This window comes from Sorex fumeus, unplaced genomic scaffold, assembly GCF_029834395.1.
Source record: "Sorex fumeus unplaced genomic scaffold, SorFum_2.1 ptg000012l, whole genome shotgun sequence".
Taxonomy (NCBI): domain Eukaryota; kingdom Metazoa; phylum Chordata; class Mammalia; order Eulipotyphla; family Soricidae; genus Sorex; species Sorex fumeus.
The window spans coordinates 626,676-698,764 of NW_026606069.1; the positions used below are offsets into that span (position 1 = coordinate 626,676).

Below are 72,089 nucleotides of genomic sequence, written 5' to 3' on the forward strand. Positions count from 1 at the left end.
AGGGAGCAACAAACATTTTATATGATTTTATTTTCTGAGACTACTTGCAAGGCTCCACTTAGCTTAAGTGGTTTGGAAATACATTTAATGTAAGGCTTTAGAAATACACTAGAAAATTAGTACAGTGGGTAGAATGCTTGCCTTGCATGCAGCTGATTTGAGTTTGATTCCAGCATTCCATATAGTCCCAAGAGCACTGACAGAAGTTACCTCGAGCACTACTGGGTGTGCCTCCTCCTCAAAAAGGTATGAACTATAATTGCTGGAGTCATGGTACTGCGGGTAGGTCACTTGAGTTGTGTGTGGGCAAGCTGGGTTTGATCCCCAACCACCCAGCACCACATTATGGTCCCCTAATCTCTGCCAGGAATGATCCCTTTGTGCAGAACAAAGAGTAAGCCCTGAACACACCTGTGTTTTGTCCCCCAAATAAAAAAATGATAAAAAAAATTTATAACACATGCTACTATAATCACAATTCTTGAATCCAGTTGGTTATCAGTGAAATTTACATGAATCATGAACACTAATGAATACTATTAGTTTAACAAGGAAACTAATGAAAATTTTGCCTCAATTTAATAGCACTGTAGCATTGTCTTTCCCTTGTTCATCGATTTGCTCGAGCGGACACCAGTAACATCTCACAACAAATTGTGAGACTTGTTCTTACTGTTTTTGGCATAGTAAATACGTCATGGGGAGCTTGCCAGGCTTTGCCGTGCAGGCAAGATACTCTCAGTAGCTTGTGGGGCTCTCCAAGAGCTCTCCAAGAGGGGCAGAGGAATCAAACCCAGGTCAGCCCTGTCAGCTGTGTGCAAGGCAACCCGTGGTGCTATCGCTCCAGCAGTTTCTCAATATTTCCTTCATATATGAGGCATCTCTTTTTAAGTAAAATGAGTCTTAAAATATTCTTCATCTAGAAGAGTTGTAAAGCTCTATGAATAAGGTGCTGAGTTGATAGTACAGTGCAGAGGTTGCTTGCCTTGTATATAGCCAACCTGAGTTCAATGTTCAGCAGCCCATATGATCCCTAGAGGCATACTAGGAGTGATGCCTGGATGTGGCAACAACCAAAAAACAAAAGCTCTGTAAAAAAATTAAGAAATCTATTTGACAAAAAAAAAATTAAGAAGAAAAATGTCCCTGAGGGTAACATCTAACACACTAAACTTAGAGAAAAAAATCTCTTAATTGGGGCTTGAGAGATAGTACAGCAGGTAGGGTGCTTGCCTTGTATGCTCAAGACTGATGCTTAATTATCTGGCATCTCATATTTCATCCTAGCACTGCTAGGAGTAATTCCTGAGCTCATAGCCAGGGAAAATTAACCCCTGATTATCACAGGGTGACCAAAACAGCAACAATAAAAAGAAATAAAACCAAAAACCAAAACCCACAATACCAACTACTATAAAGTAAAAGATAAAAATATCACCAACATCAAGTGGGAAAGACTTTTGTGGATCCAAGAACTCCTTAAATGATCAGAGTGACATGACCAAAGCTAGGGGTGGGGTTGAAATCTATTTAAACTAGAAATACAGACTACCTTCACTTTAGACAGTTCTGAGGCATACAAAATACATTACCTAGTTATTTTAGTAACACAAATCCTTCAGAAGTTCAACTTTTTAAAAAATTTTATTGAATCACTGTGGGAAAAGTTACAAAGTTTTCAGGTTTAAGTCTCAGTCATGCAATGAGCAAACACCTTTCCCTTCACCAGTATTTATATTTCACCACCAAGTACCCCAATATACTCCCCTCCCAACGCCTGTGAGGCAGATGAATTCTACTTAACACTCTATCTATTTTGATTAACATTCATTATTTTGACAAAAGAGCAATATTATTGTTTAGAGTTTACACCCAACAATCAGAACTGCTGAAAAGATATTGTGAAATAATTTATTTTCTACAGTTAGTTATGAGAACCATATGATGTTGCGTGGCCATGATATTTTACTTATTAAGCCTGGAGGTATTTCTTCCAAGAGCCAGATAATTACGAGATTGGTTACTGTGGCTCTGTGGCCATGGCTGTGCCAGAGAGCCGCCCGTAGGGGGCAACTCGTGACCTCAGTAGGGCATGAAGGACGAGCCAGGAACGTCCCCCTTCCCATGAGGTTTCAGTTGCCCCATCACTGCCGGCTTATACCTGACTTTCCAAGAAGCTCCAAGGAGGCCAACGTCTTGCTGCCCATGGGGAAAAAAGGTGAAAGGGAATGACATCCCTTCCCTCCTGGGCAGGCATGGTACCGTGGATTAACTCATAGTCCGTTCACTTTTCTGCCGCAAGCTGCCAGGCTCTGCACTAAATCTTTGTGCTTCAGGAGACATAGCCGTGCCGGAGAGCTGCTTGTGGGGGGCAACTCGTGACCTCGGTAGGGCATGAGTTCAACCTTGTGGTACCATACATATTAACTGTGAGTGGTTGTTTCATGCAAGCAGTACAGATCCAAATAGTGCACTCTCTAGCTTGGAGGATTATCCCAGGCAAGGATTATGGGAAAGCAGTAACATCATTTCATAGTAATAAACACAAAATTTGCCATGAGTGAACTGGCTGGGGCTTTGGAATGGGAATTATGAGATGATTCCAGGAAAGTCTGCATATTGAATTAGTTAGATATGTGGTGGTATCATTACAGACGAGTGAAGAATAATCATTAGTGTATTAATATTAATAATTATTAATTTTTATTAATTATTAATAATCCAATCATTTTTTGGATACCAAACAGGAGATAATTAGGGGAAGTGGTTTTGGACCTTATTCTGCTATGCTCAGAGGTTATTCCGTTGTACTCAGGAGTGACCCCTAGCTGCAATTTGAAGAACCGTAAGTGGTTCTGGGCAATAAAACCAGGGTCAGCAGGATTCAAGACAAGCATTTGAACTTTGATCTCTCAGGAGGTAACTTTTATACGTTAAAGAAAAAAATAATGTCCAGGAAGTATGACAGACTCTGAGAAGGGCTAAGGTTGAAGCGGGTTGGTCACTTGCCTTGCACGCGGCTGATCCAGTTTCAATTCTGAACACCTCATATGGTCCCCAGGGTCCACTAGGAATGATCCCTGAGCATAGAATCAGGAGCTAAGTCTTGAGCACTGCCAGATGTGGTGAGAAAGACAAACCAAAAAATGGTGGCATCACCACTGAGCTGTGGAGACGAATCAGTGCTATTTTTGAAAAAGCACATACATTAGCTGACAGTTGGGAACAATTTTAACATGTTAGAGAAAAAATGATGTCACTGCAGAATCTAAGGAGAAAATGATATACCTAGGTTCCCATCCCTGGAGAGAGAATGACCATTCAGCTTAGGTCTAAGTTTAGTATGTCCCTTTCTTTCTGTTCTATTTTATTGTGATCCCATGACTCACCCCGTTTCTTCCTCAATAAGGACAAAATTAGGAGGATTAAGAAAGATTTAGGGAAGAATTTACAGACTGAAATTAGATTATGCATATTAACAAAGATCCCACAACTCACCTTGATCCATTTATTAGGAAAGTGTATCCCAGTCCAATCAAAGCTCTGAAAATCCACCAAAAGTCCCGCCCCCCACTTTCTCCCTCCCTCCCTATCCATCTTTCCTGGGTGGGTCTCTAAAGAAGTCCTGGGTGGGTCTCTAAAGAAGAGAGACCCACCCAGTGAACAGTATATAAACGCTGTGGTCGCTGTCAAGAGCACACAGTGTGTGACCTCCACAGCCCTGCAAGGAGAGTCAGCTCAACCCATCATCTAAGACTGCCAGACGAGGTCCCCCTCGCTGTGAGTAGAAATCAATGAGGGGATTTGCAGTTATTTGGGGCTAAAGCTTAATTTCTATGGCTTCTTTATGGTGCGCAGAGTCTAGAGGGCACCTCACAGATGATCTGATATTAATGTACCTTAAACTAAGTTCCAGATGTTAGTTTTCATCACTCTGATGTAGCTGGAGTTTCCCACTCCACATTATGGAGGCAGAATTCTCCAGAAGCTCTAGTCCATGAGTCTCTTCAAGGCTGGTGACACTGGAGGTGGTCTGGGAGAAAGGAGTCAAAGAGGATAATCAGAGGCTCATTAGAATGGGAGGAAGCTGGCTCTGGAATGGAATGATCCCATCCCTTCTTAGGAAGCATTAGGAATGACCTCATCCGCTCATCCCCAGCAGAACTTATTAGCACTACACAGTACTGACAGATTTTGGGTCCAGAGAGATACTGAGATTGACTTCTCTTCAGACCCCCCCGACCATCTACACTCGATTGCTCACCATCAGGATGATCACGACCATCCTGTTGTTCGTCGATTGCTTGAGCAGGCCCAAGTAACGTCTCCTTCATCCTAGCCCTGAGATTTTTTTAAAAAGTGCCATATTCAAGGCTCTTTCAGGGTTAGGAGAATGAGACCCATCATTGTTACTGGTATTTGGCATATTGGGTACGCCATGGGGAGATTGCCAGACTCTGCCCTGTGGGCAGGTTACATTCGGTAGCCTGCCAGTTTGTCCAAAGTAGGAATGAGATAATAATATGTCACATGGCTGCAAATGAGGGCTCACACTTCCAGGAGCTGGGTTTTATAGTCTCTGAGTCTTTGCCATTGATGGGATTACACGACGCCAGGGGGCCAGTTGGTGGGTGTGACCCCAGCCTACTGGAATTTGGAGGGTCTTGGTGGAGGATGCTCAGCCCCTATCCAAGCAGGATCAATTGCTCAAGGAATGTGAATATTATTTGAGAACCCAACCCTGAGACCAGAGATGTGCAGGGTCATCAGAGGGCACCCCTCATTGAGAGAAAAACATAGTCCAGGACATAGGTCTAACTATGTGACTCTTTTCTGATAGGAGAGAATCCAAGGAGCCCCTTTCTATAAGGATTACCCGTTGACCTTTACCTGCCTTTCCCACACCCGAGGATGGAGGAGGTGTCGGCAGTCCTGGCCAAAATGCAGCCAGAGCTCATCTGTCCCGTCTGCCTGGACTACCTCAATAACCCCATCACCATCGACTGCAGCCACAACTTCTGCGACTCCTGCATCCGCACGTCATGGAAGGACCTGCAGGACAGATTCCCTTGTCCTGTGTGCCGGCGGACCGTTCAGGAGATTCGCGTCAGTGGCAACGCCCAGCTGGGCAGGCTGGTGGACCTGGTCAAGCTCCTACATAGCTCTGGGAGTAGCAATATGGTGCGGGCAGAGGAGCGCAGGTGTGAGGAGCACAGGCAGGGAGTGAGCCTCTTCTGCGAGGAAGACCAGGAGCCGGTGTGTCCCCTGTGCGCCCAGGGCCCTGTCCACCAGGGCCACCATGTCAGGCCCCTGGAGGAGGTTGCACATCAGTACAGACAGAGGCTCGGCGGCTTCATCGAGTCCCTGAAGACACAGCTGGCAAAGGTGGAGAAGCTCTTAGCTATCCAAGAGAGAAAGCTCCTGCAGCTGAGAGAGGAGGTAAGAATGCATAACAGTCAGTTGGCCTCGGAATTTGAGCAAGTCACTCAGTTTGTGGAGCGTGAGCAAGAGGCGGCCCTCTGCAGGCTGGCCGAAGAGGACAAACGCCTGCAGCAGCAGTTCAGGGCCAACGTCGCTCTTTACTCAGACCATATCTCAATGCTGAAAGACCTCAGAAGGGAGGTGGCCGAGCGGAGTGTGATGTCCAAGGAGATGGTGCTGAGGGGCGTGAGGGGACTGCAGCAGCGCTGGGCAGGCCTGCAGCTCCCAGCCGTGCAGCCCCTGCGTTTCAGGCCGGTGGCCTACAGCCTCCCTCCTCTGTGCTCAGCGCTCAGCAGCATCATCCGGAGATTCCGAGAGAGCATCAGCCTGGACCCAGACACGGCCCACCCCAGCCTGTGCGTGTCCCAGGACCTCCACTCAGTGACATACGTGAGGGAGAGGCCCAAAGGGGATGGGGATTCCGGGCCCTGGGACTACACTGCACCGTTGGTGGTCCTTGGCCGGGAGGGCTTCACCTCTGGCCGCCACTACTGGGAGGTGCAGGTGGGCGCCAAGCCCGAGTGGGCCGTGGGTGTGTGCAGCGTCGCCCCTTCGGCCGGGGCCTCGCATCCCCTGGTGGCTCCCAAGAGATGCTGGACGCTGCACCTGCAGGACGGCGACTACCTGGCCGTGAGCGCGTGGGCCGTGCCTCTGGCTCTCAGGGACCAGCCCAAGTCCATCGGCGTTTACCTGGACTGGGAGCTGGGCCAGCTTTCCTTCTACAACGCTGATGACAGGTCTCATCTGCACTCGTTCACGGAGCCCTTTGCTCAGGAGCTCAAGCCGTACTTCCGTGTGGGGCGCGACAGCGCCCCTCTGTCCGTGAGCGTAGGGAGGGTTTAAAGGGAGGATTATCCCGTGGGTTTATTTTCCCACTCTAAGTGAAAAACTGTTGATGTTAACATGATGAAACGGTTGCATAGATATTCATATTTAGGGGCAATGAAGGAGAAACGTTCTCTTTTGTAATAAGTCGTATATAGAAATAACTGTACCCTTATTTGTTGTAAATAAAACAAAAAAATTTAAAATGTAATAGATATTTCAGGTCTTCTGTGCAACAGTAAAGTATTTTGAAAGCATTGCAAAACTTCATAATTGTTATTATATAACACATTATCTGTGAGGTTGGAAGACTTGTCTTTCACCAATTTTGATGTTATAGAATCAATGTTCACTAATTTTAATAACATCAAAAACATTACTTTTATGAAAGGAAGAATGATAAAAGATTTCCAATTTTTGGAAGAATATGTAAGTATGATATTTCACTAGTGGCAGACATTTCCACATAGACAAAAAATCTGGATAGACAGTACACCCTATCCTTAATTCTGTGTAGTAGAATTGTGATTGCCTATTTTGTATGTTTTGAGGGTTTTATATCTAATTTCATTTTATTCATATAGCATATACATGCATATACTGAGGTTAGTTAGAAAACTTTTTTTTCTTTCCATTATATTTTCTGTTTATTTTTGTTTTGTTTTTTCACACCCAGGTTAGGGCTGACTTCCAACTTCATGCCTAAGCAAGGATCACTCAGGGGACCAAATTAGTTTCAAATAGTATATTCCTCATCTCCTTCTGAGCACACACTATTCATTCATTCATCATCCTGTTATTCGTCGATTGCCTCGAGCAGGCCCCAGTAACATCTCTTTCATCCTAGCCCTGAGATTATATTCAAGGCTCTTTAGGAGAACGAGACCCATCATTGTTACTGGTATTTGGCATATTTGGTACGCCACGGGGAGTTTGCCAGACTCTGCCCTGTGGGCAGGCTACATTCGATAGCTTGCAAGTTTGTCCAAAGTAGGAATGAGATAATAAGATGTCATAAAAAGATGTCCTGATGAGATGTTGCATGGCCGCAAATGCGGCTGCGCGGTTCCGGGAGCTGGATTTTATAGTCTCTGAGTCTTGGCCGTTGATGGGATTACACGGCGCCAGGGGGCCAGGTGGTGGGTGTGACCCCCGCCTACTGGAATTTGGAGGATCTTGGTGGAAGATGCTCAACTCCAATCCGAGTAGGCTTAGAGATCTCGGCCCCGGAACCCGCGTGGCTTTGTCCCTCTGCCAGTACCTTCATGTGTGCGGAGAGTGGTCTCAGCATGGTGGTGGCTGGTCCTGGAGGTCTTCGGCTGCCGGAGCCTTGTCGGGGCGGGGAGGAAAGCTCAACCCGCTCCCCTCCAAGGGACCCCGGCGAGGAACAGCCAGGCGCAGGGGCAGGAGCCCACACTATAGGTACCTTTAACATTCATGTTTGTACTAACATCCTCCTGAGTACAATATCACTGTCACTGTTCTCCTTTTGTTCATCGATTTGCTCAGTGGGCCCAGTAACCTCTCCATTGTGAGACTTGTTCCTGTGTATGGCATATCGAATACATCACGAGGAGCTTGCCAGGCATTGCCATGCGAGCGAGATACTCTCGGTTGCTTGCCGGGCTCTTCGAGAGAGACAGAGGAATCGAACTCAGGTCAGTGATGTTGGCTGCCTGCAAGGCAAACGCCCTACCCGCTATGGTATCACTCCAGGCCAAGATTCAAAGTATAAATTTTAATTCTCTGCTGTGTTACTGTGTGCAGAAGCTGACACAGCATTTTCTTATGAAACAATGGAGCCACCATGCGGAAGCTGAATAGGCGGAAGCAGAGAGAAATGTTAGGCAAAAAAGGGCCAAGGAACTCTTGCTGACATAGAAATTAAAACTGAGGGGCTGGTGATACAGTGCAGTGTTCCACCGCACTTGTCTTGAACACGGATCCCAAGGCTTCTCCAGAAGTGATTCCTGAGCCCAGAGCCAGGAGTAACACCTAAGCTGTGCTGGGTGTGGCCTCCCAAAAATTCAAACTGATTCCTGGTCTTGCCGTTGGATTCATTTCTTAAACTTTATAAAAGAGAGAACTCAAAAAGTCTTCCAGAGATTTCTAAATTTGCTTTTCAGCAAAAAGGCTATCAAAGATGTAAAGACTAGAAAATCAGGATTTTTAGTATAGCAGATGAGGATGTTTTATTTATTAATTTATTTATTCTGGTTTTGGAACCACAGCCAGCGATGTTCAGAGTTTAATCCTGTCTCTGCACTCATGAATTACTCCTGGTAGTGCTTCGGCAACCATATGGGATTCCAGGATCAAAACATGGGTGGCAGTGTGCAAAGTAAGCTCCCTACCCCTTATACTATTTCCTCAGCCCTTGGTGAGATTATTTTTAAATCAACTAATAACTTTTACCTAAGTAAGTAAAGTAAAGGCCCTCCCGTTGATCTTCGATTTGCTCAAGCGGGCCCAGTAATGTCTCCATTGGAGACTTTGTTGTTACTATGTTTGGCATATCGAATACATCACGAGGAGCTTGCCAGGCTCTGCCCCGCGAGCGAGATACTCTCGGTAGCTTGCCGGGCTCTCCGAGAGGGGGGAGGAATCAAACTCGGGTCGGCCATGTTGGCTGCGTGCAAGGCAAATGCCCTACCGCTGTGCTATCGCTCCAACCCTCAACTTTTACCTATTAGATGATAATAGGTGATAGGTGATATAGGTGATATAGATGATAACTTTTACCTATTAGATGAAAAGCAATTTTTCAAAGACCTCGAGGCAACAGGAAACTGCTGATTATGAAGACAGGTAAAAGTTGTGTCCAATTAATAATTCAATGGGGGCAAAATGAACATCCTGACATAGACTTTCAGATTTCACTTTCTTCCTTAGCAATGTAATTCAGTGCAAACGAGAACGTGCATTTTAGCACAGCACACGGACACCCTGTACTGATTTAATCCTGAGAGATTCTTCTGTGCCTCACCACTAATCAGAAACTCAGAATATCCTTTTAGCTCCAGTTGGTTCTGCTCTCCTTCCTGGAGGTGGAGCCGCCACAACTTAAAGGGTGCCAACAATGTCCTAGACCCACTTAGTGGCCTATAAATGCCCTGCTCACAACAAAAGAGCACAAAATGCTACCAGCCTGGTGTCCTACTGTCTTCAAAGAGATCTATCAGAGACCAGCCCTGAAGAATCGCAGAGCATTGATCCTTGAACTATTCAAGGTAAGCAGGAAGATGTGATCACCTTGGAAGTGGATTGATCAAGGGAATATAGTTATGGGAGATGGTCTGTATGGATTCATAGATGGGTCTTGTACAATAAGGTTGGGGGGGTGCGGGTGGGGGTGATAATCTGGTCAGAAGAGACTGAAAGTAATGTTAAGTTGTCACAGGTCAGGAACCAGCCAAAAAGGGATTGAAAGTGGAAAAAAAAATATCCTTTCCATATGACTCACAAGAAATGGGAGTTAGCTCAGAAGTGTTCATGGAATGCTTTTAAAAAGCATCTTTGATCTTAGAGATTGGTGAATGCAGGCCAGTTCTGGGGAGAACGCAGTCAGTGATGTGTAAGAGAGAGGTCCAGCCCTGACTGTCACCCCATGGTCCTAACCAAAATGAATTCCTCTTCATTTGAAGTTTCATATGGGGTCTGAGAAGCAGGAACCATGAGTGGAAAGAACGTAGAGTGAAAAGAATGATAAGAGGTTAGGGATGTTTGGAGTAATCCCTGAAGTAACATTGTAGACTCAGAAATTTTGATATCTCAGGTATTTGAAATGTAGGGAAGAAAAAGATAAGAAATCTCAGATATTTGAAATGTGGGGAAAAGACAGAAAAGAGTAAGATAAAATTTGATTTGGTTAGAAGAGGGGCAACACAATAATGGTGAGCTCTAATATATTACTAGACAGCATATTAGGCAGATGAAACAAAACTATTATGATAACCATAAGAAATCCTCCAATAAAAATGTAACTGCAGCTTTCTTTTTCTCAGCCTTTTCAAGCAAAACTCAGACCACATATTAGTTCATATGTAAATTCTAATTTTTTTGATAATTATTGGATAGAACCTGTTTTAATGTCAATAAATCATAATATAATTATTAAAAGGAAGGCTTGTAACAATTAGACACTCAACGCTACATTGCCTTATATTACTTTTTCTGTCAGAATAAATGCATTTTTGTAAATGCAAATGAGTATTTGTCAGAGCTTGCTAGAAAAGTGGAAAGAGTGTTCAGATTCCTTAAGGAAAGAGAGTAATGAGCATATATTTTCTTCTTACAGCCTGGTTACTGGAGGACTAAACTATATTCTGAAAGACTTATCTTCAAAAGACTTATATTCCAGGGCCCGAGTGATAGTACAGTGGACAGAGCATTTGCCTTGCATACAGCCGACCCCCAGCATCCTATGTGGTCCCCCAGCACTGCCAGGAGTAATTCCTGAGTGCAGAGCCAAAAGTAACCCCTGAGCATTGCCGGGTGTGGCCCAAAACAAACAAAAAGAAAAAGTCAAAAAGAAAAGAAAAAAAAATTCTAAAAGATCTATCTTTAGAATACTTATATTTTAAAAGACTTATCTCCAGACATCCTTCTTCCAAGAATGGCTTTTTCCACTTCCCTGGCCAAACGCCAATCAGAAGCCAGGTGCCCTCTCTGTCTAGATTACCTGAGAGACCCAGTGACTCTAGCCTGTGGCCACAACTTCTGTGTCTCCTGCATTCAACAGCGCTGGGTTGACCTACAGGACATCTTCCCCTGTCCTGTCTGCCTCCACCACTGCCCTGACAGGAACTTGAAGAGAAACAACCAATTGTGTCACATCACTGACATCGTTAATCAGCTCCCCATCAGAGGGACTAAAAGGAAACGGCAGGAACGGAAACTATGTGAGAAGCACCAGGAAGTCTTGGACATGTTCTGTGAGGAGGACTCTGAACTCTTGTGTCCCCAGTGCAGGACCACCCCTGACCACCAGGATCACTACCTCCTCCCTGCTGAGAGAGCTGCAGCAAGTCAAAGAAAGAAGCTCAGAAGCTCCATGGAGCTTCTGAAGAGGAAGATTGAAACCACTGAAACGGATTGTAAGAAACAAATTTCAAAATTTCTTGAAGAGAGTCTTGAAGAGATTCAGAAGACAGAATTAGATTCTGAATTTAAAGAATTCATTTTTTTCTTGAGAAGGGAACATTTTGCAAGTGATGCCAGATTAATTAAGGAAGAGAACAAAGAGAAGGATAAACTCACCGAAAACAAAAGCTATATTTCAAGTCACATGGACACACATAAAAATCTTCTAAGTGAAGCAAGAGAAAAGTATTTGTTGCCCAACCTAGAGTTGCTATCCAACATCAAAAGTATTCAAAGTCGGCACAAAGACTTAACCCTCCTGTAGGACAACACTCTTTTGTTCTTCCTCAGGTAGCTTAGGTTTGTCAGGTCACACCCATCTAAGAATACTGAACTTGTATTGTAAGCAGTGTCAAGAGAGAAGGAGGCAGAGAAATACAGGAGTGAAGAGCATTGGAATAAACTACTATTGATATAGACCGGCCTGGCCCCCGTTTCTTCTTCCGTCTGCCCTTGGCCAACAGCCGTTCCGATCCCGGCCACACACAGCGGCTCAAGAGCACCAAACGCAGGCGGTGAGACAGTGCTGTCCAGTGAGCCCGTGAACACACACCCTTCGGCGTGATAAGATTTTACACCCTCCCAGCAGTCTTTTTGTATAAACTCAAGACAGAGAGTTTAACCCTCTCTCCACATTATTTTGGTCTGCACAAAATGATCAGCAAGTTCCAAGTAGATTTGACACTTGATCCTGAAACTGCACATCCAAGTCTGATTATCTCCAAAGACAGGAAAAGTATATCTACAACAAGTCTACCACAATTTCTTGACACCTCCCAGACGTTTACTCCTTACCCAGCTGTGCTCAGCTGTGAGGGCTTTGATGGGGGCAGGCATTTTTGGCAAGTAGAAGTCACAGGGGTTGGTGAATGGTCCATAGGGGTTTGTAAAAAATCATTCTGCAGAAATTCTGGGATACTACCAACCCCTGAAAATGGCTATTGGGCATTTTTACAGTCTGCAAAGAACACTGAACAGGACATGGACATTAAACAAGCAGACCCAGGTATGCAATTTGGTGTATTTCTAGACTATGAATTGGGAGAACTTTCCATTTATCGTTTGAATAACAGATTATATTTGAGTGAAATCACTGATAAATTCACAGGATAACTGATGCCATATTTTGCTATTGGACCCTCTTCAAAATCATTTTCAATATGTTTGACCACAAAGGAATGGTGAACTTCTATGTGAATTATTTGTGTTTGAGTGTGTTTGAGTGATTTTTTTTGAGAAATACTGTTTATAAGGTTTATAAATAAAGTTTAAAAGATTTATAAGTTCCTGGTTCATATTTGTTGTCTGCCTACTGAAATCCTATAGGGCTAACAGTTTTTGCTTCCCCTTGAGCCAAACCTTCCTGGACTACTAAGAAAGATTTTTGGAGAGGAGAAAAGCTTCACATCACTGTTCTCCCATTGTTCATCGATTTGCTCCAGCAGGCCTAGTAATGTCTCCATTGTGACACTTGTTACTGTGTTTGGCATACTGAATACATCACGGGTAGCTTGCCAGGCTTTGCCTTGAGCACAAGATACTCTTGGTAGCTTCCCAGGCTCTCCGACAGGGGTGGAGGAATTGAACTTGGGTCGGCCAGGTCGGCCTCATCTAAGGCAAACACCCTACCTGCTTACGGAAAGAAAATCTTGAGTTGTGCTACCCTCTTCTCAAAGGCTGGAGCGATAGCACAGCAGGTAGGGTGTTTGCCTTGCATGCAGCCAACATGGCCGACCCGAGTTCGATTCCTCTGCCCCTCTCGGAGAGCCCGACAAGCTACCGAGAGTATCTCACTGGCACCGCAAATCCTGGCAAGCTCCCCGTGACATATTCTATATGCCAAACACAGTAACAACAAAGTCTCACAATGGAGACGTTACTGGGCCCGCTTGAGAAAATCGATGAACAATGGGAGGACAGTGACAGTGACCTTCTTCTGATACAAACCAGTAACCAGCAACATCTTAGCTACTTGCTTTTCCATGAACTCAGTTATTTGGGGATACCTATTTTGATCATTCCTGCACTCACAAAGGAACAAGATAGGGGACTAGAGAAACCTCAGGGCACAGATGCAAGAGGAATGACTTCCTAGTCAAGGCCCTGTATCAGATTTCTCTCCAGGTTCCTCCACGGCCCAGTGGCCCCCATCTCCACCCATCCCACCCTGTGCCAGGCTCCAGTTTGCTTTCTCCCTTTCCCAGTGGTTGGGAACCCAGCCAGCCTGGATGTGCTCATTTCATCCCTTGCCCTAGTAGGCCTGACCTCAGATTCTGTAAGCTACCCATCCCGCGTCTTGCATGAACTGGTAAGCACCCCTCACCCCACAAGCCACAGTGAGTCCCTATTCTCCTCTCCAGTTTTTCTAGTCAAGCCCCCAAACCAGAGTCCCCTATCTGCATCTCCTCTTGTCTGCAGGACGGCAAGAAATGTGACAGGGAAGAGGCCAATTTCATAGGAGCCAAAAGCAGGAGAACCCCCCTCCTCCACTTACTTATGGGATGTTTAAGGTGTAGCAGGTGTTGATAATCATTCAACAGGCCCAGAAGAAATATCTCCCCCAGAATCGAAAGTCCAGTCTTCACGATGAAGGGCCAGTCCTAGGTCTTACTGCTATTTGGAGGAAAACAGGAAATGGAGCAAAATAAAGAGAGGTTTTCTAGCATGGCATTAGTCCTTGTACTCCACGCTCTTCCCTGGGTTCTTTCTCTGTGACCTGTTGTGTGTTTTTTTAAAAGACTTTGTATTATTTTTCAAAAGACTGCTGCATCTGACCTTCAGTTTTCCTTTCGGTGGTAAACAGGGGTAAAGGAATCACTTTATTATTTTGCTTCAGTTAAGCCACTGTAACATATTAACACTAATGCCTTCTCAGTAAATTTGAACACAAAAATGGATGCTATTACTTCCACCCAAAATCTTTGATATCCAAGCAACCACAACATACACAGATTAATAAAGATTTTTGTCCTTCAATGGAGGGAGGGAAATGTACCTGCCACAGAAGCAGGCTAGGGGTGGGAGGAAAATCAGAGAGATTGGTGGAAGGTAGTGAGCACTGGTGAAGGCACTGTTGGAACAATATATGCCTGAAGCTCAATCTCAAATGGCTGTCGTTCTGTAAGTTTTGGTAAATCAATTTAAAAAAAAAAGAAAAAATATTTTTTACTTTCCTTCACTGCACCCCAATCCTCCAAAAATGATAGGTGACTTCATCATCATTGATGCTTCAAAATAATTTGGGGGTACATTCTCCATGACTGGCTTGACACGAAAGCTGGCACCACGCAGAAAGGCTGAGCTGTGGAGGACCAGCACTGGGACCTTGGAGGCATATGTGTGTCCAGCCAGTTGGCATTTTCAACTGGGCTGATTGTTCTTCTTTGGCCAACTTCTACCAATGCTGGTTTTGGCCCATCTGATTTATATAACACAAGTACTGATGACAGTGATTCTTGTTTAAGAATAAAGGCCTCCTTTGAAGTCTTTCTTTAAGTGTTTCTCTCATGGTCTTCTAAACACCTGTTTGCACTCCACACAAATTTTAGAGGTCTCCAGGCATTGTGCTCTTATGTCTGACTGTATCGTCATCTTCTGGTCAACCATGACTAAAGATGAATTCTCAGGATATTAAAATCCCATACGTTTGAGTTAGTGCCTATTAAAATCTTGAAGTAGAGACTCGAGAGATAGTGTAACGGGTAATAGCATTTGTGTTGAGCACAGCAGACCTTGATTGAATCCCTGGAACCCCATATGGTGCCCTGAGACCCACTTGGAGTGATCCCTGAACATAGAACCAGGAATAAATCCTGAGCACTTCCGGTGAGGCCCAGAAACAAAACAACACAGAGGCACCAGATTCAAAGTGTCTGGGCAAGCCAACTGCCCATCAGTGCTGACCAGAGATGCATGCACCACCGTACTTGCTGCCCGCTGGGCCCTCCGTAAAGCACACCTCTGTGTGCCCTGCCACAGAATGGGGGTAGCAGATCAGGGTGTCCCAGGCACTGACCGGTTGCATAAGGGGTTGCCCAGTAATGACCTAAGACATGGCCTGCATCGAGAGCTGGAACCACGACTGCATGAAGTTCTTAGGCAAATGACCATGTAACCAGCTATCCTTCAATACAGGTGAGCCACCGAGTTCCGCGAGTGTATGAAAAGGGCAAACTCAGCCATCATCAGTAATATGGATAATTGCCCTTCTTCAGGATGAAAACACAAACTGAGATCTATCTCTGCAGAAAATATTTTTGACTGGAGACATGCTCAGAGGCCTGGAGCACAAGTTTTGCCCACATGAGACCTGAGTTTGATCTCTGGCATTGCATGGTATCCTGAGCGTTGCCTGGAGTGACCTCTCTCCACAGGGACAGATTAACAAATGAACCCAAAACCTAGCACTCATGATTCTTTTGTCATTCTGGAGGTCAGAAGTTTAAAATGGTTCTCACTGGCTGACCCCCAGCGTGCTAGCCGGCCTCAGTTCTGGGGAAGTACAGACACTCTTCCCTCGCCTGCCTCCTCATCCTGGGGCTGCCATCCTAGACCATGAGCCTTTTCTGTAGTCAGAGTCAAGAACATCGCATCTTCACATCTCTCTTAGCTTCAGGCTCCCACCACCTACTTCCTTACTGATTCCTGCTTCCTTACTAATAAGACCCTTGCAATCCCATAAAACCCACTTGCATAGTCCAGGATTCTCCAATTCTCCTCAGAGATTTTAGCCTGAAGACCCAATAGTTTCCTTGGCTTGTCTCAATATCTCTTCTGAGAATAGCCATGAAGTTAGGACGTTTACAGAGTGGCACATGTCCCCCTCCTTATTTAAATGGAATCTCCACTCCTGTAACAACTTATCCATCCTCTGAAACAAGCACTGTTACTACCCTTAGCAGAATCAACTATAGGTTTATCCATAACAGGGACTATTCCCCCTCAGGGAAGAGCCAAAACCTTAGCGTTTGTATGCTACCTCAGATCCATTGCTCCTCACCCGAACTTTGTGAAGAGAAATTTGGACATATTTTGAACATTTTTTTAAGTTCAGTAATGGATTTGTTACGTTAAGTGTAACCTTCTCTTTCATCTGGCAAGATATGAACACAGGTTTGACTCAATCGTGCACACTGGATGAGAAAGAGGATCCTTTATTGTTTAGTGGGAGATGGGGGTGCAATATTTGGGGAGGGGATGGAGTCTCAGGGAATAATCTGGGGGCATGGAGCTATTTCCAGCAATACTTGTCAAACCAGGCTCAATGTTAGGAAGGTTGTTGTTCGAACTCTGTGGTATATGGGGTTTGGCAGATTTTCAAAAGCAGATTGGGGGCAAGCAGGTGGGATGCTCTTCGGAGGAAGTGATCCCAGAGGGAGAGGCCAGATCATGCATCATCTCACACATTTCTCACATGCATATGCAACCTGATTGCTTAGTGGATAGACTTATTTGCATAAATGCAGATGAGATCATTTGTATACTCAGATGAAGGGATTAGTCATCTGGTAGTCTTCTGGATTTACTTGCATCAAGGTGTATATGTGAGATCATCTTTTCTTCTCATTTGTTGGGATTTACAATGCTGTTAATTAGACTTTGCATTTTTATTGAGATTTACAGTACTGTTAATTAAACTAAACAACCAATCCAGGTTCAATTGCCAGCGTCCCATATGGTCCCCATGGAAAATTGCTAAGAGTAATCCTGAGTTCAGAACCAGAAGAATGCACCGAGCATTGCTGGGTGTGGCCCCAAAACAAAACAAAACAAAACAAAGTCTTAGGATGGTTCTGAGATAACAAACCATGAATTAGAGTTTCTAACTGATGTTTGTCATATTATTTGTGTAGAGCTCATATGATAAATGTTAGTTAGTCTCAGAAATGTTTCCACACATCTGTACTTTGTTATTGATGGACTTGGTGTTCCATTTGTTTAAGTTTCTCTGGAGATTCCACCTGACTGGGAACAAGAATCTGTAAACATATTAGTCCAATACACTGCCCTTTCGTTGATCATCGATTTGCTTGAGTGGGCCCAATAACGTCTCCATTTTGAGACTTCTTGTTACTGTCTTTAGCATATTGAATACATCATGGGTAGCTTGCCAGGCCTTGCCATGCAGACGAGATACTCTCTGTAGCTAGCCTGGCTCTCTGCGAGGGTCAGAGGAATCGAACCTGGCTCAGCCGGGCTGGCTGTGAAGAGAACCGTGCAGACTCTTCTGCCTCCTTGCCTGACTGTGCTTGCCGGGATCCCTTGGAGGGGGACGGCTTGAGTTTCCCTCCCCGCCCCAAGCAGAGACCAGGCAGCCGAAGACCTCCAGAACCAGCCACAACCATGCTGAGACCACTCTCCACACGCATGAAGGAACCGGCCAAGGAACACAGGTATGAGGGCCCTGGGGCTGAGATGTCCAAGCCTGCTCGGATCAGGGCTGAGCATCCTCCACCCAGATCCTCCATCTTCTAGTAGGCGGGGGTCACACCCACCAACTGCCCCCTGGTACCGTGTAATCCCATCAATGGCCAAGACCCAGAGACTATAAAACCCAGCTCCCAGAAGGGCATGGCCGCAAATGAGGGACATCTTATTATCTCATTTTAGCTTTGGACAACCTGGCAGGCTACCAAATGTAACCTGCCCACACAACAGAGTCTGGCAAACTCCCCATAGTGTACCCAATATGCCAAATACTAGTAACAATGATGGGTCTCATTCTCCTAACCCTGAAAGAGCTTTGAATATGGCAGTTTTTAAAATCTCAGGGCTAGGACGAAGGAGACGTTACTTGTACTACTCGAGGCAATCGATAAACAACAGGATTATCGTGGTGGTGAGCGTGATCGACCAGGCTGGCTGCGAGCAAGGCAAATGCCCTACCACTGTGCTATCGCTCTAGCCCCCATTAGTACAAGCAGAAAGAAATAACAAGTTACCTGAGAATTGGGCAAAAATATAGGCACACAAACACCAGTGGGTAGAAAATTTGAGATGTTTTGTCTAGGCATTTTGAGAACAGGATGATATAGAGGAGAAAGAGCTGACTCACTGCACAGAATGTCTGAAGTGTTGTGAGGCATCTGACAGCTCTGTCCATACCTTGATTTAAGAATTGCAGTTCTTTTTTTAAAAAAAAACTGCACTTAAATTCTATGGTTTACCAAGGAGATGGGCTGGGGCGATAGGTTTGCCTTGCACGCCAGTGACCCGGGATCAATTGCTCCTCTCCTCTCAGAGAGCCCAGCAAGCTACTGAGAGTATCTGCCCACACGGGAAAGGCTGGAAAGCTCTCTGTGATGTATTCGATATGCCAAAAAACGGTAACAAGTCTCACAGTGGAGGCGTTACTGGTGCCCACTCGAGCAAATTGATGAATAACGGTAGGACAGTGCTACAGTGCTACCAAGATGTTCATAATACGTTTTTTATGGGTATTCAATGTTCCTACACTAAACCCACCACCAGTGTGACTCTCCCTCCACCGTTGTTCCCATTTTCCTCATTTTCCTAACCACTCCCTAAATTGCCTCATTAGTGTAGGCCCAAAAGAATTTATTTTTATTGCCTGTTTCAATGAGTAATAGACTAATGGGATATCCATTAGTCTAAATGACTAAAGGAATTATAAAAAAATAAACACTAAAAGAAAATTTGTGAAGGGTGTTATATCTCGTCATGGGGTCATTAAGTCCTTTTGTTGCTAGTTTAGCCTTGTATTTGTTTTTGTTTATTGAGTTTAGTTGGCTTCTATGTTACTTTCCCATATAATTTGGTGTGCTTCTACTAGAATGTCAGTACTGTACAAATTGGAGGTGTTACTGGACCACAAACGCCCTCCTACGCCCGCCCCCGCCCCCGCCCTTGAGGAACTCCAGAAATTGTAGACCTGAACTAATGGAGACTCTGGGATGTGGGTATCAATGACTTCCAGGGCTTCCTAAAGTTCAGGGTCAGGAAGGGGGAGAATGGGAGGTTACCCACCGCCACTCTGAAAAGACCCAGAGTTTTCAGCCTGAAAACCAGTGTACTTGAATTTGTGTCTGTTTGGTGTCTCTGCAGAGATTTGTCATGAAGCAGTGGAGTTGGGCCTTTGGCAGCTCTAGGATGCAGCTACAAAGACTTTGGGAGGGTGAGGACTTAGCATCTCCCCCCAAAGACACCCCCAGAGATTTTAGCTGGGAATTTGGTGTATCCATGAATTTTAGTGGGTTGGCTTGCATCTCTTTGGAGATTTAGTTATGACTCTGAGACTCGGGAGAATAATATTCTTTTAACATGTGTTCCCTACATCTTGCAAAGAACAACACGGACTGTTCTGGAAGTTCCTTTAACATCTGTGTTCATGACTCAATCACAACAGGAAATATAATTTTTGAAGAAGGAGACCCTCCTGAAGAGACACATATCAATCCAGTCAAGAGTCAGGGTTCTCACTGACTAGACCGTAAAGGCACAGCACCTCGGGGCAAGCTCTGATGATGGACACCTTGTACCATAGGCTGAGCTCGGTGCCCACAACTAGAGCTGGTTGCTGTGTGAATGCTGAAAAGCACAAAATGTGTTTGGGGCCCAGAAAACAAGAGGCAAATAATTAAATCTGGAAATACCTCTCTTACTGACAGGGGAAGTAAAACTGCTTGATCAGAAGTTAAGCAAGGAGTCAGCCCCTGCCCCCTGGGGAAATGCAGCTGAGGTCTGCTTCAAAGTCCATACTCATGGCAATGCCAACAAACATTCCTCTTTGTGTCCAGGAAACTCAAGTTTACAAAGATCCTTGAGCTGGATAAACTTTCTTCAGTCTTGTGTGAAATGGAACCTAGGAATCATGTTTCCCTTAAAAAGTGAAACTTGGGGCTGGAGTGATTGCCTAGCAGGTAGGGAGTTTGCCTTGCATGCGGCCGACCAGGGTTCGAATCCCAGCATCCAATATGGTCCCCTGAGCACTGCCAGGAGTAATTCCTGAGTGTATAGCCAGGAGTAACCGCTGAGAATCGCTGGGTATGACCCCAAAAAGGAAAAATAAATAAATAAATAAAATAAAAAGTGCACCTCCCTGACATTTGCTTTGGAAGGAGACAGGAATCCAGACTTCCCTTTCCTCAGTGTGGAGAGATCATCCCCACCTATCATTGCCTCCCTCCACAAATGCATAGTTTCTCTAAAGGATTTAAATGGCTCTATACCAATTCATGGGAAAATATGGGTCACTAATCACTCTTCTTGTTCCCACCTGAAACACTTTGAAAGAGGTCATCCAAAAAAAGGAGACTTTAAAGTATTTCAAATACATATATGAAAACTATTGGAACTCAGACAGGAAATTTTATATACTAGTCTAAGAAACAAGGCATTGAAAGAGCTATGCTTGGAGTATCGTGTTTCACTCAAATGAGAGAAAGAATCCGGGAGTTCCGACCTCCTTTGAGGATCAATTATCAGGGATGCTGTCTTATTTACCAAGGCGTCAAAAATCAGAAGGGCTGGACACGTAATGAGATTTGGAGATGACCGCTGGACTAGAGCCGGTTTACTGACTGGATTCCACGGGACTTCTTCGTTAAGACCCTAAACGATTGGTTTGAGGTTGTTGTGTTCCTAGAATGAACAGACACCATTGGGCTACGCTAGCACGCGACAGGGAGAAATGGAGACGTTACTGGCACCCGCTGGAGCAAATCGACCATTAATGGGAAGTCAAATGATCAAGTCAAAGAAAGAAACAACAGAAAACACAAGCAACTGAATAAAAAAACGCCTTTATTGGAAATGTGCTTCAAGCCCAGTGTAACCAGGACAACTTATTTCCACAGTGAGGAATTTCCTGAAAAGTCACCGGTTTTTGTGAGGGTGAGTGCTGAGCAAGCATGGTTGAGCTGCAGAAAAATAAATTTATATAATCCTGCATGGGACATAACAAAAGAAGTCTTAGGACCATCTCCAGGTAGTACATCTGAACATTCAGGGATGGGATCTACCACCTACCCATACCACCATCCAACCAAAAAAAAAAAATACAGAGAAAAAAACAATGCTATTCTTCCCTGAAAGTGAAATGAATACTTTTCAAAAAAATCATGCCAGATTCGATGACAACTGAATTAAATAAGACACAGTGATCATTGCAAAATCCACAACCTACTCTATAAAGTAATTACAGGAGGAAAACAGAAACAGGGATCAAGCTCCTAAGCCCTCCCCACGCCCACGGAGAGAGGGGTGCAGTCACGCCCCACGCGGAAGTATGGCTTGAGCTCTTGAGCAAAGGGCTCAGTGAACGAGTACAGGAGAGACCTGTCGGTGGCATTGTAGAAGGAAAGCTGGCCCAGCTCCCAGTCCAGGTAAACGCCTATAGCTGCGGGCTGGTCCCTGAGAGCCAGAGGCACGGCCCACGCGCTCACGGCCAGGTAGTCGCCGTCCTGCAGCTGCAGCGTCCAGCATCTCTTGGGAGCCGCCAGAGGCCGCAAGGTCTGGGCCGAAGGGACGACGCTGCACACGCCCACGGCCCACTCGGGCTTGGCGCCCACCCGCACCTCCCAGTAGTGGCGGCCAGAGGCGAAGCCCTCCTGGCCCAGGACCACCAGCTCGGCTGCATCTTCCGGTAGCCCTGGATCCCCACCAAGCTTGGGATTTTTCCTCACCCAGGTCACAGACTTTTTATCTTTAGACACCCGCAGGCTGGGGTGGGCCGTGTGTGGGTCCAGGCTGATGCTCTCTCGGAATCTCCGGATGATGCTGCTGAGTGCCGAGCACAGAGGAGGGAGACTGTAAGCCACCGGCCTGAAGCACAGGGGCTGCACTGCCGGGGGCTGCAGGCCCGCCCAGCGCTGCTGCAGGCCCCTCACCCCCCTCAGCACCATCTCCTCGGACATCACGCTCTGCTCGGCCACCTCCCGTCTGAGTTCTTTCAGCGCCGAGATGTGGTCCGAGTAGGCCTCCAGGTTGGCCCTGAGCTGCTGCTGCAGCCGTTTTTCCTCTTCTGCCAGCCTGCGGAGAGCTGCCTCTTGCTCATGCTCCAGAAACTGGGTGAGCAGCTCAAATTCTGAAGCCAACTGACTCTTAAGCATTCTGGCCTCCTCTGTCAGTTGAAGAATCTTTCTATCATGGGTGACTTTTAGCTTCTGCACCTTTGCCAACCGCTTCTTCAGTGACTTGATGTACCTGTTGAGCCTCTGTCTGTGATAGGATGTGGCCTCCTCTACAGCACTCTGAAGATCAAGACACCGGGCACACAGGGGACACAGCAGCTCATTGTCATCCTCACAGAAGAGGCTCAACCCCTGCCTGTGGTCTTCATGCCTGCGCTCCTCTCCCTGTGCCATCTTGCTGCTCTCGGAGCTGTGCATGTTCTTGGCCAGGTCCACCAGCCTGCCCAGCTGGGCGTTGGCACTTACACGCATCTCCTGGCGGGCCAGCTGGCACACGGGACAAGGGAATGTGTCCTGCAGGTCCTTCCATGACATGCGGATGCAGGAGTCGCAGAAGTTGTGGCCGCAGTCGATTGTGACAGGGTCCTTGAGGTAGTCCAGGCAGATGGGACAGAAGCATTTTGACTGCATTTTGGCCAGTACTGCTGACACCTCTTCCATCCTCAGGTGTGGGAAGGGCAGGACTGGGATAGCGTGGGCACTCTCTGAATGTGGGACTCCTCGGCGGTTTCCTGTCAAAATGTTACACCTTCAGACCTCTATCGTATACCCAATGTCTTTCTCAGTGAGGATCCCTCTCTGATGACTTATACTGCCTGATCCACTGTTGTCCAGTGACTCAAGTCACAAGGAGCAGCCCGTCATGAATAAATGTGGATATGAAGAGAAATTGAGCTCAATAACTCTCTTGGCCAGCAAAATCTACAGCTTTAAAAGAGCTGATGTGTTCTGAGGAAGAGAAGACCCTCCCAAGGAAGTAGGAGAACAAGCTTTCCAGGGCCCTGCTCACCATCCTCAAGGCAACCAGATTCTCCTTCTCCATAATCACTCAAAGATGCCAACTCTGTAAGGCTTTATGGAATAGAACCCTGGATATTTAGTGACAATCCCCAGCTGTGACCAAAGTCCTGGAGATGGGGAAATGACTCAACATAATCCAGGATGATAGGTGCTGAGGTATAGTATTTCATATAAGCAAACAGATATCAGATCCTCTGTGAAGTATTTCCTCCAATAAAAATAGTGTTCTCATAGAACAGACACTAGGAATGGAAATTATGCTCTCCCTCTGCCTCCCGTAAACCCACAGTCCCTTATTGGTTATTACCTGGATCGGTGACCCAGGTCTGGCTGAGTCCTTGGTGCTGCTGTTGAGCTGACTCTCCCTATAGGACTGTGATTGACCCGAGTTTTTATATTCTGTTGGATGGGTGGGGCTTTAGAGAAAAGACCAGTCAGAAGGAAGGGAGCTGCATTAATCCTGATAGGATACTCTGAAAGTAGGGATTAAGTAGTACTTAGCCAGGGGCAAGGAGTAGGCCACTAATCCTGAAAATCCAATCTCCACAGTGAATTTCCTACCTTTATCTGTCTCATGTTTCTTTCTTTCTTTCTTTTTTTTTTTTTTTTTTTTTTTGCTTTTTGGGTCACACCTGGTGATTCACAGGGGTTACTATTCTCTCTGCCCTCAGGAATTACCCCTGGCTGTGCTCAGGGGACCATATGGGATGCTGGAAATTGAACCCGGGTCAACCGCATGCAAGGCAAACGCCCTACCCTCTGTACTATCACTGCAGCCCCACCTTCTCATGTTTCTTAATCCCATACTGATTGAGAAAAAAACCGTAGTACCAGGCTGTGTTTCAAGTTCAATGTTCTTTTCTGAAAGTGCAACTGAATTTTTAAGTTTCTACTTCTCCACTGAGATTCAATTCCACTGCATATGGTCCCCAAAGCACTGCTACGAGTGACCCCTGAGCACAGAGCATTGAGTAACACCAGGTACAGCTAAAATCAGAGCAAAAGTTGCTCATTCTCAGAATCTTTAGGCTACCTGGAAGGCTTGGAATTATTTTTCATCTAACAGGCAAACAAATAAATAAATAAAACATTCTGGCTTCATTCAGGTTATGGGATGCATGGTGGTTGGCATGTCAAAGTTTTCTCCTATATCATCCACAGAACTGTGAATGTCTCTGTCTTGACCTCAAAATTTTCTTGATCTTTTCCTAATCACTGTGGATTGGTGGGGCGTTAAAGGAAATCCCCACCATGTTCTGGTTCTGTTATTATTTGCTTTTTTTACAGGACATAGCTGGGGAAAGAGAGGTCAAAAGAAGCAAGAGGAAATATCTTCCAGTGGTTTGATAACCTGTTAAAAAGCTTTTCTTCCAAGACCTGGAGCGATAGGACAGTGGGTAGGGCATTTGCCTTGCACGGGGCTGACCCAAGTTCGATTCCCAGCATCCCATATGCGCCCATATCTCTCGAGTCTCTACTTCAAGATTTTAATAGGCACTAACTCAAACGTTTGGGATTTTAATATCCTGAGAACTCATCTTTAGTCATGGTTGGCCGGAAGATGACGATAAAGCCAGACATAAGAGCACAATGCCTGGAGACCTCCAAAATTGGTGTGGAGTACAAGCAGGTATGTAGAAGACCATGAGAGAAACACTTAAAGATAGACTTCAAAGGAGGCCTTTATTCTTAAACAAAAATCACTGTCATGAGTACTTGTGTTATAGAAATCAGATGGGCCTACACCAGCATTGGTAGAAGTTGGCCAAAGAAGCACAATCAGCACAGTTGAAAGTGCCAACTGCCTGGACACACATATGCCTTCAAGGTCCCAGTGCTGGTCCTCCACAGCTCCGCCTTTCTGCATGGTTCCAGCTTTCGTCAACCCAGTCAGGGGGAATCTATCCCCAAATTATTTTGAAGCATCAATGATGATGAAGTCACCTATCTTTTTTGGAGGAATGGGGTGCAGTGAAGGAAAGTAAAAAAATATTTTTTCTTTTCTTTTTTTAAAATTGAATTACCAAAACTTACAAAACGACAGCCCTTTGAGATTGAGTTTCAGGCATATATTTTTCCAACATATATTCACCAGTGCTCACTAACTTCCACCAATCTCTCTGATTTTCCTCCCACCCCCAGCCTGCTTCTATGGCAGATACATTTCCCTCCCTCCATTGAAGGACAAAAATCTTTATTCATCTGTGTATGGTGTGGTTGCTTGGATATCAAAGATTTTGGGGGGAAGTGATAGCATGCATTTTGTGTTCAAATTTATTAAAAAGGTATTAGTGTTAATATGTTACAGTGGTTTAACTGAAGCAAAATTATACAGTGATTCCTTTACAACTGCTAACCCCCAAAAGGAAAACTGAAGGTCAGATGCAGCAGTCTTTCAAAAATAATAAAAAGTCTTTTAAAAATAACACACAACAGGTCACACAGAAAGAACCCAGGGGAGAGCGTGTAGTACGAGGACTAATGCCATGCTAGAGAACCTCTCTTTATTTTGCCCCATTTCATGTTTTACTCCTCATGGCAGTAAGACCCAGGGTGGCCCTTCATCTTGAGGACTGGACTTACGATTCTGGGGGCAGATCTTTCTTCTGGGGCTGTTAAATGATTATCAACACCTGCTACTCCTTAAATACCCCATAAGTAAGTGGGGGAGGGGGCTTCTCCTGCTTTTGGCTCCTATGAAATTGGCCTCTTCCCTGTCACATTTCTTGCCCTCCTGCAGACCAGAGGAGCTGTAGATTGGGGACTCTGGTTTGGGGGCTTCACTAGAAAAACTGGAGAGGAGAATAGGAACTCACTGTGGCTTGTGAGGTGAGGGGAGCTTACCAGTTAATGCAAGACCGGAATGGGTAGCTTACAGAATCTGAGGTCAGGCCTACTAGGGCAGGAGATGAAATGAGCACATCCAGGTTTTCTGGGTCCCCAAACACTTGGAAAGGGAGAAAGCAAACTGGAGCCTGGCACAGGTTGGGGTGGGTGGAGATGGGGGCCACTGGGCTGTGGAGGAACCCGGAGAGAAATCTGATACAGGGCCTTGAGTGGGAAGTCATTCCTCTTGCATCTCTGTCCACAGGTTCTCTAGTTCCCTATCTTGTTGCTTTGTGTGTGCAGGAATGATCAGAATAGTTATCCCCAAATAAATGAGTTCATGGAAAATCAAGTAGCTAAGATGTTGGTGGTTACTGGTTTATATGAGAAGAGGGTCACTGTCACTGTCCTACTGTTGTTAATCGATTTTCTCGAGCAGGCTCATTAACGTCTCCATCTTGATACTTTGCTGTTACTGTGTTTGTCATATTGAATATGTCACAGGTAGCTTTCCAGGCTTTGCCGTGCCAGTGAGATACTATTGGTAGCCTGCCAGGCTCTCGGGGAGGGACAGAGGAATCGAACTCAGCCAGGCCAGCTGCGCACAAGGAAAATGCCCTACCGCTGTCCTATCGCTCCAGCCTTTGAGAAGAGGGTAGCACAACTCAAGATTTTCTTTCCCTAAGCAGGTAGGGTGTTTGCCTTGCATGAGGCTGACCTGGCCGACCCGAGTTCAATTCCTCCACCCCTCTCGGAGAGCCTGGCAACCTACCAAGAGTACCTTGTCCTCACTGCAAAGCCTGGCAAGCTACCTGTGATATATTCAGTATGCCAAACACAGTAACAAGTGTCACAATGGAAACATTACTGAGCCCGCTGGAGCAAATCGATGAACAATGGGAGAACAGTGACGTGAAGCTTTTCTCCTCTCCGAAATTCTTGCTTAGTAGTCCAGGAAGGTTTTGCTCAAGGGGAAGAAAAAACTGTGAGCCCTATAGGATTTCAGTAGGCAGACAACAAATATGAACCAGGAACTTATAAATCTTTTAAACTTTATTTATAAACCTTATAAACAGCATTTCTCAAAAAAAAATCACTCAAACACACTAAAACACAAATAATTTTCATAGTAGTTCACCATTTCTTTGTGGTCAAACATATTGAAATTGATTTTGAAGAAGGTCCAATAGAAATATATGGCGTCAGTTTCCCTGTGAATTTATCAGTGATTTTACGCAAATATAATCTGTTATTCAAACGATAAATGGAAAGTTCTCCCAATTCATAGTCTAGAAATACCTGGGTCTGCTTGTTTAATGTCCATGTCCTGTTCAGTGTTCTTTGCAGACTGTAAAAATGCCCAATAGCCATTTCCAGGGGTTGGTAGTATCACCGAATTTCTGCAGAATGATTTTTTACAAACACCTATGGACCATTCACCAACCCCTGTGATTTCTACTTGCCAAAAATGCCTTTTTGGGTGAAAATGTCAAGTGACCATTATAGATCTAGAGTTTAAGACCAGGTTTTTTAAGCAGGAAGTAGAAAAGCACATAAATCCCCAGCATCACAAAGGATCCGGAAGTCACCCTTGAGTATAAGCCAGAAGTAAGCCCTGAGCACAGCTGCGTCTGGATTTAAAAATAAATAAGTTAAAAATAAAACACTTACCACCACCAGTGGGCTGGAGCGATAGCGCAGCGGTAGGGCATTTGCCTTGTGCGCAGCTGGCCTGACTGAGCCCGGTTCGATTCCTCTGCCCCTCTCGGAGAGCCCGACAAGCTACCGAGAGTATCTCGCCCACACGGCAGAGCCTGGAAAGCTACCCGTGACTTATTCAATATGCAAACACAGTAACAACAAAGTCTCAAAATGGAGACGTTACTGGGCCCGCTTGAGAAAATCTATGAACAACGGGTGGACAGTGACAGTGATGCCACCAGTAATGACCCCAACACTACATTCCAAATATTCTTTCTAATCACCTTAGATCCTAAGTCTTCACATCGTTCAGACATGTATGGTATCACTGTATTATTTCCGAGGCCCACATTTATGTGTTTTTCTACTTCCTGCTTAGAAATCTGGTCTTAAACTCTAGATCTATAATGGTCACTTGACATTTTCACCCAAAAAGTCAAAGGAAGAGCAGCAAGTTTATATGCTCTCTAGAACCCAGTTCACTGATACTTGTAGCACTGTAGTACTGTCCTCCCGTTGTTCATCGAATTGCACGAGCGGGCACCAGTAATGTCTCCATTGTGAGATTTTTTGTTACTGTTCTTGGGATATAGAATACGCCACGGGGGGTTTGCCAGACTCTGCCATGCGGGTGGGATACTCTTGGTAGTTTACTGGGCTCTCCCAGAGGGGTGGAGGACTCAAAACCAGGTCAGCTGCGTGCAAGGCAAACGCCCTACCTGCTGTGCTATCGATCCGGCCCGAAATTCTATGCTAGACTTTATAAATCCTAATTTGTGGACAGTCACAAATTTGTCACTCTATGATTCAAGAAAATCAGCTGAAAGGAAAAGTGAGAATTTGAACTGTGGACACTAGCTATTTAGGGATTTATTACACACTTAACCTATCTTTGTGGAACCGGTGCTCTTTTTATGCTTTAGAGTTACATACTGAGGTATTCAGAAATGTGCCTGATATTAGAAGAGGGAGAAGACTGTGTTTGAGATTGAAACATTTGTAACCATTTACATGAGGGTCATTCTACTTTTGTGTATATTTTAACTTTACCTTAAACCAGAAATTTTGTTGTTGTTTTTGAATCACAGCTGGCTATGCTCAGGGCTTATTCCAGGCTCTGCGCTCTGGGATCAATACACATGGCAGGATTGGGGAACCATATAGGGTGTCTGGGATCAACCCATGCAAGCCAAGCACCAAACCAAACTTCATGCAAGCCAAGCATGAAACTCTACGGTACCCCCCATCCCCCACCCCTCCAATTTCTAATTTAGGAGCACATAAAACCCAATTTAACCACCTAATGCTGGCAACTTGGATTAGGTTTCTGAATTAAGGTGATTATTTGTTTCGGGTTTTTTTTTGGGGGGGGGGAAGGGAAGCATACTTGCACTCAAGCTTGTGCTTTAGCCCATTATTACATTTTTCTCTCTAGCCCCAGAATAAGCCAATTCTTTTTTTTTTTAAACTTCAAATAGTTTTTATTTTTCACCATATAGGTAATAGAGACCTTAAAACACTGTAAGATTCACAAACTTTAAAAGTAAAAAACCCAATAAGTGTTAAATTGGTATGAATGTTTTAAAATGAACAGTAATTGCTTATTTTAAAATTTTGAGTAAATTTATAATCTTTAATAATGTAACCATAATGTATCTTTTGGTTTCCTAATATTACACCAAGAAAGAATACACCAAGAAAGGCCCTCCCGTTGATCGTCGATTTGCTCGAGCGGGCCCAGTAACGTCTCCATTGGAGACTTTGTTGTTACTGTGTCTGGCATATCGGATACTCTCGGTAGCTTGCCGGGCTCTCCGAGAGGGGCGGAGGAGTCGAACTCGGGTCGGCCATGTTGGCTGCGTGCAAGGCGGACGCCCTACCCACTGTGCTATCGCTCCAGCCCTAATATTATTTAATTAAAAATCCAGAGAGAAAGAAACTAATTGGCCTACTTCTGAGGGATATTTTCCCTATACACTAGTTAAAAAAATAATTTGGTATTGTATATGGGAATTTATATTTCTTATTCTGGTTTTATAGTAGCTTTAATATATAGAGGTTAGAAAATAGGCTAGGTGAAATGAAGTCTTCAAATACTTCATACACATGCATTTTGTCCATAGGTGATAACGTCCTACTTAAATTATTTCATTGGGATCATTTTATTAAGTTATCTCATGACATTTTCCTTTTTTTTCTTTTCTTTTTTTTTTTTAAATTTTATTAGTGAAACACCATGTCGTACAGTTGTAGACTTACAAATTTTTGTGCTTGGATTTCAGTTGTACAATGGTCAAATACCCATTCCTCCACCAGTGCCTATTTTCCACCACCACGGGTCCCAGTATCCCTCCCACCCCCTCTCCCCCCATCCCACCCTACCACTGTGGCAGGGTATTCCCTTTTGTTCTCTCTCTCCTTCTGGGTGCTGTGGTTTGCAAAAGAGGCATTGAGTGGCAATCATGTCGGGTCTATAGTCTACTTTCAGCATGCATCTCCCATCCTGGGAGGATCCTCTCAACACCCTTTATTTGATGCTCCCTTCTCTATCTGAGCTCCCTCTCCCCCTAGCATGTGTAGCTGGCCTCCAAGCCATGGCGCAAACATCCTAGTACTAATCCTGGCCACTCCTGGGTGTTAGTCTCCTATTTTATTAGAATAAGCCAATTCTTAAGGGGATTGGGCACTGTGACTCAATGGGAAAGCATACGCTTTGCATGTTTAATCCCCAGCACCTTTTTTTTTTAGAGATCATAAGAGTAAGCAAGATTTTTATGTCTACTCTACTTCTGAGGTATTATTTTCCACAATATATATATATATATATATATATATATATATATATATTAGATCTTCCTGTTAAAAAGATAATTGAAGAGTCAGGGAAAAACCCTTTCCCCTGTCTTACCTCCTAGTAAAGGGAGTCAAAACCACTACTTGCTTTCCTTCCTGTCAGTCCTTCACTCTTGTTCAGGAAATCCCCAGCATTTACATACTGCTCCAGGCCCTTCTCTAGGGCAGGGGAGTGCCTAGATGGTTAGCTACATCTAACCAGGATCCTTCCACCCCAAGTGCTAGGCTAGCTTCCTGCTATCTATCAGAAGACTTCTCTCTGCCTCCAGCACTTCCTTTCCTTCTCACTGTCCCTTTCCAACCAAAACACTGCTTATAGCCTGAGAGACAGGAGAGGGGTTAAGGCATTTGTCCTGCATGTGGCCAACCGTGGTTGTATCTCTTGCACTATACCACCAGGAATGATCCCTGAGCATGGAGCCAGGAGTAAGCCATGAGCACAACCAGGTGTGCACCCTCCCTGCCGCAAAAAGAAAAAAAAAAAGTAAGACCACCGCACCTGAAAATTTTGCAGTGAGCTTCTGACTTCTCACATAAAAACACAGGTCTGTCTTCCCTTACTTAAATCCGCCTCACCTCTTTTCTCCTTGTCTGTACAATTGCAGGGGGGGCGGGGGAGAGAAGCTATACTTCTTACTGAATACTTACTTAGAAATATCTCGAGGGAAAAGAAAGAAAAGTACCTTTCTATACATGGTAGATGGAATAATAGTGCACTATGTCCCCAGAACCTATGAATTTGCTCGGTCATGGAGTAAATGGTTATGAAGATTGCAGACAGAGGGCTAGAGAGGTCAAACAATAGACTGAAGTTGCCTGTGGGAGGCCTAGTTTTAATTCCTTGAAATGCATAGTCCCCTAAACCATCAGGAGTGACCCTGAGCACAGAGTCTGCAGTAGCCCCTCACTGATACTTAAGCAAAATAAATCAGAGAGAGAAGGGATTTCCGAGATGGCATCACTCAGCTGTGGCATACAGGAAGGAAAAAACAAAGGTAGATACAGCATCAAGGAACTACAAGTCTTTGGCTTTGGATTGCAAAACTCAGACTACTAAATGGTTGAAGGAGAGAGAAGAGAAAAAATTACATAGGGACAGTTACCTTGGGCATTTTGGGGGTGGTAGGATACAGTGACTTTGTATAATAAATGTTAATACTATTGTAAACAATGTACCTGAACTGTAATAAAGATAAAACAAAGTCGGGCCAGAGAAATAGTACAACAGGTAGGTGCTTGCCTTTTACTCATTTGACCTAGGTTCAATTCCCAGCACTCTCTATGGTCTCCTGAGCTCTGCCAGGAAGGACCTCTGAGCACAGAGTCAGGACCTGAGCACCATAAGGTTGGCCCTCCAAACAACGAAACACAAAAAATATAAACATGCAAATGAGTCAGAAAATAATAAAAAGTCTAACTTCTTCCAGGCTGTGGGATGAATGACAGATAATATCATGACAGGGAGGATACAGAGGTTTTTATTCTAGAACTACAGAAGCAAGGAAAGTCTCTTAGCCTTGACTTCAGAACTTTGTTGTTCTCCGAATGATCACGTGCTATTCTGTGCTGCTGTGTTCAGGTTTTGTTAGTGTTTGCATTTTTTTAGGTTGTACTATTAGTAAAAGGAGGTCCAGAACAGCAAAAAGAAATGTCATCTCGAGTCTGCAGTTTGCTGAGTCGTGGAAAGGCTTCCTTCTAGAAGATGAAAACTGAGGGCACCATCCACGTTGGACTGACTTGGAGGATGCAGCCCGACATCGCAAGGCAGTTTTTTGAAAGCAAGATGTACTAAATTGCTTTGTCTTTAAAATAAAGGAAACGATGCTGAGGGATTATTGTGTGCAGACTATTAAGAACTTTCTATAATAAAATGCATTTTAAAATTTCCAAAACAATTTTCAAATTATCTAGTATTAAAAACAAAAGCAACGTAATTCTTTTTAACATCTAATGAACCTGGAAACCACTCCTACTCAAGCTTAATTTAAGAAGTAAGTTCAATGTTAGAAAACAGAATCACTTTAGGTAGGGTTTCAGATATTAAAAAGACCTGTTTTCTTGTTCTAAAGCAGAAGAGGGTGTAAAACATAATCAGAAATCTGTTTTGCCATTACAGTGGAAGTCTGACAAAAGCCAATGTCGGTGGGGTTGTGGTCAGAAAATACCCTTCATTCACTGTTGGTGGGAATGTCACCTGTGTTAGCCTTGATGGGAAAAAAATGGAGGTCAATCCAATAAATAAGAATAGAACTAACAGCAATGCCACTTTTTGGCATCTATCCCCCAAACACAGAAACCTTACTCTGAACGGATATATGCCCACCTATGTTCATTGCCTCACTTAATGCAATAGCCAAGATATTGAAACAACACAAATGTTCAACTACAGATGACTGGATCAAGAAATTGTGGTATATTTACACAATGGAATACTACATAGCTCAAAGAAAGAACAAAATCGTACAATTTACAACAACATGGATAGAACTAGAGGTTATCATGCTGAGTGAAGTCAATCAGAGGGAAAAAGAATTGATACAGACAGATCTCATGTGTGGGACTTAAAAATATACAGAAAAGTGTTAACAAAGGTCTAAGGCAACACAACTAAAGAATTAATCCACAGAGTTCAGTGTTGGTGGGGGTTTGAAATGGAACGGTGCTAAGGTTCTTTGGAGGTGGGAGGTAGGTACAATGTACTGGAATTATGTGCATGAGAAACCATCTTTAACAAATTGTAATTTACAATCAATTTTAAAAAGTTAAAAAAGAAATTCCCTTGGGAAACCATCACTTTAAAGAATTAATTGATCACCCCAGGCACACAGCCTGCAACCCACCCTTTCTAAAACTGTGCTCCCTCTTCCCTTTTCTGTTTGGTTTTTGGACCACACCCAGCTGTGCTCTGTAATTGCCTGGCAGTGTTGAGGGACCCTATGTGTAAATAGAGATTGAACCTCTGCTGACAGTGTTCGAAACAATAAATTTATCTGATACACTATTTTTTTCACTGATCCTCCTCACCCCTACACACACTTTTCTTTCTTCTTTTTTTTTTTTTAATTAGTGAAACACCATGAGGTACAGCTGTAGACTTAGAAACTTTCGTGTTTGGGTTTCAGTTATACAATGATTGAGTACCTATCCTTCCACCAGTGCCCATTGTCCACCACTAGTGATCCCAGTAGCACCTCCCCCCAGCCCCAACCCCACCCTTCCTCTGCGGTAGGGCATTTCCTTTTCCTCTCTCTTTCCTTAAGGGTGTTGTAGTTTGCAATAGAGGTATTGAGCAGTCATTGTGTTCAGTTTATAGTCTGCTTTCAGCATGCATCTCTTCAATACAATTTTCTTTTGAGGATCTGAAAAGACAGCTCAAAGCGTTGAGAACATGCTTTGCATGCAGGTGGTCAAGGTTCAACCACAGACACCCCATGCTTTCTCAAACACTGAGCACAAAGCTAGAAGTGACACTCTTTTGAGCACCAGTTGGTGTGGTCCAAATTCCCTAATAAATAAATAAATAAAAATCTCTTCTTGTAACCTTTCAGGCAAAAGAGCTATTTTGAGAACTTTGTTGCCCATAAAGTTTGGTGTGAATGAGATGTCCAGTAATCCTGGATTTTCCAGGCCCACCAAAAATTGACTACATGAAAGAACAGTTGCCAAGAAGTAATGGTTTATTGAGAGTAGAGACAGGAAGGATGCTTGAATGGGAAGGCCATCAGAGAGAGTACAAAGGGAAGGTTGGTGACTCAGTTTTATAGATTCTCTTCCTAGTAGTCCTAGCTTGGACCACTACTTTATGGCTGATTGTAGTTGCCCGACAGATTTTAGGGTATCTTCGGATTTCCAGATTGAATTTTGAGAAAAATGTCAGATATTTCACTAATCTGTTATGTGGCACTGGCCATATTTTTCTTTAACTAAGCCCAGTGTTTGGAAGTAGGCTCTGCTAGTGGATCAAAGTTGCTGAAAACTGTTTATATGTCCTCTGCCTGCTAGGAATATTTACGTGTTCTGACTGAGAATGATTGTTGACATTTTTCCCTACCTTGGCCTGTGAAGAATTAAAATAATATCACTGACTGTGTGAGGAATAATAAAATCTAGAGTACAGTGGATTTCAGCATAACATAGTGATGGGTTTTTTAAGGTGGTTTAAATGGGGTGTCTTGGCTTGTTCTTCGAAGCCCGTGTTCTCCGTTGAACACTTTTGTTCTTTTTTTTCCCCACTCTGGAGAAACACGTGTTCAAGAGAGAACACATATTGCCTTCTCGCCCTTCACATCTTTCTAAGAAAATTTCATTCAATAAAAATCAGGGCTGGAGCAATAGCACAGCGGGTAGGGCGTTTGCCTTGCACGTGTCCAACCCGGGGTTCGATTCCCAGCATCTCATATGGTCCCCAGAGCACCACCAGGGGTGATTCCTGAGTGCAGAGCCAGGAGTTACCTCTGTGCATCGCTGGGTGTGACCCAAAAAAACAAACAAACAAACAAACAAAAACCTATTTTGCCTATCTAAAATAAAAATATAAAATGGAGTGTTTCCTTACAACTGACAAGGGAAACTGAGAAAACCTCCTTCATTATGACTGTCATTTTCCACCCTGCCCACTTCTACCAAGTTTCTGGATTGGTGACCCTGAGGAACAGTGGAACCAGACTTTTGAGGTTACAGTCTTAATAAAATAAATAAATACATCAATCAAGAACGTCTCATCCAGCAAATGTATCAGTGTTCCTGGGCTTAAAAGCTTAATTAAGGGATAATTAATTAAGGGGTAATTAATTAAATAGTAATAATTAACACAATAATATCTTCACAAACATGGGTGAAATAAGACAGGATCATGAGGTTATTAGCTAAAGAAAAGACTATTTTGAGAGAATACCTTTCTAGATAGGATTAGGAATTAGGATTTACCCTGATCAGATTAAAATTCCAGTCCTTTAGTTTGAATTGATTTCCTTAGGTATTAGGTCTAACAATTTATTCCACTTTGGGACTTCATTTCTATTTAGCAGTGGGGAAGATATTTTTTTTTAAAAAAACGATAATTTATTTGTATGAATGTACTATATATTATACTTCTGAAGTAAATTTTACTTTATTTCTATTTATTTATTTATTTATTTTTGCTTTTTTGGGTCACACCCAGCGATGCACAGGAGTTACTCCTGGCTCATGCACTCAGGAATTGCTCTTGGTGGTGCTTGGGAGACCATATGGAATGCTGGGGATCAAACCCAGGTTGGCTGTGTGCAAGGCAAACGCCCTACCCGCTGTGCTATCGCTCCAGCCCCAGTAAATTTTACTTTAAATAAGTGTTCTTCAAGTAACTTATCACAGGGTAACTCAGTAAAATAAAGTATATTGGTGGTGGTCAGCCCTGGCAGATTGAAGACAAAAACCAGCTATTGACACACAATATCCTGATACTTGATGTTTAAATTGTAAAAGCTAATACCAGCCGGGTATGAAATTGAACATAACTGAACATCAAGCACCAGCATGAGGGACAGGAACATTCTGTGCACTCTTCCATTGTTGCAGCCGGGCAGGCATCAGTGTCTGTTATTGCAGATGGAGTCTATGAACAGGACCCTCCAGAGCCCATCCAGGCTTTGCCTCTCCCTCAGGCCCTCAATGGGACCTTTCAAGCAACAGTCCTGATTGGAGAGGGAACAGGGCAAGGGATACAAATCTAAATCAATAAAAGGAGTAATCTGGAAGTCACTTTAGGTTTCAAACAAATTTATGAACAGAAGCATCAGAGAAAAAAGTCAGAGGGTGTGCCACCAGTCACGGGGTGGAACTGAAAATACTCAGTTCCAGGCCCAATCCTTCAGGAAACCAGACACAGGGAGGTCAAAGTTTTAGGGGCACCTGACCCTGCACATTAGACCAAAACTTCCTTCACCTTAAAAATTAGGACTAAAGAAATTAGGCCTTGTTCTCATCTCCCCCGCGACTCCCCAGTCCCCCTATCCTCACCCCCAACCCCATTCTCTGGTAGGGGAAGTGGAGGGGAGATGAGAACAAAGCCTTCTTTTTATATTAAAAAAAAAATTGGAGGACAGGGGCTGTGGTGACACTCAGCTGTACTCAGAGTTTTCTCCAATCTCTGTGCTCAGGAATCACTCCTGGCATCTCAGGGGCACACGTGGGGTACCAGGAATCCACCCATTTCTGCCTGGGTGGTAAGGCAGAATGCCCTACCCAAAGGCCTTTATCTTAAACCAGACTGCCCTCCTCTGGCTGTGGACTGAATTTCTCCCCTCTCGATACTCAAAAGCACTCTCATCTTTTACCATCTCTTGATATCTAGACCTATCCTCATCTTCATATTCACACACTCTCAACGTTCTCATTTGTATTAACATTGTTTGAGCTTCCAAGTGAAAGCATTTCATATTTGTTTATTAGACACTCTTAAAAATATGACAAGTGTCTTTGTATTTCTGTATGACTTATTCTGCCTTTTTATTTGCATACAAATACAAATGGTATAATACATATTTAACATTTATTAGTAAAGTAAATAAAGTAAGGCCCTCCCATTGATCATCGATTTGCTCGAGCGGGCCCAGTAACGTCTCCATTGGAGACTTTGTTGTTACTGTGTTTGGCATATCGAATATGTCACGGGGAGCTTGCCAGGCTCTGCCATGCGGGCGAGATACTCTCGGTAGCTTGCCAGGCTCTCCGAGAGGGGCGGAGGAATCGAACTCGGGTCGGCCATGTTGGCTGCGTGCAAGGCAAACGCCCTACCACTGTGTTATCGCTCTTGTCGCTCAATTTATAAAAATGTTATAAAACTATTTATAAAATATAAAAATGTTAATTAAAAGACTTAAAATATTTTATAAATATACATTTATAAAACATTTCTATTTATAAAGTGTGAAAATTTATGAAATATAAATTGTTGCTTAATTTTCAGCATAGTATAACAGGTAAGCTAGTCTTGAATTGAATACATTACTGTTCTTAGCATTTACAATTCCGAATGTTGACTCCATTATATGGCTAATACTTTTATTTATTATTATTATTATTATTATTATTATTGTTATTGCTTTTTGGGCCACACCCAGCAATGCACAGAGATTACTCCTGGCTCTGCACTCAGGAATTACTCCTGGCGGTGCTCAGGAGACCATATGGGATGCTGGGAATCGAACCTGGGTCAGCTGCATGCAAGGCAAACGCCCTACCCCTTGTGCTATCACTCCAGCTTCCCCACCCCCTTTTTTAACGGTGAAAAAACATTATATTTAGGCTTAGACAGCTGAACTGTATAGTGATCCCAATTTTGCTGGCAACATCCAAGGCACCATAGTCAGGAACCAGCAGAACACGTGCCTTCTGCTCTCCACCATGCCCGATTAAGTTGTTGACCTTGTCCACATCAGTGACACAGATCTTCAGGGCCTGTCTAATCTGGCGCTTGTTGGCCTTGACATATGTGTAAACACACACACAAAAGGACGGGCAAGGGGGATGGCAGCGACCTAACTCTCCCGCTGCCTGCATTCAGTCGTCTCAGGCCATTTCCCCACTCCAGGGAGGTCGATGGCAATGGTCAGGTGAAGGAAGGAAATGAGGGCCAGGCTGGTTGGTCTTAGCAGCAGTTTATTACATGGAAGAAGTGTATGTCATAGAGACCCCAGGATCTCTCAAGCACATGCTCCCTTTTTCTCTCAGCTTCTGTCCTCAGCCCCATCTTCCCAGGTTCTCTAATGCACACGTTCCCGGGTTCTCTAAGGCACGTGTTCCCCAGAGAGTCCTGAAATCTCCCTTATATAGATCACGATACCTCTAAAGTGCGCAATATAGTGATGTCATCAAAAGGAGTTACAGAAAGAACAATGAGATGGCAGAACATACATTGTTTCTATACATCTGCAGGCCAGTAATCTTGGCCTCACCTTTCACAAACTACAAGCACTTGGATTAGCATATTGAGGACCAGCCTGCTAGAGCTTGGAATCTACATCTCAAAGACTAGCTTGCCTCTTACAGTAAGGTTTCTGTGAAATAAGGGAAGCTGCCTCTCCACAGTAAGGTCTCTGTGAGATAAGGGAAGCTGCCTCTTGCTTACTGAAGGCAGATGAAGGGGAGAAATATTCAGTCTCATCCAAGCTAGTCAGGACACATGGGAAGACTGCTTCTAGGACAGATTCTCATATAGCAGATCAACTCGCACTAGAACAGAATTCCCTGGATGTGTTTCTCTTCTTCTTGTCTGATCAACATATAAGCACATATAATATAAGTCATTTTGTATGGATACAGTAACAAATACCTTAAGCTTATAGAATTGCTCTCCTAGGGCCATCTTGATCTCAGAGTGCAGTGCTCAGGCCAGATATCTTTCCTATTTTTAGCAGCAGGGTCCTAGTCTTGTTGTTACTTTTGGATCATGACAGCATTTGCCTATGATCAAACTCTTAACCTATATAGTTAAGAATTGTGGCACCTTGGCCTGGACCATCACGATGCCAGGGTAGCACATAACTTACCGGCTTGCCCTGGTTCCATCCAGTCCCATGTCGGGACCCTGCTTTTGAGATGCTAGGAAGTGAGGGCAACTGAGGCTTAAGTTGAGAAAGCAGATGCCCAGGAGTGAATAATATTCAAGGCCAATTAAATCCTAAGTTATAAAGCATAATATTGTCTTCCTGCATCTATACAAAAAGGACATTGTATTAAACTATTCAAAAGACATAAGGAGAGGAGAAAGGAATATTAACTTGCAGTGCAAGTTAAATGTCCTAAAAGGATGAGACCTTACAAATTGGTTGGGGAAGAGAGCATAGAAGTGATCACAGACAAACAAAGTAGTGGGAGTGACTTGGGAGCACTGTGATGGGTGCAACCTGATAAACCTAAGACCCTTGTACTCCAACAGACATCCACTGTGAAAACAATCATGTTATCTTCTATCTTTATGGCTGACTCAGTGGTCAGAAAGAACTTGGTGTTGTCAGAATGGTCAAGCTTATTTCTCCGGAGGACGCTCTTCCCAAGGACATTTGGGATGCCTTCTTTCTCAGCTGCTGTGTTTGGCATCTTTGGAAGGTGGCTGATGTGTGGATCATTGCTTTGTGTCTGTGGACACCACTCGCGCTGCTTTCTTGACCTTCAGAGCTTTGGCTTTGGCTTCGGCTTTGGAAGGAGCAACAGCTTCCTGCTTGTCTTTCAGCACAATCTTTATACAAAGGGTTTTCTCTATTACTGTCTTATGTTGTCTTCAGCCTGCCAATAGACACCACCAACAACACATTTCTTTTCAGTGATTTATTTTAAGAAACACCCATTTATCTTGAAATGTTTTCCCCTGGGGCCAGAGAGAAAGTATAGTAGGAAAGGAGTCTGACTTGAAGGCAGCTGACTCAGGTGCCACCCCCGGCAACCCAGATGGGTCACCAAATCCTGTAAGGAATCCTCCCTGAGGGAAGAGCCAGGAGTAAGCCCTGAGCACAGCTGGATGTGATCCCCAAACCCAAATAAAATAAATAATAGTAACAACAACAGAAACAATTCTTTAAGCCACTATTAAATAGAAACAAAGGCCCAATCTGGAGTCAGCTGAGCTAAGTCTCACTTGACCTAGTACTCAGGGCATAGAGTTGCTGCTTTCTGAGGGTTAGCATTTCAGTCATTGTGGAAATTGCTAATCTTGTCTAGGAAAGTGTATTATCTCTGTATTATCTGTTCTTTTACTATTAATCTCTCTGTCCTGCCTCATTTGTGCCTACAAAAGCCATTATAGGAAGTTCGTAGCACTGTAGCACTGTAGCACTGTTGTCCTGTGTTGTTCATCGATTTGCTCGAGTGGGAGCCAGTAATGTCTCCATTGTGAGAGTCGTTGTTGCTATTTTTGGCATATCGAATACGCCATGGGGAGCTTTCCAGGCTCTGCCATGTGGGTGGGATACTCTTGGTAGCTTGCCGGGCTCTCTGAGAGGGACGGACGAATCGAACCCAGGTCGGCCGCATGCAAGGCAAATGCCCTACCCGCTGTGCTATCCAGCCTAACATGCCAGGTTGGAAACTCTGATACACAAACCATTAAGTAACACTAATTTTACAGTTAAATTAGCGTGAATGATTTTGTTTTTAAACACGCTAATTATTTTTTTAATGTTTTGAGGGGCTGGGAATGCTGGGAATGTGGTCTTTCTTTTGCATGTGTGAGGCCCTACATTCTATTCCTGGTAACATCAACCCTCAATTTTTAAAAAAAATTATTATTTTTTAGAGAATAAAGTGTTACAAATTATATGCAACAATAAGTTAAGAAAAAAAGATTTGTGACAAAAATGATAAAGACAATTTTATATACTTTTATGTTTTGTTTACATGTTTCTGGGCCACACCTGGCTGTACTCAGGGCTGACTCCTGGCTCTACACTCAGGGATCACCTCTGCAGGGCTTGCGAGACCATATGGGGTGCTGGGGAACAAATCTGGGTGAACTGTGTTCACAGCAAGCACCCTTTAGCCATTTTATTTTTAATTTTATAATCATCACTCCCAGCAGAATGGAAACAGTGATGTTTCCTCTAAGAATAGGTACTAAGGGTAGAGCACTAGTGATGCACCAGTGACCTTATAAGGTGTTTCTTAGTCTCAGGGGTGTTGGAGACACCAGGGCTACATCCTGTGCCATGGGATCTCAGGGTCTCGGAACACTCAGTCATGTGCTCTCTACATGAGTTACCTCCCAGCCTCCTATGCCATTTCTATCTATATTATCTATGTGTAGCTGTAGATTTTTGTCAATCTATCTGTATCTCTGTGTGTATGTGCATGCTGTGAAATTATTATGCCTCGACTTGAATCTAATTTTGTCTCAGTGGAATTTACATTAGTCATGAGTTTTAAATTGAGTATCATTTGATTAAGATTTATAATTTTGCATAAAAATTTGTAGACAGTTTATGAAACAAAATTTGTTGTTTCATAGTAGTTGCTCAATAAATTCACTCATAGAACTGAGAGACAATGCAGGAATTAAGGGGCTTGTCTTAGTCAACGACTACAATCTCTGACACTGGATCTGGCCTCCTGAGAATTGCCAGGAATCATCCCTGAGCAAGGAGCCAGGACTAAGCCTGGCTGGATATGGCTCTAAACCTCCTCATGAACCCCCACATTAATAAAGTTCTTCACATGAGACATTTTCTTTTTATTTATTTATTTATTTTGCTTTTTGAGTCACACTCGGTGATGCACAGGGGTTACTCCTGGCTCTGCACTCAGGCGTTACCCCTGGCGGTGCTCAGGGGACCATATGGGATGCTGGGAATCAAACCCGGGTTGGCTGCGTGCAAGGCAAACGCCCTACCCGCTGTACTATCTCCAGCCCCACATGAGACATTTTCTTTAAGTAAAATATCTGCATTCTTATGTTGCTTTTAGCACTTACTGCTTCTTTGATGTTAAAAAAAGATTAATATTTTATTACATATCAGTTTATATAGTATACATTTCTTATATATGTATATCTGTCATTTTTAGTAAGTGGTGTACACTTCATGAATATATTTGTTATGAGAAATTACTGGTATTATATGTTTTTAATGTTTGGGGAAAGTTTCTTCTTTTTCTTATTTCAGAATGCCAAAACAATTTTTCTAACTCTAACTTCCCCATCAAAAATAAGAATTACAGTCACAGACAGTACAGGGATTTAAGTGCTTGCCCTTATATGCAACAGGCCCTGGCAGAATCTCCAGCAAAAATATGGTACCCTGAGGTCTGCCAGGAATGATTCCTGGGAATGGTGCCAGATGCAATACTTGAACACATCTGGAGGTGTATCCCCAAAACAATCAGGACAAACTTTATCAATGTTTCAGGTATCTATAGAATAAAGGCAGAGACTGTCTCTTTGTTTTGAAGTGAAAATTGTGAATAAATTGTTATTTTTGGATTCTGGGAATTCAAAGGAAAAGTTGCATTAAAAGCTAAGTTATCTTTGTTATGACCAAACCTGAAAATTATCAATATTCATCTAAAATTCTTTATCTTTGAGCCTAAAGATGTCAAACATACATCAAAAAAGAGGAGGAGACAAATTCTGTATTGAATATATAGTGTCTTTTTTGTAGTCAGCAGAAATTCAAAGGACTTTTTACAGTGCAAAGGTGAACCTGGATAGAAAATTTCCAGGAATTTTCCTGGTTCACTCAATGGATTTGAAAACAGCAAACCTGGTTTTGTTTCATGTAAAACTCAACATGGGGAAAGAGAACATGCTTATAAAAAATACAAGAGCCAGGATATGAAAATAATCCAAATACACAATGAGAGATGAATTAATTAAAAAGCTTTTGTTGGATGGAGCAATAGGACAGTGGGTAGGGTGTTTGCCTTGCATGCGGCCGACCTGGGTTCAATTTTCAGCATCCCATATGGTCCCCTGAGCAATGCCAAGAGTAATTCCTGAGTGCAGAGCCAGGAATAACCCCTGTGCATCGCTGGGTGTGACCCAAAAAGAAAAAAAAAGCTTTTGTGTATATTTTAAATAGAATATTATACAGCAGGGCTGGAGCAATAGCACATCGGGTAGGGAGTTTGCCTTGCACGCAGCTGACCCAGGTTTGATTCCTTCATCCCTCTCGAAGAGCCCTGCAAGCTACCAAAAGTATCCCGCCCGTTTGGCAGAGCCTGGCAAGCTCCCCATGCTGTATCCAATATGCCAAAAACAGTAACAACAAGTCTCACAATGGAGACATTACTGGTGCCCGCTCAAGCAAATCGATGAACAATGGGAAGACAGTGCTACAGTGCTATTATACAGCAATAAAAAGTTTGAAATCATGTAGCTTACTGCAACTGGGGTGTAACTGGAGGGAATCATGTTAAGGTTAAATAAAATAAGTCAGAGGGAGGAAAAATACTGGATGCTCTCACTCATCTGTTGTAGTCATGTAGAAGAGCATAACCAGGAAATACTGGCCTGGAATGATGACGAGCCCTTTGCCTTGAACTGGAAAACTGAGATAACCAAGGAATGGGAAAAAGGGTGGCGGAGAAGGAAGAAGCAGAATAAAAGCAATTACAGTACACACTAAACTTTGAGAAACAAAGGGGAGAAAGCATTGCTCCTAATGAAAAAACCCAGCTCAGTCATGTGATCTTAAACACAGGAGATAAGCAGTATTCAAATATTTTAGTTCCATAATTTTAATCATATTTCATGTGAAGCAGATAACATTGATGTATAAAGTTAAATTAAAAATTTTAAAAATCTCCAATAGGGTTTGATTTATTGGGTTAAAGGGAAGAACCTCTCAATCGGGAGAGCTCTGTAAATACTTGAGTGACATAGTCAAAGACAGAGGTGTATGTGAGGGTTGGTTGGAGAAGGGGGGAGAGAGACAGAGACAGAGACACACATAGAGGGGAGTGAGAGAAAGGTGAGAGAGCGAGAAAGAAGGAAAGACAGAGTCAGAGAGAAAGAGAGAGAGGGAGAGAGAGAGAGAGAGAGAGGACAGAGACGGAGAGGTGGTGGAGAGAATTCCCCTTTACATAATCTGAGGCATGCAATATTAAGCTACATGGATAGTTAACTAATACAAGTTCTCCATTGATTCAAACTTCAGATATCATAGCATATTAACAGTATATTCTAACATAGGCCCAATGGGTTGAAAGGGCACACTCTCACGGACAGCCCATGGGATTAATACCAAGTTTTGAAACAATAAAATTTTCTCTACTGCAATTTTCTCTACAAGACAATTCTCTTGGCTAGTCAATACTTAAGACTTTGAACAAATTATGTATGACTAAATTTTGGGATGTACCAGATCCCAAAATAATTTGATGTATTAAAAAATATATATTATATATATAATGCATATATATCTATATCTAGATATATATGACTCTCAGAGAGCCCGCCAAGCTACCGAGAGTATCCCGCCTGCACGGGCAGAGCCTGGAGCCTGGCAAGGCTCTGTGGCATATTCGATATGTCAAAACCAGTAACTATAACAGGTCTCATTACCCTGACCTTGAAAGAGTCTCCAATTGTTGGGAAAGATGAGCAAGGAGAGGCTGCTGAAATCTCAGGGCTGGGATGAATAGAGATGTTACTGGTGCCCACTCAAGTAAATTGACCAACAATGATATGACAGTGATATAGTGATACAGTGATTAAAAAAATAATATAAATGATTGTTACTGTGTCTGGCATATCGAATACTCTCGGTAGCTTGCCGGGCTCTCCGAGAGGGGCGGAGGAATCGAACTCGGGTCGGCCCATGTTGGCCGCTTGTAAGGCGAACGCCCTACCCGCTGTGCTATCGCTCCAGTCTTTCACAATGTTTTGGCCTAAAGAATTTTCTGGCCCTTCTCTTTCCAAATTTCTTTTTGGTCTGGCCCACCTCCCACAGCCGCCATCATGTTAACTCCCCCCACTGGCCCTGCTCTACCAATTCAAGACTAAGTCTCCGAAGAATGCAAACCAAACAGCTAAAATTCATGAGCACATCAGTCCTCACAGATGAAAACTCCACGATACCCTTAGGAGGTGGGAAGGTCAAATACCTACACCGCCAGAGTTCCTGCAGCATCACCCACACTCCACTGCTGCCATCATGCCAATGGCTCAGCTCCACCCTTCACTAATATTCTCTGCCAAGATGCCAAATTGCAAGTAAATCCATATTACTCTGGTTCCCAGACTGGAAATCTGGTGTCTTCTTAAAGTAGGTGTGAACAGCATTCCCCCACACTCCCATAATTTCAAAAGCCCCAGCAACCAGCCCCCACAGACCACCACCATGTCAACACATTGGCCCAGACCATCCATCCTGAAGTCTCTGGATCTCCTAATGCTTCAGTATTGAAATTTCAGTAGGAGCACACCAAATTAGATAGGAAAGTGGCATAGAAGCCAACTAAATTCAACAAACAAAAGCAGTCACACAGAAGGCATAACTAGCAACAAGCAGCTTAGTAAATTCTTAGACAAGGACCTAACAAACGCGTGATGAGATATAGCAATTTCACAGAAAAATTGATTTTTATACTAATCAATTTTAATATCAGAGCTTTGCTATTTAGTCAATTTCAACTCTAGAATCATATGGATGGTTGTGTCTTTTGTATACATTAAAATAAATTTTTAAGTTTCTTTTGGTCTTTCTCTTTTTACTTTCACATTTTCCTACAAACATAAAGAAGTTATCAGGGCACAACTTTTAGTTTGAGACCCTCAGCTAAATGTCCAAGTTTCTCAAAGTTCTACTTCTTACACAACTGTAGAATACTCTGCAGCTACCATTTGTGCCACTCCAAAGAAAGAGTCTCCATTTCTCCAATAGCAGGTATCACTTATCGTTCTATTTATCAGATATCATTTATCATTTTAGGCACCCAACATAAGCACCTTTTAGTTCCAGGTTTTAGCCAATATTCTCCTGTGAATAGTGCATGAGTTAGGTAACTCTATATTTATTTGAAGTTTTAGACTCCCAGAGCGTCTGTTTATTACCAGGACAGAAAGAAGAGAACACTGCTGAAATTGACTGAAAGAACTTTCATTCACATCGGTTGAGTCTTCCAGAATAGGTGACTGGAAGAATTGATCTTCATCTTCACTCTTCAACTCAAAAATAATTTCCACTCAGGCTTAGAGCTCAAGTAAACCATTTTCAGTAATTTTGTAATACAATTCTTTTATTTATACAAGTCTTTTATTTATATTGTGTCTATTCTTGGTAATTGGATCAATCCACAACCCACTATGCTTTTCTAACAGATAACTGCTTGTCAGGGCTCACTTGAACTGCTTTTCTCTCATTGAACAATGTGGCCTTAAGGAGATCTAGGGCAGAGGGCACAGAGCAGGAGGCAAAGGAAAGCAGTGACTTAGCTGCAGAGCAGTGCCCAAGGATTTGCTCTTGAGTAGACTGGTTGGGCTTATGGAATGAAAAAATTCAAAGATTTTTTCATGTGCCCTTAGCTAAATAAATGGTGGTTATAACATAGAGGTTAAGACTAAACATTGCGAGAATGTCCTTACCCCGAGCCAGGATGGGGCTCTGGAGCACCTCGGAGGGCAGGGGGTGTTGAGTTTCTCTCCTCCCTCTAAGCAGAACCCTGGCAGCCGAAAATCTCCAGAACTCAACCGCCACCATGCTCAAGGCCACTCACTACACGTTCAGAAGAGCCTCACCCAAGAGGGAACCGGCAGAGAAACCCAGGTAATGCAGGACCTGTGATTGAGATCTCCAAGCCCGCTCGGATTGGGACCGGGCCTCCTACCTGCAGCTCCCCAGTTTTCCAGCAGCTTGACAGTCACACCCACAAACTGCGCCTGGTGCCATGTAATCTCATCAATGGCCAAAATCCAGAGACTGTCCAGAAGAGAGTCATACAGAATTACCTACACCCTATCTCACTTACTTATCAAAAGTAGCACACATTTGTTTGGTTTTAACTTGCTTGTATTCTCTTACATACGGGCATAAAAGGCTCCACAATGAAATGCAACAAACTTCATACACTTCCCTCTTATTGTGGTAGGAAGGTGCTTGGTGGTGGGATTGGTGTTTGAATATTATTTGTAATAAACTATTGAGAACTACTTTGTGAAAATAAAACATATAAATATAGAAAAAATTTTAAAAAGACCAAACAATGCTTTTTTCCCCCTTTTTTCAAAGGGGCACATAAAGTTGGCAGTCAATCAAGATATAATTTACACATGCTAGAAGGAAATTCATTTCAAAATCTTCAGGCAGCAATGCAGACTCTGAGAACGAGACTTTTATGGATCCAAGTCATCCTTCCTTGGGGAGAGAGTGAATCTGAAGGAAAATGTTTATTACAGTTTTTTTCTCAACAAGGAATAAGGGACGCTGGGAAGATTGACGGAAGTTTTCAATGGTAAAGAAATAGACTTCGCACATTAACATAGCTCCTGGGCTCACCTGACCATATTTGCTTCAAAGCAGCCGTATCTGTGAACATCTTATCAGATCCAGACTTGTACCCTTACTTTCTCCCTATAGTCTTTTCTGGGTGGGTCCTAAAGCTCCACCCACCTGACAGTAGCTAAATGTCTTGTTCACAGTTCGTGACAGACATCCTACTCAAAACCACAGAGAGACACTTCTGAAGACCAGCTACAAGAATCCGGTGAGGGTCACCAGCATCGGTGAGTAGGAGTTAATAAGGTGCTATGTGGGGGAGATGGGGTTTGGAGTAGGAAAGGCACAGAGTGTAACATGTAGGACCATACTTGCATCTGTTTGTTTAGGCCCTTGAAGTGCATCTTTAGTTGTTATCAATTTTCTGTTTGACTTTACACAAAGTCCTTTACCTGATACCTATTCCACAGGTTTGAAGCAAGTGGTTTGCCTTTTCTCAGGAACTAGGAGGTTTCAGGAGATTCTCTCACAACCCACAAGGTTTTAGTTCCAGAAAATAATACTCTTGAGATGGATTTGGTTGGAAGATGGATTATGGTGTTGAAGAGGAGGGACAGTGGTAACCTGGAAAGGGACAGTGAGCAGGGACACTAGAAAGATGAAACCTTTCTTACAAGCAGAAATAGCTTCTCCTTTTCAGGAACAAATTGACACTGAAGAGTCCTTACAGACTTCTGGTCTCCTCAGAGTGGCAGAGTTTTGCTTTCTTTTCACATACCCAAAAATCTGGGTTTGGCTGCTTGTGGTGAGGAGAGATCTCCTGGGCACCAACCTGTGGATCAGAGGCCATACTGTGGAAATCATTGAATGTGAAAAAAAGTGAAATTGAGAAAAAGTAAGAGTTCTGAATGTTTGGCTTCTTTCTGACAGGAGAAAATCTGAGGGGCCAAATCTCCTGAGAAAATTCACTTCAACCCTGCTCTTTTCACATTTAAATATGGCAGTATCCTCAGTCTTGACCAAACTGCAGGCAGAAGTCATCTGTCCCATCTGCCTGGACTATCTGAATAACCCCTTCACCATCATCTGTGGGCACAGCTTCTGTGCCTCCTGCATCAAGATGTCATGGAAGGATCTACAGGAAAATTTCCCTTGCCCATTATGCCGTTATCCACAAGAGGAGAGATACTTCAGAGCTAATCATCACTTGGGAAGGCTAGTTGATCTGGCCAAGCTCCTCCACAGGTCTAATATCAGCCAGATGAGGCAAGAAGAAGAAGACATGTGTGAGGAGCACAACCAGGTCCTGAGCTTCTTCTGTGAGGATGAACAAAAGCTGGTGTGTCTCCTGTGCATACAGACCCCTGCCCACCAGGGCCACCTTGTGAGACCTGTAGAGGAGGCCGTCTTACATCACAGACAGAGGCTAAGTCAATATGTGGAGCCCCTGAAGAAGCAACTGGTAAAAATGCAGAAACTAGTAGTCACCCATGACAGGAAGTTACAGAGATTAAGTTATCAGATTGAAAAGCAAATAGATCAATTAGGCTCTGAAATGGGGCAACTGAACCTGCTTGTGGACTATGAGCGAGAAGCAACATTCTCCAGGTTGGATGAAGAAAACAAACACCAACAACAGAAACTTGGTGACAACATCACCGCAATTTCTGACCACATTGACACCATGAATGATCTTTTCAAGGAGCTGGTGGAGAGGAGTGTGATGTGTGAGGGGAATTTGCTGAGGGAAGTCAAGAGTATTCAGCACAGGTGTGAGAACTTGGCGTCCCCAACTGTGTGTTCAGTTCAGTTCAAGAAGGAGGGCTATTGTCTTCCTCCGCTGTACTCGGTGTTCGACAACATTGTTCAGAAATTTCAAGAGGAAGTGACTCTGGATCCCCGCACAGCACATCCCAGTCTGTATATATCTGAGGACAGAAAGGTTGCCATCTATGTGAAGCAACGATCAAAAGTTGATGGGAAACCAATACTAGATCTTGATGATGTAGTGGTCCTGGGCTCTGAAGGGTTCAGTTCTGGTCGACACTACTGGGAGGTCCAGGTGGGTGACAAGCCTAAATGGGCCATAGGGGTGTGCACAGATGCCACTACCAGCAGTGACCAGTGGCCCCTGTCAGGTCAGAATCGATCCTGGATGGTCCAGTTGCAGGATGGTAACTACTTAGCTAGAGGCTCTGTACCTGTCCTTCTCTCTTTGAAGGACAAACCCACAGGGATTGGCATTTACCTGGACTATGAGTTGGGTCAGATTTCCTTTTATGATGCCAGCGACAGGTCCCACATCCATTCTTTTCTGGAGAAATTTTCTGATGTACTAAAGCCTTACTTCTGTGTGGGCCAGGACTCTACTCCTCTTGTGGTGTCTGCAGTAACAGATTCTACAGAATGAACTTTGCTTTATTTTCATCATGTCATTTTTATTTTGGCAGCACAGTAGAAGATGTTTCTACTCTCAGCAAATAGCAATGAAATAGCAATTCGAAGACACTAATTTCTTAAAATACTTGGAAAGAATTTTTCCTGCTTTGTTACTCTTGTATTTAACAAGTTGTTTCAATAAAGGTGATGAGATGTCCCTTGAGAGCATTGATGTCATTCTTGGCCTACAGCAATTAATGATTAAAAGTTTTGTGGAAGTTAGTGTCCTACCTTCTTGTCTAGCTGAGACTAACCACTTAGGTAGGATACTGTCCTGAGTTTTGTGGTTTGAAAGATGTATCTACTCACTGAAAACCTCCAGAACCCAGCCATGACCATGCTCATGGCCACTCTCCCCACATTCAGGCCAAGCCTCACCCATGAGTGAATCTCTGGGAAAACCTAGGTATGCAGCACTTTGTGACTGAGAACTCTGGGTTCAATGGGACGGGGAAAAAAGATCCTCTGCCTGTCCCCCCTATCTCTGATTGACTCAGCTCTCATGCCCATAAGCCACCTCTGGCTGACTGCAGATAATCTTATCATTGGCTACCATCCAGATTGCATGTCCTTCTCTCCCGGAAGGGAGCATATTATGACGCATGCCATAACCATACCACCGAACTCCTCACTAGGCTGTTTCATGCAAATCGTCCCAGAGGATTGGGGATGAGAGCCATCCCCGCCCTAAGAACCCAGTCCTGGCAGTCGAAAACCTCCAGAACACAGCTGCTTCCATGCTCATGGCCGCTCTCCACATGCTCAGGCAGAGCATCACCCACGCTGAATTTATTCCTGGACCGAGTGGCCGCACTTGCAGCCCTGGGATACTTCAAACCACACACCCTACCCATGTTCCAAGATTACGGTACCACATTTGACAGGGTTCAAAGTATGAGACAAGAACCAATTTTAGAGAGAAATATACACTTTTTTTTTAAGCACACAAGGCTCAACCTTGTAAATTATCTCTTATTGAAGGGCTCAATGGTCCCTGGGTGAAATACAACAATCTCCACACTCTTTCCTCTAAGAATACTTTTTTTTTGCTTTTTGGATCACACCCAGCAGTGCTCAGGGGTTACTCCTGACTCTGCACTCAGGAATTTCTCCTGAGATACTGGGAACTCAACCCAGGTCGGCCGTGTGGAAGGCAAACACCCTTCCCACTGTGCTATGGCTTCAGCTCTGTAAGGATACTTTTTTGTAGCATTGCCAATGGTTTTTCATAATAAACAATACAAAATACATTAATTTCAGTTCTGCTTTGGGTCAGGGATTGGGGTTCTGGAAGGAAACATCCAAAATATGGTGGTGGGAAGTTGTAATTGTGGTGGGATTGGTGTTTGAGTATTAAATGTAGTGAAATATTGAAGAACCTGCCGTCAGTACTCATCAATACACTGGCTCGGCTCTTCACTCGCTACCTGTCTGAATGCAAGGTTCCGTCCCAATGGAAAACCAGCAGGACCGTACTACTGTTCAAGAAGGGAGACATCCATGACATTGGCAACTATCGCCCGATCTGCCTATTGTCTGTCATCTACAAGTTGTTCACTCGAGTCATCCTGAATAGGATTGGCAGAACATTAGATGAAGGACAACCATGCGAGCAAGCAGGGTTCCGCAAAGGATTCAGCACCATCGACCATATCCACACAATAACCAAGCTCATTGAGGTTTCTCGGGAGTTCAAGATGCCGCTCTGCTTAACGTTCATTGATTTAAAGAAGGCCTTTGATTCTGTTGAGACGGAAGCGGTCATTGAAGCCCTAGCCAATCAGGGCATTCAAGCCCAATACATCAGGATCCTCCGTGAGCTGTATTGCGGATTCACTACCAGGATCTCACCATTCTACAAAGAAGTGATCGTTGATGTCAAGAGAGGGGTGCAGCAGGGTGATACCATTTCACCGAAACTCTTCAGTGCCACCCTCGAGAACATCATGCGACGACTGGAATGGGAAGGAATGGGAGTGAAGATAGATGGTCGGCAATTACACCACCTCCGCTTTGCTGATGATATTGTTTTAATAACACCAAACATCAGCCAAGCGGCACAAATGCTGGCCGACTTTGACCGTGAGTGTGGAAAGGTAGGACTACAGCTGAATCTTACGAAGACAATGTTTATGAGAAACAGCCTTGTTCCTGACGCCCCATTCGCTCTCAATGGAACGACCATCTCCGAATGCAACAGCTATGTCTACCTAGGTCGAGAGGTCAACATGACAAATGACCTGGCACCCAAGCTGCGCAGGAGGAAGAGAGCGGCTTGGAACGCCTTCAAGAACGTCGAAGAAATAGCTAAGAGGACGAAGAACCTCCGGCTCCGGGCACATCTCTTTGATTCCACTGTTCTTCCTGCATTAACATATGCCTCAGAGACCTGGGCCCTACGCAAACAAGATGAGAACGCCATTCAGGTCTCCCAAAGAAGAATAGAAAGAGCTATGCTTGGAATATCACGTTTCACTCAAATGAGAGAAAGAATCCGGAGTTCTGACATCCGTCGACGATCAAGGATCAGGGACGCTGTCTCATTTGCCAAGGTGTCGAAAATCAGATGGGCTGGTCACGTAATGAGATTTAAAGACGACCGTTGGACTAGAGCTGTTACTGATTGGATTCCACGGGATGTCAAGAGACCGCGTGGCCGCCCACCTACCAGATGGTCAGACTTCTTCCTGAAGATCATGAACGATCGGTTTGAGGCCCTTCATGTTCCCAGAGCGAACAGATGCCATTGGGCTACACTAGCACGCGACAGGGACAAATGGAGACGTTACTGGCGCCCGCTTGAGCAAATCGACGACTAACGGGAAGTTAAGTGATTAAGTGATTAAGTGAAATATTGTGAACTACTTTATAAATAAAAAATTATAAAAATTTAAAAATAAAGAAATATGTGTCCACTCATCTGTTGTAGGGGAACAACAGAAATGATACAATTTTTGTGTTTTGAATACATCACGGAAAAACCGTATAATGACCTTTGTGTGTTAAGGATGTCCACACCTTTCTACATGTTTTGCCAATGGAGACTATGCTTTGGATTCCTTTAATGACCAATTTCACCTTCTCTTCACTAAAAATGCTACTTAGATGATGTTTCTGTCATTTTCTGTATATTTGGTATATAATTATGTAAACTTGTTGTGTATATATCTCTACTGTGCTAACTCCTCATTCATCCTCAGAAAGGTTCACTAAGGGTAACTTTTGAGGAAAATCCCTTGATGTGAAAGAGAGAGAAACATTGGGATCCTTGAAAGAGAATGGTGGGTACAGTTGTGATGGGTGTGATATTGGAATTATGTGCAATACTGTTACCATCATTAGCAATATTGCGAACAACAAAATCTCAAAAAAGTTATGTAAAGATGGTTATTTACTCCTGAGTATAATGGTAATGGTGCCTTTTGCCATTCCCTTTCAGAGTTTTGCTCTCTCCCAAAGCTGGTAGAACAAGTTTCCCCATCTGTACATTGCCTTTATTCAAATAAACCCCTTCTGCTTTTACTAAACTAGTCTGTGGTTTTTGCATGAGCATAGCATAGGCGGTTTTGCCTAACCGATGTTGCTGTTGTCCCAAAATTCCAAACAGGATCAGACCACCGTCTCCTTTGTGCAAAATTCGACCTCACAGAACGAGGAGAAAAGAATGCAAGGTTTAAGAAGAGGACTCCCAGAACGACCACCAGCTGGGAGCTCTTTGGCTCTGTTGCAGCAACATGGGAAGATGCCGTCACTGACAACATTGATGAGGAAAACGATCGAATGATTCAGCACCTCCATGATTGTGCGAGGAATACCAAGAGAGAGATAACCACAAAAAACTGCCTTTCTTCGAACACTCTTGAACTTATTCGCCAACGTGGCTTGGCACATGCCTCAGGCAACCACAAGCGAACATCCGAGCTGGCAAAACAATGCAGAGAAGCCATCAAGGATGACCTCAAAAACAGGAGAGCATCAGTGCTGGTAGATGCAGCAGAAGCTGGGAAAAGCATTTGTAATGCCCGCCTGTCCTTCAACAACTACAGGACCAAGATGACTGCCCTCCGACATCATGATGGATCTATCACATCTTCCAGAAGGGCAATGGAGAAGATTATTCATGACTTCTACTCAGATCTCTTTAATAACCACGTTCACTTGCCCACATACCACATACCACATGATGGATATGTCGTTCCCAATGTTCTCCCTTCCGATATCCAACATGCCATCTCATCGGTAAAAGAAACAAAGAGCACCTGGCCCAGACAAGATCAGACCTGAACACCTGAAGAACTTACCATCAGTACTCATCAATACATTGGCTCGGCTCTTCACATGCTACCTGTCTGAATGCAAGGTTCCATCCCAATGGAAAACCAGCAGGACTGTACTACTATACAAGAAGGGAGACATCCATGACATTGGCAACTATCGCCCAATCTGCCTATTGTCTGTCATCTACAAACTGTTCACTCGAGTCATCCTGAATAGGATTAGCAGAACACTAGATGTAGGACAACCATGTGAACAAGCCGGATTCTGAAAAGGATTCAGTATCATCGACCATATCCACACGATTACTAAGCTCATTGAGGTTTATCGGGAGTTCAAGATGCCTTTCTGTCTAATGTTCATTGATTTAAAGAAGGCCTTTGATTCTGTTGAGACGGAAGCGGTCATGGAAACCCTAGCCAATCAGGGCGTACAAACTCAATACATCAGGATCCTTCGTGACCTCTATTGTGGATTCACTACCAGGATCTCACCATTCTACAAAGAAGTAATCATTCATATCAAGAGAGGGGTTCGGCAGGGTAATACCATTTCACCAAAACTCTTCTGTGCCACCCTCGAGAACATCATGCGGCGACTGGAATGGGAAAGCATGGGAGTGAAGATAGATGGTCGGCAACTACACCACCTCCGCTTTGCTGATGACATCGTTCTAATAACACCAAACATCAGTCAAGCGGCACAAATGCTGAACGACTTTGACCGTGAATGTGGAAAGGTCAGACTACAGCTGAATCTTACGAAGACAATGTTTATGAGAAACAGCCTTGTTCCTGATGCTCCATTCGCTCTTAATGGAACCACCATCTCTGAATGCAACAGTTATATATATATACCTAGGTCGAGAAATCAACATGATGAATGACCTGGCACCTGAGTTGCACAGGAGGAAGAGAGCGGCTTGGAATGCCTTCAAGAGCGTTGAAGAAATAACTAAAAGGACAAAGAACCTCCAGCTACGAGCACCTCTCTTTGATTCCACTGTTCTTTCTGCATTAACATATGCCTCAGAGACCTGGACCCTACGAAAACAGGATGAGAACGCTATTCGGGTCTCTCAAAGAGGAATCCAAAGAGCTATGCTTGGAATATCACGATTCACTCAAATGAGAGATAGAATCCGGAGTTCTGATCTTCGTCAATGCTCAAGAATCAGGGACGCTGTCTCATTTGCCAAGACATCAAAAATCAGATGGGCTGGACACGTAATGAGGTTTACAGACAACTGCTGGACTAGAGCCATTACTGATTGGATTCCATGGGACATCAAAAGATCACGTGGACGCCCACCTATAAGATGGTCAGACTTCTTCGTCAAGATCCTAAATGATCAGTTTGAGGCTCTGCATGTTCCTAGAACAAACAGATACCACTGGGCTACGCTAGCACGCAACCGGGATGAATGGAGACGTTACTGGCAGCTGCTTGAGTAAATCGATGAATAACGGGGATTAAGTGATAAGTGATTAAGTGATAGCAAAAATATGCCTTGTCACAGCTTCAATAATTTTAATGTACACTTGTGCAAACCCCAAATAAAAACATTTTCCTGTTTCATATTTGCCTTAAAGATTTCAGGTGGCAGAGATGATTCACCGAGTCATCTCAGTTTTATATTTCATATTTTGGGGAGGGAGACACTGACCACTGTTAACCATTTAAAAATATGTGTCAGTGTCTCCCGGGTGGGATGGGGGTGGGGGGATGCTGGGACCCGTGGTGGTGGAGGATGGGCACTGGTGGAGGGATGGGTACTTGGTCATTGTATAACTGAAACCCAAACACAAAAATTTATAAGTCTATAACTGTACCTCATGGTGTTTCACTAATAAAAAAATTTAAAAAAAATAAATAAAAATATGTGTTGGGGCTGGATCAATAGCACAGCAGATAGGTCATTTACCTTGCACGCAGCTGACCCGGGTTCGATTCCCAGCATCCCATGTGGTTCCCTGAGCACTGCCACGGATAATTCCTAAGTGCAGAGCCAGAAGTGATCCCTGTGCATCACTGGGTGCGATCCCAAAAGCAAAAAGCAAACAAACAAACCAAAAACCGAATAAAAATATGTGTTTACAAGGGAAGATATTGGTGGATGGACATGGTGTCTCTAGAAGAAAGGTGGGTTGGTTTCCTATCTTCTTCCAAGGCAAAGGTCAGGGATATTCACTTCCCCTTTTAAAGGAAACATGACTTAGAGCATCCATTTCACACAACATTGAATCCAAAATTTATCCAATAAAAGGAGCTTTTGAAAACTATGTGTAATGCCCTGAACCATGAGAAGAATATCTATCATTGTCTGTTGGCATCTGCAGGTGTCTGGACTTTGAGAAAAATTTATTTTATCCCAAAGGGCAGATGACCATCCCTTCCATCTCAGGCAGTTTTATTTGTTCTATTTCTTAAGGAAGGTATTTTCCAGGTTCACCAATTGCCTCTATCTATCTATCTATCTATCTATCTATCTAGCACCTTCATTATACACTCATTTGTTGGTGGAAGTCTAGGTTGATCCTATATCCTAGCAATTGTGCTAAAACAAATCATGGCATGCACATGTTCTTTTGAATGATGCATTCAAGGCAATTGCCCTATCTGCTATACTAATCTTTCCAGACCCTTCTCTCTCGATTTTAATAGGGTTTTTATAAGTTGTTTTTTGCTTGATCTTTGTTAGTACTCTATGCATCTTAGATATTAGCCTTTTATCTAACCCTGAGATATTAACTCTTTATCTGTGTGGAGTACAAATACTTTCTTTCATTCAATTGGGTTACTTGTTTGGTTACTTATTAGATTACTTTTGTTTGTCTGCCTGTTTTTGGGCCACAAGTGGTGCTCAAGGGTTAGTGATCTCAGCATAGATTAATCTCACCTGAAAGGATGTTTCCATAATAAATTAATTTTACCTAGATTGCTATGCAGATGCAATAGATGATTAACACCAAAAATAGTGCTATGCAATTTGCCTTACCAAATGTCAAGCACTTTTTCAAAATTCGCGTATTAACTCATCAACTTGACAGATGAACTCTTAATATAATAATTAATCATGCAACAAGTACTAAAGTGCTGAAACTAATTGGCTTTTATAAGGTCACTTCAAATCTTGATGCGGTTAAAGTGCTTTTCTTCTTCCTTTTGGTCTGCCACACAAAGGTTCCAGAATCAAGTCAAGAGATTCTCTTTCAACCAGCTAATGGCTCAATAAAAGACCCCAAAGATACCACATTGCTTGAGGCCTTCAAAGTGGGGCCCTCCAGGAGTTCCCTGGTCATCCTCAGGGCCCCGAGAGTTACACCCAGCTCTGCTTAGGAGGCTACTTGGTGCTGGCAATGGAACATTGGTCAGGCACATATACCTTCACTCTGTTCTCAGTCCCAAAAGCCTATAGTGTTTACCCACTAAAAGGTGAATTTTTTTGACTATCCACCAGAAAATAAATGTAGCTGTGTTTGTACTTTTTTTTTCTTTTTGGGTCACACCCAGCTATGCACAGGGGTTACTCCTGGCTCTGCACTCAGGAGTTACTCCTGGCGGTGCTCAGGGGACCATATGGGATTCTGGGAATCAAACCCAGGTCAGCTGCATGCAAGGCAAACACCCTATCGGCTGTGCTATCACTCCAGCCCCTGTAGTTGTTTATATAATTTATGCAATACATTTTGTATTTGATTATTTGGGAACTACACTTAGTGGTACTCATGACTTAATCCTAGCTCTGTTGAGCTCAGGGATCACTCCTGATGGGTCTTGGGGGAACATATGAGGTGTTGGGCTTCAAACGTTGTACGCACTGTACTATCTCTCTCCCTATAATCTTTAATGGAAATTAGTGCCTGCAGAATCAACATGTCTTGAAAGGGATTTTTTTTAAAGATGTGTATTGAACTCAGACATCAAGTAACTGGTAAATGAGTGGGAAGAATTCCAATGGATATAGAAATATTAGATATAATGCCTCTAATTAGTAGCACTACTCATTACGAGTGTAGTTAGACCAGAACATGAAATCAAAGTGAAAAAATTAAACAATAGGTTTGCATCTTTTTCTCAGAATTGCTATCTAAAGTTTGTTTTCTTACACGTGCTAGTTAATTCTAACACACACACACACATACACACACACACACACACAAAACACCTATTTATAGACAAAGAAAACAACCAACCCTTGTACTATTTTTATGACCCAGATATTGACTTCTTAACAAGTTAACAGATATTAACTTCTAGTGAACAGATAGGCAATATAAATAAATTTACAATGATCACAAAATAATTACACAATGTACGTAAAATACCACATGCAATTTCACACTATTTTTCTTCAAACAAATTCATCTCTCCCCACTTGGTCCTATATTTTATCAAACCGTGTGTGTGTGTATTTGTGTGTGTCTGTCTGCATGTGTGTTTGCGTGTGTGTGTGTGTGTGTGTGTGTGATATTAAGAGACAATAATACTGTATTATATAAGTATCTGTTTGGCTGCTAATATTTAGAAAATATGAGATGAAGAGGCTCAGTCACATTTTCTAGATCTCTTTCATTGAGATAAGAATAACACTATTTGAATGGATCAGGACAGCCCTGATAAGATGTGTAATCTCCATTATTTAACAAAACACATCCAACTCTTCTTTATGTGAAGTGCCCTGAAGGTCAACATGGCTCTGCTTTGTTACTGAGGCAGGGATGAAACTGTCTCAGTCATGTGACATCACACCGGGTCACTGCAACCAGTCAACAATATTCAAATGAGACACTGAGACCTCAAGGCAAAATCAGAAAGTGACACATGTTTTTTTAATTTATTTTTCAAAAACCGATTGTAAATCCTGATTTACCTCAAATACATGAAAAATATTGTAGTGTCTAAAGAAAAACCACAGACCAAAAAATCAAATGACTATTACCACAATTGGTGCTTTTATTTATTTATTTTTGTCTTTATTATTTGTTTGGATTCATTTTAGTCTTTAGGTAACATTTGAATTTTAAGATGCCTTTTTATATTTTCGATTTATTTTTTGCTTACTCTACTTGGAGGAGGGAATGCTATGATCATAAATGAAGTGGCTATCTAACAATTTTTTTTGTTTATTTGAAAATTATACAGGTCATGGATTGTTCTCGTTTGTAGAACTTTTTTCTTTTAAATTATCTTCTTTTTTCTCCATCAGATTGGTTGTTGAACATTTTGGTGGTTGCTTCTAGCAAGTCTTATTTCCGTTTAATTTGGTTACTAAGTAAGTATATTCTCCTTTATCTGGGTCACCAGAAAATTGTGATTCTGGGGAAAAGAGATCAGGGATTAAGATGATTTCCTGCATGTAGTTTACTCCTGTTTGATCTCTGGTGCCACATATGGATCCCTGAGCACCACAAGGAGTGAGTGTGGACAAAGACTCCCCCCACCCCCACAAAAAAAAATCATGATTTGATTCTCCAGTGGTCTTGCCAATGTAAGACCAGCTTCTCCTCTGTTCATTTGCTCTTGTAATCCTCGTTAATAGAATGAAGGAAGGCTAAGAACTTCTTTGCAGTTTCTGGTTTCTAGAATCTGAAATGCATAGTGAATTGCAAAAGGAAAAATTCAAATAATTACTTCTACAGCCCCCATTCCTGCCAAAGTCCTTGCCCTGATATCTGGAGAACTGAGGTAGGCAAGCCCCTTGCAGGCAGGAGTGATGCCTCATAGGAAGCCAGCCCAGAATCTACTGTGAGCATAAAAAAGAAAAACTTCTCACATTTTTTAATATTTTCCTTGGAAATATTAGCTAAATATTCAAATTTATTACTGGAAAATTATTTTCTTTTTCCACACATAAAGAGGACACAGTAGTTTTTTGTATGTTTCTTCCAGTTTCAAAAACATGTCTCTCATTTCTTTTGAGTCTTCAGCATAGTTATCATTAACTTCCATGTTTGTACCAACATTTTTCCTGAGTAAAAAGCACTGTAGCACTGTCCTCCCATTGTTCATCGATTTGCTCCAGCGGGCCCAGTAACATCTCCATTGTGAGACTTGTTGTTACTGTGTTTGGCATATGGAATATGTCACTAGGAGCTTGCCGGGCTTTCCTGTGCGGGTAGGTAAGATACTCTCGGTAGATTGCCAGGCTCTCCGAGCGGAATGGAGGAATTGAACTCGGGTTAGCCGTGTGCAAGGCAAATGCTCTAACGCTGTGCTATCGCTCCAGCCCTGAGTAAAAGTATTAAGGCCCTCTCGTTGTTCATCGATTTGCTCGAGCGGGCCCAGTAATGTCTCCATTGGAGACTTTGTTGTTACTGTGTCTGGCATATCGAATACGTCACGGGTAGTTTGCCAGGCTCTGCCATGCGGGCAAGATACTCTCGGTAGCTTGCCGGGGTCTCCGAGAGGGGCGGAGGAATCGAACTCGGGTCGGCCATGTTGGCTGCGTGCAAGGCAAATGCCCTACCTCTGTGCTATCGCTCCAGCCCAGAGTAAAAGTATTAATTAAAATCTATTTATATTTTAGGCAGTGCCATCTGTATTATTAACCTCACTATGATATTGGTGAAAAATGCAGAAATACCCATTAGAGGTAAACTGAATGCTGAGAAAGTTCACTTAGATAATTGTCCCACATTGGTTGAATTCTTTCTTTTTTCTTTTTGAGTCACACCCAGTGATGCTTAGGGGTCACTCCTGGCTCTGCACTCAGGAATTACTCCTGGGATGTTTGGGGGGCCATATGGGATGCCGCAATCAAACTCGGGTCAGCCCCGTGCAAGGCAAATGTCCTACCTGCTTTCTCTCACTCCTGCTCCAGTTGAATTCTTTGAATAGATGACTGGAAGAACAGATATTGTCAAGTTCTCTCTGTACATCAAGTAAGTCACCTGACACCAAAGTTCAGAGTTCAATTGAATGGTCTAGCACTTGACCTTATTCCCTCTCACACCCTTCCAGCTAGTGTCTCAGCTTACACTCTGAACTCCAGGCAAGTCCAGTCCTCCCTCTTGAGGGGACGAACCAAAAGATTGTTTTTGTTATTTTTGTTTGTTTTTTAAATTGAGCATGGTCTCAACACCTCTACCTCCTGGTGTTGTATATATGCTCTGGACACTTAAGAGACTGCAGACTGCTCTCACTGATGCTGAAGGTATTCAAAGACATTTGCCTCAATTTAGAGACTAGCTTAGAGTAAACAAAAGCTACTTAGAACTGCCATACTCAGGTAAATATAAAATGCAAGTATGAGCTCTGGGGAGACGGGGTATTGGGAAACCCTAGCTTCCTAAGATCTTTGCAGGTGTAGAGAAATGTACCTCTAAAATGATATGCAGTTGGGGCTGGAGTGATAGCACAACAGGTAGGGTGTTTACCTTGCATGCAGCCGACTGGGCTGACCCCGGTTTGATTCCTCCGCCCATCTCGGAGAGTCCGGCAAGCTACTGAGATATCTCGCCCGCATGGAAAAGCCTGTATATATTGTAAAAAAAAGTATAATTTAAGGAGCTGGAGTGATAGCACAGCGGGTAGGGCGTTTGCCTTGCACGTGGCTGACCCAGGTTCAATTCCCAGCATCCCATATGGTCCCCCGAGCACCGCCAGGAGTAATTCCTGAGTGCATGAACCAGGAGTAACCCATGTGTATCACCAGGTGTGACCCAAAAAACAAAAATAAATAAATAAATAAAATAAATAAAATAAAATGCTATGCAGTCTATTGAGTTAAAATGTATTTATTATGAATACAAATCTGTTGTCTGTCAAGGAGATTTAATTAATTTACATAAATTTTGATAATTACTGATACCAGTTACTGATACAATTTCCCTGTCTGAGATCAAAAACAGTGGACAGTAAATGATATGTGGGGTATGAAAAGACAGAGAGTATATTTAGTAATATCTGTGATACGACAGATCATACGAACTGAGAAAAACCTACTAAAAAACACTGGACATATTTATGACAAGTATGAACAGCACTCGTACCCAGGAGCCTTTATTTATGAATTCAAGAAAGGGAGCTGCACTCTCCCTCCACATTATCTTGGTCTTCACAGAATAATTAACACCTTCCAGGAAGATTTGACACTAGATCCTAAAACAGACCATCCAAGTCTTACTGTCACTGAAGATACAAGTGTGATTACTTAGAATAAGTCTAAGACCTTTTCTCCATAATCCCAGAAAATATATTGCTCCCAGCTGTGCTCAGTTATAGTGCTTTGACATTGGCAGGCATTTTTTAGCAGGTAGACATTAGAGGATTTGGTGAATGGACCTTAGAATTGTGTACAGAATCTATCTGTCTTCAGAAATCATCTGATATCACCAACCCAAAAGCAGTTTGGAAGGATCTGAAGTATACAGGATACTGAACAGAAAGAGCAAGTTTCAAAATATGGTGTTTTTCTAGATTCTGAACTGGGAGAGTATTCAGGTTATAATTTGAATAACAGAACATGTCTTTATAAATACACTGATGAATAAATGGAAAATCCGGTATTATATTTTGCTATTGGATCTTCTTCATTTCCAGTCAATTTGGTCACAGAGGAATGGATACGATTTCATTTCTGATTTTTATGTTTGGGTATATTTTCTTCTCTTATTATTGGAAGGAGTATAGTTTTTAACTGTTTTTTAAGTTGATGTTCAATGTCTGGGTGCTGGAGTGATAGCACAGCGGTAAGGCGTTTGCCTTGCACGCAGCCAACCCAGCTGTGCCGGGTTTGATTCCTCTGCCCCTCTCGAAGAGCGTGGAAAGCTACTGAGAGTCTCTCTCCCACGCATCAAAGCCTGGCAAGCTACCCGTAATGTATTCAATGTGCCAAACACAGTAACAACAAGTCTCACAATGGAGACATCACTGGGACCGCTCGAGCAAATCGATGAACAACGGGTGGACAGTTGGCTTTCTACTGAAAATCTACTCTATTTGGAATCTTGGGGTAGATGCCAGAAATGGAATCACCGGTTCATATGGAAACTCAATTCCTAGTGTTTTGAGCTGTGTCTATATTATTTTTCCAAAAAAGGCTGAATCCAGTAGACTTTTCCACCAGCAGTGAATAAAAGTTCTCTTTTCCCCACATCTACATCAACACTGGTTTTTGTTCTCTGTGATATACACCCGTCTCACTGGCATGCCTCGCTAGCATGAGATGGTATCTTAGTGTTGTTTTGATTTGTATCTTCCTGATGGTAAATGAGAAAGATGGTATGTGAGAAAGTTTTTTATACACATTTCTTTTGCCATCTGAATGTACTCTTTGAGGAAGTATATGTTCACTTCACCCAATTTTTGATGGGGTTTGGTTGGTTTTTTTTTTTTGTAAAGTTCTATGAGTGCTTTATATATCTTGGATATAGAAAAGCCTTTATCAGATAAGCAGTGGGCAAATAAGGATGATTTTCTCTTCTCATCCTGCCTCATGAATGTTCTGAGGCACCTTTGTCAGTGTTCAGGGCTCAAACAGTGACTCAAAGCCAGGTGGTCCTGCATAAAAAGCATACACTGCAGCACTCTGAGTTATCTCCCTGGTCTGCAGGATTGTTGTTCCTTGAAACATGACAGAGAATTTCTTAAGATTTCAGTCTCCCAAGAAGCAGCCTGCCCTCCTGCATCTTTCATTCCACATGGTACATGGATGCCCCCTTGTGTCAGTACTTTGTTACTCAATCAGTAAGAAGCTCAAGAATAATAATAGAGCAGCTAAGAATACATGGACACACTAAAAAATCTGGGGTGCCTATGGGAGCCAGGTGGGCCACGTCCTTGCCCTGCAGAGGTCCCGGCAGTCACATCCACATGCCCTGCTGTAGCCATGACAAAGGATCATCTCCACCACTTCATTAATACTCTCTGCAGGGACACCAAGCAGCAAAAAAAATTCACATGCCCAGGTGTCTAGGCCGAGAGCTCTGGCGTCTTCACCCAGAGTGATCTAGTAGCGTCTAACACCTGTCCTTCAGGAAGTCTGGAAGCCACGCCCACCTCCCACAGCTGCTGTGTTGACTCACCCATGCACCCTGCGTAGGTGGCCTTGTAACGCTTCCCGATTCCTCAATACTGAAATGCCAGTAGGAGCATACCAAATCAGGTGGGAAATAACAGAAAACAGCTCAACTCAACAACAAAGACAATACAAGAGAAGGCAAAACTAGCAACAAACAACTCAGTATATCCATAGACAAGGATTTAATTCCCGGGTGAGATAAAACAATTTTCACATAAAAAATGGATTTTTGAACTAGTATCGATTTTAATATAAGAGCATTGTTACCTGAAAAATTCCAGCTCTACAGTTATATCAACAATTGTGGCTTTTGTCTATATTAAAAATAAATGTTTTTTCAAAAATGAACAGGCCTATCTGATGTTAAAATATATATACCTGAAAATGCAGATTTGTAAACCTACTGCATTTTTATTGGGATTTTTGTTTGTTTATTTAGGGGCCACACCTGACGATGTTGCAGGGTTACTTCTGGCTTTCTGCTCAGGAATTACCCCTAGCGATGCTTGGGGGCCCATATGGGATTCCCGGGATCAAATCCAGGTCAGCGGTGCAAGGCAAACACCTTACTGACTGTAATATCGTTTATGTCCCTCAGTGCATTTTTAATGACTGGAGCATTAGAGCACTTGAAACTGCTGATGAGTACCTAATTTTTAGTTAAACAATTCATGTTCTTTTTATGATTGAACACTGACATCTAATTAAGAAACTGTCATGATTTGGGTGCATCTCAAATGTAACAGCATTTGACTTTAAAAACCTGGTTTGAGGTTATACTTATGTAATGATGGTGTGTGTGTGTGTGTGTGTGTGTGTGTGTGTGTGTGTGTATGCGTGCACGTGCTATTTTTTGTTCTTTTTAATAAAGACCAAACTCAGGGGTGAGGGATACTTGTGGCAATATTCAGCCTAACAGTTCCCAGGGGTTCATCAGGGCTACACCCTGTGTGGTGTTTAGGGATCTCAAGGTGCTGGGGAGCAAATTCAGAGTTTCAAACATACTAGCTAAATGCTCTAATACTTTAGCCATACCTCTGACTTCTACAATGGTATTTTTGGAGATAATTGGACAGACTTTTCTTACTATGCCCATTCATATAGACACATACTTTTCCCCACCAGACTCTAAATATAGAAACTTTTTATTCACAAAATTTTAATATAAGATATTAGTATTATGAAAAAGAAAATAAAAACTGTGCATAAGCTACACTTTTTTTTTTTTTTTTTTGCTTTTTGGGTCACACCGGCGATTCACAGTGGTTATTCCTGGCTCATGCACTCAGGAATTACTCCTGGCGGTGCTCGGGGGACCATATGGGATGCTGGGAATAGAACCCGGGTCGGCTGCGTGCAAGGCAAACTTCCTACCTGCTGTGCTATCACTCCAGCCCAACATAAGATACTCTTTGAAAAATAAGAGAATAAAGGTAAAGAGGTCCAGGAGACAACTCGAAGGGCTGTAGCACATGCTTTGCATGTGGAAGGTCTGGGTTCTCTCCCTAGCATCACATGGTCCCTGAGTACTGATAGATGTGTCCTCCACTCCCCAAACAAAAAACAATAACAAAGGGGAAAGACTACAGAGGTAAAAATAAACAAAGAACTAATAATGAAATGGAACCTTAAAAGCTGTGGTTATGGTGCTCAGTTGTGCTCACCAGAGGTAGGTGTTTTGGCAATGCTGGCACATATTTCAAGAGGCTCAATGCATGCAAAGTATGCAGGATGCCAGGGTTTGATCCCTGAAATCACATGGCCCCTTGAACACCACTAAGAGCTCAAAAATAGACAATTGGAAAAGAAATTATAGTATATTATATATATGTACATTTACATATACATGTATATATATAGCACTGGCCTCCCATTGTTCATCGATTTGCTTGAGCGGGCACCAGTAACGTCTCACAACAAATTGTGAGATTTTTTTTATTTTTTATTTTTTTTTGCTTTTTGGGTCACACTAGCCATTTACATATGACTAACCCCAATTAGGTACTGATTAAAAAGTATTTCCAGTATGTTTCATCCAGGAAATAAAGGGCTGTTCTCTTTGCCCTGAGGACTTTTAGTTGCAATATTGTCAACACAAAGGCTCTCTTTGAAAATTTTCTAAGATCAACTGTCACTGTCACTGTCCTCCCGTTGTTCATCGATTTGCTCGAGTGGTCTCAGTAATGTCTTTATTGTGACAATTGTTACTGTGTTTGGCATATGGAATACGTCACGGGTAGCTTGCCAGGCTTGGCTGTGCAGGCGAGATACTCTCGGTAGCTTGCCAGGCTCTCTGAGAGGGGCGGAGGAGTAGAATTTGGGTCAGCCATGTTGGCCACTTGCAAGGCAAACAAACGCCCTACCTGCTGTGCTATTGCTCCGGCCTGAGATCAACTTAATTTTTTTTAAAAGATTATAAAATATTTCTTTTGGGGTGGTTGTTGTCTTTGTAATTTACAACTGCAAACATTGTTTAATAAAGCACATTTCTCTGCACTCAGCTTCTGAGGTGTATTAATGAGTAGTTGATATTTGAACAGAGACCTGATTTCATTTGGAAACCTGTTTTTATTTTTCATTTGGGATGTCAATGTGGACAGTGGGGCTTGGCTATTTGAGGTATAAGGAGCTGGAGATGTTGCAAGGAAACCCTCATGTGAAGTTTTACCAAGATCCTTGATATTCAGAATTTTATTCAATAACTGATTTTTTTCTCTTTTGGTTAAGAATTTGAGTTGTGGGGCTGTAATGATAGTACAGTGGGTAGGGCATTTGCCTTGCACGTGGCCAACCTGGGTTTGATTCCCAGCATCCAAGATGGTCCCCCGAGAATCGCCAGAAGTAATTCCTGAGCGCAAAGCCAGGAGTTACCCCTGTGCATCGCCGGATGTGACCCAAAAAGAATAAAAAAGAAAGAAAGAAAGAAAGAAAGAAAGAAAGAAAGAAAGAAAGAAAAACAGTTTGAATTGTATTGGCTTCCCAGTGGATCTGAAATAATTAATTTTGTCTAATTTCTGATGTCAGTCGACAGCTGGTTCATTTTAAGCCCTCCTTCTAAGACCCCTAGAAGAGCTAGAGCCAGACTAGCCATCTCTCTAGCAGGTACAGGATGCTAGAAGAGGGGCTGGGTGGAAGCAGCTCCAGAAGAGCCCGCATGAACGTATTGTCCTTTGGCTTGAGAATTTGCCACAGCCGGCTTCATAAAAGCCTCCTGGCTTGCCTTCTTGTTGGCAGACTTGTTACCTAGACAGCCAATGCAACAGACTGCAGGGCCCATCCATAAGAGAAACTTAATTTCCAAGATTCGTAGAGGGCACAAGTTGATGGCACAGAGATTGAGAGTAGCATCCTCTTGGCTCATGCTGCCAGACAAAAAGCAAATGCCAGGAACAGTCCGGTGGAGAGTCACAACAGTGGCCATTGCTACTTGCTCTGGAGTAGTCGTCTTGGTGCAGGCATGTGCAGCGGTCACCAAGCTAGGCTTCAGCAAGGTGCCCTCCAGGTAAATATGATGGTCACTGAGGGCTTTGTAGACAGTAGTCAGAACTTTCTGTGTCACATAAAGGCAGTGTCTAAATCATGTTCTCCATTAGAAATGATCTCTAGTTCAAAAATAGGTAGGGACAGCAGCGATAGTACAGTGAGTAGGGCATTTGCTTTGCATGTGGCCAACCTAGGTTCAATCCCCAGCATCCCATATGGTCCCCTGAGCACTGTCAGAACTGATTTCTCAGTGCAGAGCTGGGAGTAACCCCTGTGCATCACTGAGTGGGACCCCCCTTCCAAAAAGAGTCCCCCCCAAAAATCCAACCCTCAAAACCTTTAGGTTCCAGCTCATTCTGCTGGCAGATGCTAGCACAGAGGGTCAAAACATTGGCATTCTCCTGGATAGCAAGGCTGCAGAGATACTGGTCAGCAATCCTTAGCACAGCACAGCACTTGTCAAAGTCAGCACCATCTTTCTTTTACTGAGCACAGCACTCAGAAAAGTCACTGAGCACTTGAATGGTGGTTGCTTTCTTTGTTCCTTCGAAGAGAGCAGCTCTTTGGTCTAACTCAATTCCCAACACAATCCCCTTTTCCTTGAGGATGTTTCTGAAAAGTTTTCCCTGGCTGTCCTTCTGGTAGTGAGTCTCAGGGCAAAGGATCATGCCTTTGATGCTCGGTTCCTAGAATTTTCCAATGTGAAGAGGATTCATCAAACATCCTGCAATTCTCTGTGTTCTCCACTTTGGTCCTCTGTTGGAGATTCCCCACGGTGACCATAGACTCATCTGCACCGGGATCCCCTTTCCACTGGCAACAAGGTGCTGGGCAATAGCTGAGAGTTCTTTCTTCTGTTCTGGAATGATGGATGGAAATCTGTGAGCCATGTTGACTGGTAGTTTAGAGAAGAGTCTTAGCCATCAGAAGCAGAGATAAGGCAGCAGCTGCTGAAGAGAGACCAACTAAAGTTTTTAAAGTTGAACTTTTACCTTTAATAAGAAAATTTTGCTTTAAAATATTGATACCAAACATAGATTTTCTTATGCTTGGTAGCACATAGATAATTTTTAGTACTATTGAAATTAACTTTTTAAACAAGGCAGTGCTGGAGGTGGTACACACAGTGCTCGGAAATCCACGTGCTAGACAAGTGCTCTGTAATTGGAACTCTCTAAACACAAACATTTGTTTGGTTTTGTTTGGGCCACTCCCTGTAACGCTCAAGCAAACAGGGAACAGGGCTTCAGCACGTAAAATACTGTAAAGTACGTGCTCAGCTGGTTCTGTTATCTCTCTGGCCTTGAAAAAAAAACAAACCTAAAAACACACCTTTTTTTTTCTTTTCTTGTTTTTTTTTTTTTTTTTTTTTTGGTCACACCCTGAGATGCACAGAGGTTACTTCTGGATCATATGCTCAGGAATTACTCCTGACGGTACTCAGGGAACCATATGGAATGCTGGGAATCGAACCTGGGTTGACCACGTACAAGGCAAATGCCCTACCCTCTGTGCTATCACTCCTTCCCCAAAACAGACTTTTTTTTTAAAAAAAAGGAAATATAGCCTAAATGGCAGTGGAGAGTAGATGTGCTTAAAGAGATAAAGGTAATTAGGATTTATGTGAAATAATTTTTGTCGTGTGTGGTCATTCATTTAGTCAAAGTTGGGAGGTTTGGGCCACTGGTCATTGTGCTTAGGGTTTACTTTGTGCTCAGTGATTACTTCTGGTAGTATGCTTGGGGGGCCATATGCATTTCTGTGTTAGGAATTGAACTAGAGTAGGTTGCATGCAACGCAAGCACTTTATATGATCTCTCCAGCCCTTTTCCAATTATTCATCAACACAGGGACACAAAAAGTCTGATGGGTACTGCTTTATTTCATTTAATTAATTAATTTGGTGGGGAACACACAACCATGCTCAGGGACTCCGTCTGGCTCTGTACTCTGAATTGCTCTTGGGGGATTGCCGGGGGACTTGCAATGCCAAGGATGGAACTCGGGCTTCCTGTGTTTAAATCAATCACTCAAACCATTGAACCATCTCTCTGGTCATGAATTGCTTTCTTATCTCCTACAATTATTGGCAATGACTTCAATGTAAACAACTTTTGTGCAGTTCAGTTAGATTATAAAATGACTTAAACTACAATGATAGGAAAAGGCAAAAAAGGTAAAGGCCCTCCCGTTGATTGTCGATTTGCTCGAGCGGGCCCAGTAACGTCTCCATTGAAGACTTTGTTGTTACTGTGTCTGGCATATCAAATATTCTCGGTAGCTTGCAGGGCTCTCCGAGAGGGGCGGAGGAATCGAACTCGGGTCGGCCATGTTGGCCGCTTGTAAGGTGAACGCCCTACCCGACCCGCTGTGCTATCACTCCAGCCCTACAATGATAGGAAAATGATCAAAAACTCCGATGAAAAACTGTGGAGGAATGTAGCTTAGAGATAGAGTGCTTGACTTGTATGTGGAGGGAAGGGGGCAAGAAGAAGGGAAGGAAGAAAGGAAGGAAGGAAGGAAGGAAGGAAGGAAGGAAGGAAGGAAGGAAGGAAGGAAGGAAAAAGGGTACACAAAATGCAACAGTTGTCATGCACTAGAAAAAGTATAATGAGGGCTGTAGCAGTAGCACAGCAGGTAGGGCATCTTTCACACAGCTAGACTCACGTTTGATCCCTGACATTCTCTAAGGTCCCCTGAGCACCACCAGGAATATTTCTTGAGTACAGAGCCAAGATTACCACCACCAGGAGTAATTCCTGAGTGCAGAGCCAGGAGTAACCCAGGAGTTACCCAGGAGTTTCGTTCCTTGGGTGTGACTCCCCCCCCCCAAAAAAATAAAAATAAGTACAATGAATGTTTTTAAGGTCACAGTTCCATATATGGCACACTCTGCCAGCATATCTGAATTAAAGCCCTAGAACTCATTTTCAGTTTATAGAAAAAATATGGACTAGTGGGATAAAATACCAATATAATATAAACTATCAGATAAAGAATGTATTACAATCTAAAAGGCCACGGGGATGGGAATTTAAACAAATGAACGTGTTTTGAAAGAGAAAAGGAGTATACATGTGGTCCAGATTCAAAGAATTCACAGAATTAGAACTACTCATATAGACTCATTTAACTTAAATGAGAGCGGTCAGAGCCCCGCTGCCGCCTAGGACGCTCAGTCCAATCCCCCTGCTCAGGAACCCGAGTCGCCTCTCCCAGGAGCTTCATAAAGCGGATCCCCGACTACAATGCCCGGAGCCAGCCCTCGCTGGCCAGGACTCGGGCCCCTTGGGTTCCTCTCTCCGAGATCGGATCTTTAGGGATCTTGGCAGAGGGTCAGCTGCTTCAACTCGGAGTCTATCTAATCATCAAGCCGGAGCACTTCCCAATCTTCCTCTCCCCGGGGCCGGCGGGCTCCCCACTTCTTTGGCTTGCCCCCGCCCCCCTATGTCCCCCAGCAAGCGCTATTGGAGCTGCCTCCAATGCCCAGCCTCGGGGTCTGGCGCGCACCGTCCCTCCCGCTTCCCGGGGCTGCAAAGTCCCAGTCCCCTCACTCCCCGTGGCCCGACTGCACGCCCCAAGCCCAGGCACGTCGCGGGGGGCAGGATGCCCGGAGCACTCGGAGCTTCCAGGTGCCAAGGAAGCCCCTCCGGGGTGCGCCTCCCTCCTCCCCCTTCCCCCGACTGGTGACTGATCCCCACCAAGGACGACCCCAAGGAGTGCGCAGCCGACGACTGAGTCACCTCGCGGGTGACAGTGGAGCAGGAGGAGGCGATTGTCCAAGGGCGCCGCTGCCGCTTGCCAACCTGCATGCCAACTTGTACCAACTTTCTGGTGTGCTGCAGACCGCGGCGGCGGAGTTGGCGGACAGGATGTCGGGATGGCAGTGATGGAGAGCCCCAGCGGAGCGAAGCTGGACCCCGCGGACCTGGCCGCCTTCGCCTTTCTGGGAGAGTAAAATACAAAGGAACAAAACCCCAAACTTAATTGGATCATTGGATCAAGAACCGGGTAACGAAGTGTAAAACAATTTGTAAAATTACTGGAGAAAATTTAAAAATTGAACACATTTGAATGTCCTAATGGCTTTCTTGCTACTTTTCTTATTTATGATAACATCATGTCATTTGGTAGGATATGCACTCGTTTTGAGAAGAATTATGCTTACACGTATGAAAAATGTATTTC

At 43.4% G+C, this 72,089-nt stretch overlaps 3 protein-coding genes and 1 pseudogene across 3 annotated transcripts; 2 read left to right on the top strand and 2 right to left on the bottom strand.

Annotated features, from left to right (window-relative positions):
- Positions 1–4,911: 4,911 nt before the first annotated feature.
- LOC130020455 (tripartite motif-containing protein 75-like) lies at positions 4,912–6,324 on the top strand. Its single transcript, XM_056111069.1, has one exon. The coding sequence runs from the start codon at positions 4,912–4,914 to the stop codon at positions 6,322–6,324; it is 1,413 nt and encodes a 470-aa protein (XP_055967044.1).
- Positions 6,325–21,638: 15,314 nt separating this feature from the next.
- LOC130020456 (tripartite motif-containing protein 75-like) lies at positions 21,639–23,039 on the bottom strand. Its single transcript, XM_056111070.1, has one exon. The coding sequence runs from the start codon at positions 23,037–23,039 to the stop codon at positions 21,639–21,641; it is 1,401 nt and encodes a 466-aa protein (XP_055967045.1).
- Positions 23,040–24,960: 1,921 nt separating this feature from the next.
- LOC130020458 (tripartite motif-containing protein 75-like) lies at positions 24,961–50,090 on the top strand. Its single transcript, XM_056111071.1, has 5 exons — positions 24,961–25,029; positions 25,127–25,288; positions 37,726–37,738; positions 47,884–47,967; positions 48,685–50,090. Exons 1-5 carry the CDS (start codon positions 24,961–24,963, stop codon positions 50,088–50,090), a joined length of 1,734 nt encoding a protein of 577 aa, XP_055967046.1.
- Positions 50,091–67,530: 17,440 nt separating this feature from the next.
- Positions 67,531–68,791, bottom strand: LOC130020519 (fructose-bisphosphate aldolase B-like; annotated as a pseudogene).
- Positions 68,792–72,089: the final 3,298 nt, after the last annotated feature.

What these genes read in the sequence shown, in the direction of transcription:
- LOC130020455 (XM_056111069.1), top strand. Translation starts at nt 4,912, where the DNA reads ATGGAGGAGGTGTCGGCAGTCCTGGCCAAAATGCAGCCAGAGCTCATC.
- LOC130020458 (XM_056111071.1), top strand. Translation starts at nt 24,961, where the DNA reads ATGACGATAAAGCCAGACATAAGAGCACAATGCCTGGAGACCTCCAAA. An exon ending in TTGGTGTGGAGTACAAGCAG is followed by an intron (nt 25,030 to 25,126) that starts GTATGTAGAAGA and finishes CTTGTGTTATAG; the next exon opens with AAATCAGATGGGCCTACACC. An exon ending in GGTGAGGGTCACCAGCATCG is followed by an intron (nt 47,968 to 48,684) that starts GTGAGTAGGAGT and finishes TAAATATGGCAG; the next exon opens with TATCCTCAGTCTTGACCAAA.
- LOC130020456 (XM_056111070.1), bottom strand. Translation starts at nt 23,039, where the DNA reads ATGGAAGAGGTGTCAGCAGTACTGGCCAAAATGCAGTCAAAATGCTTC.